Consider the following 71,835-nt stretch of genomic DNA (forward strand, 5'->3'; position numbering starts at 1 on the left):
AACCTGGGAAAGGGAAACTTAAAGTCACCCTTGCTTCATTAGCAAGTCGGAACTTATATGATGTATATTACTGCTCTTTTAATTATTGGCTAAAAAGAGGGGGAGTAGGTGCACCTGGGTGGCTCAGTTGGTTGAGCTTCCAACTCTTGATTTTGGCTAGGGTCGTGATCTCGGAGCTAGAGCTCTGTATTATACTCCCTGGGAGTCTGCTTGAGATCCTTTCCCTCTGTCCCTCCCCACCCCCCACCGGCTCAAGCTCACTTGTGCACTCTTTCTCTCTCTTTAAAATAAATAAATATAAATAAATATTTTTTAAAAATAGGTGGAGTAAAGTCAAATAGCAAGAAAAATTAGGAGTTTGCTACTACCATTATGATCCTGGTAGCTTCCCTGGTGAGTAGGAGAGGACGGCAAGAATTTAACATGGCCCAATACATCCCTTTTCCTTGTCACTTTGTCTAGGTGTCTGTTATTTATTTATTTATTTATTATTATTATTATTTTTAAATATTTTTATTTATTTGTCAGAGAGAGAGAGCACAAGCAGAGGGAGCAGGAAAGGGAGAAGCAGGCTTCCTGCTGAGCAGGGAGGCTGATGTGGGACCCGATCCCAGGACTCTGGGATCACGACCTGAGCCTGAAGGCAGACGCTTAACCGACTGAGCCACCCAGGTGTCCTCTGTTATTTATTTAAAAAAAATTTTTTTTCTGTTATTTCTTTAGGTAGAGAACCAAGATAAAGGAAAGGTGGATAGTTATTGTAATAGTTAAGTTATAGTATAAACTGCTCTAATATGGACACTCCAAACCACAGTGACTTAGGCAAAAAAGAAATTTTTAACTGTCATGGAAGTTTCCATAGGTAAATGGTCCAGGCTGTTATGGGAGCTTTCACCTTTGACTACTCCCAACTCCTGTCATCACATCTGCATACCAACCAGTCAGAAGGGAAGAAGGAGTAAGGGGAACACATACCTTTCCCATTAAGGACACAACCAGGAGTTACATCACTTCCACTCATAGCCCATTGGCCAGAACTTTGTCTTCATGGTCGCACCTAACCCTAAGGGAGGCTGGGAAATGTAGTCTTGACTAGGCGATGTGCCCAGCTAAGCCTCAGAAAATTTACTATTAAAAGAAGAAGGCGAGGGTGAATATTGTTGGATAAGTAGAAGACTTAGCCACACCATCCTACTTGTTTAAATGCAAGTTTATGTGTTGTCATGGCTGGAGGTAGAGGCTTAGAAGGACAGTACTTTAAAACATTTTATAGACTACAGTATGTTCTCAGGGTTTTCAAGTACTGACTCTCCCAGGAGCTTCCTATGTTAGTAGAAGATATCATTTCTGGAAATTCACTGGAGATCATTTTTAGAGTTTATTTCAATGTGCACGAGCGAAAATATTGTGTATCATAAAACTTGGTCTTAGACTTTCCAATGTAGCATTTTACTTGAAATATTTTTGGCCGGAATAATTCTTTCAAAGACCATTTTATTAGGACTTATGAAAACACATGGGATGTTTTTACAATCACAAACTACAAAACCGTAGAGCATAAATATGCTAAGTGTAAATAAATTGGAATTAATGTAATTTCCGGTCTTTCCCTCTCCAACTCACTTTACAGTCATCACACTAATCTTTCTTTAAAAATCACTTCTGTCATAGCACTCTTCTGTTTAGAAACCTTAGAGCCTGTGTTTTAAAGTCAAATTCTTCTGCTTGGCACTGTGGGGCTCCATGTACGTGTGCTAGGGTCCTAACTAGACACGCATGAAAGAAAACAGAGGACTGATCAGGAACTTAGGAGTCTTGGATTTCGGGTGGGTGACATTGGACACACCCACATTCTGGTGTGGCTCCAGGGAGAGCTGACCCTGAAGCTAAGATCCAAGATTGACTAGACCAGCAAGGAAAAGAGCCTTCTTTAAAGTAGTTGTGGAGATCAGCTTGTCACATTATTCTTGATGATCCCTGCCTTCTGATGTGCACCCCCCTTGTCTAATCCCTTCACCTGGAGTGCAGGCTGTATCTAATGACTTGCTTCTAACAAGATACAGCAAAGGTGACGGGATGTCACTTCTGAGATTAGATTACAGAAGAGCAGGCCCTTTGCTCCTATTCTGTCTCAGGCTTTTCTTGCCTTCTCTCTGATGAAGCAGGATGCCATGTTGTGATCTGCTCTGTGTAGAGGCCCATGTGGCAAGGAACAGAGAGCAGCCACCAGCCAGAGGCCATGTTGTGAGTAGCACTCTTCAGAGGCCTGCATGGCAAGGAATTGATGCCTCCCGTCAAGAGTCAGCCAGGACCGAAGGCCTGCCAACAGCCATAGGAGGGAGCTTGGAAGTACATCTTCCCCTGGTCGAACTTGGAGATGACTACAGTTTCTGCTGACACTTGAGTGCAGCCTCTTGAGAGACTCTGAGCCAAGGAATCCAGCTAAGCCGTGCCCTGGTTCCAGACCCCCAGAAACTTGTGAAGATGTTGGTGTTCTAAGCCACAAAGTTTTGGGATGATTTTTATGCAGCGATAGGTAATGGATACAGTAGTACTAGAGACCAAATATCATCTGAAAATGTAGGGGAATTAGGAAAACATTAATTAGAAGTTAACGCTATTAAAACTGAATTTAATTTTGAAAATCACATGCACAGTAAAAGTCAATAAAAAATTAAATAACACCAATAAATCTTGGTCTAGTGACTAAGATTTATGCTCAGGAACATGTTTGATCTTCCAGAGAATGACTGTTGTTCTGGCACAATATAAAATTCTGTCTCCTCAAGAATTGGGAGATAAAAGATCTGAGGAACACATTGGTATGTAGGCCAGAAATTATTGGTTTCAACCAATTTCCTGATCGTTGTGATGAAAAAGAAGAGGAACCTCATTTTTATGAATATTCTAAATCTACACTGTCCAGTACAGTTGCCACATGTGATTATGCATATATAAGTTACAATTAATTAAAACTGAGTAAAATCTAAAATTCAGTTTCTCAGTCATACTAGTTTCACTTCTAGTGCTCAAAAGCGTCAACAGGCAGTGGCCATAATATTGCACAATACAATATAGAACATCTCCAAAATTGCTGAAGGTTCAGTTGGGCGGCCCTACCGCAAAGTGCTTTCATGATGCCTAATACCAGTGTTCACGAAGCTTGTTTCACTATTGTTCTCTTCACGTATCATTAAAGCAGTAGAAGATGTCAGGTGTTCTTGGCTACTCTGGAGGAATCAGCACCTCAGCCAAACTGGAGGTATTCTGAACACATTGCAGAGCATCCAAACTGAGTGGGAAGAATTTATGTTCTAAAAAGCATTAGAAGGCTGGTGCCATAAAGGACTACCAAAAACTCAGTCTTTAGTTGAGCTAGTGGGAGTCACCACCAGCTCTCAAACATAGGCCAACTCACATGATCGCTCTGGGCTTTAGTTTCCATATTTGTCAAATGAGAGCAAAAGGGCTGATAATCCTCAAGTTCCTTCAAGCTCTAAAACTCAATGACTATACAGCCATCAAAAAGAAGGAAATCTTGCCATTTACAACTATGTGTATGTATTATGTGGGGTGTATTATGTGGAGTGTATTATACTAAGTGAAGTAAGTCAGTCAGAGAAAGACAAATACTGTATGATTTCACTCATATGTGGAATTTAAGAAACAAAACAGATGAACATTAGGGAAGAGGAGAAATAAAATAAGATAAAAACAAAGAGGGAGGCAAACCATGAGAGACTGTTAACTACAGAGAACAAACTGAGGGTGGTTGGAGGTGAGGTGGGTGGGGGGAAGGGCTAAATGGGTGATGGGCATTAAGAAGAGCACTTGATGTAATGGGCACTGGGTGTTATATGTAAGCGATGAATCACTAAATTCTACTCCTGAAACCAATACTACACTATATGTTAACTAACTTGAATTTAGATAAAAACTTGGAGAAAAAAGTAGAAAATAGAGAAAAAAACAACAAAATAAAACTCAATGACTATATATATTACTCTAATGAAAAAGTGGTTACCTGTGTAAATTATTTGATGATTCACAGACGCAGGGTTAGGAGTCCTACAGCTGGTTTAAAACTGCCTCCTTCAGGTTTCCTCCTTCGTCCAGCCTCCTTTCTTCTTCCTGGATGATATCAGGGCACAGCAAGGAGAAGTGGGGAGGGAGTAGGATTGCACATGGGGAGTTCATCCACCTTCCTCTAAAGATCCAGCCATTCCAAACTCCTAGTCACCTTGCGCATCCCTCAGTGGGTCTTGTAGGGCCTTGGGAATTTCTTCAACCTCACGTGACTGCCATAGGCAGCCAGGCCTGGTGGTCTCTCAGTGCTTTCTCTACTTAAGGATACTTTACCACCATGTCCACTGCCCTGGGGTTACTTCATGTCTTGGGCTAAGATGCTTGAGGTTTTCCTCAGCTACTATGTCTTGAAGGGGGAGAAACAAGTCCTTGTGCTCTGGATTCTCTCAGATTTTTCTGTTCATTCCAAGTATTTCCCACTCCCCACTGGCTCCTGGATTTTTAGGTTTGTCCCAGGGTGGGAGCTCCCACATTCACATAAGACCTCTTGCCCTTCACCTCACTTCCCCTTCATGTCTAACCAAAAATGGGTTTCCACCTTACCCTGCCTCTCTACACTGTTTGTTTGTTTTAAATATTTTATTTATTTATTTGAGAGTGAGAGAGCACAAGCAGAGGGAGGAGCAGAGGAAGAGGGAGAAGCAGACTCCCCACTGAGCAGGGAGCCCGATGTGGGGCTTGTTCCTGGGACTCCAGGATCATGACCTGAGCTCAAGGCAGATGCTTAACCAACTGAGCCACCCAGGTGCTCCTCTACACTGTTTTGTAGCAGACTTTCCTCTCGTACCCTCTACAAGAATTCTGAAAGCTTCCACACTTTTAGGTTGACATCTGAAAATTTTTATCTCATGCTTAATAATTGCAAAAGATGTTATCTCTGTGTATTTTATATCGTATATATATGCTCTAAAAAGATTTTTGTTAAAACCTTAGAACATTTGATTTTGGTCCTTCAACGTATGGAAAATAACCATGCAGAACCTAACTGGCAAAGTCAATTTTTCTTATCTAGCCCATCAGCCAAAGCAACCATACTTTCTGCCTGGACAAGTCTGGATTTTATTTCTCAATGTTTCTCAAAGTCAATGTTTCAATATAAGTCCTCATGACAACCATATCACTTCTGAATTCTAATTCAAGGAAACAAAGATAAATAGATGAGGCACTTAGCCGTGGATGACGCTGCAGCCTGGATGAGTTGAGGCCCCATGGCCCTCAGTATTTTCCTGGGAGCTCACCTGGAGCTGCTCCCAAAGAACCCTCCCTCAGGGGCATGCATTCTCCAACTGTCCAGTCATTTGGCGACCCAGGGGTTTTTGTACCCTTGGGCAATGTACTATTGTAGGATTCTGGACAATGAGAGGTATGCTTTTCCTTTGCAAAGGAGGAGACTACTTTGAAAAAGCAGGGTAATCTGCAAATTCTAAAAGTAGGTTAATTTTAGGAAAGAATACACATGGAAGTTGATTATTTTGAAAACCGTTCCCTTAAAATCCCCAGTGACCACGCATCCCTTAGCAAATCTTCATGCACTCCCAGAGGGACACACACAGCAGGGTGAAGACCAAAGCATTCTAGTGAAGTCTGAGCTCAGACCCCTGAGCTTTGCTCTTTAAGTGTTGAAAAGAAAACTTTTTGAATTTAGGCAAAACCCTTTTTTTTCTCTTAACAAAGCCTGGAATTATCTTGCTGTGAACTGAAGAAATTTAGTCTGACACTCTAAGCTGAGTAATGACTTTGTTCTACTTAAGTATGCAGCCTTTCCCTGAAGTAGTCAAACCCATTGATCCAACGAGTGAGGGGTCATAGGACAACACCACTTATGGGGAATGAAAATTACTCTGGTTTAATATTTCGAGGACATCATCTTTCCTTTATCTTTCACTCAGAATGGGGATGAAACGGACTGAGTTGTTACAGAGCAGAACCAAAGGCACGGAGTCAGTTGCAGATTGGGGGCTGCTCTGAGCAGAGCTGGAACAGTGAGAGAGGCTGTCCCACTGGGGCCTGGGCCTGTGGAACCCTAGCAAGATGGACCCTCCTCCCTAGTTTCCACCAGGTGAGGGTCCAGAGCTATGACCGAGAGTTTGGCAAGTTCTGGTCTTGAGGTTAATGCCGACTCTGGGTGCTGTTTCTTAGCATGTCAGTTGAGATTTAAAGTCACCCATGACTGTGATTTTCACTAAAAAAAAATTAGAGTGGGAGGAAGCAAAGCAGAAGAGGCAAGGAGCTGTTAACATCACAGGGTAAAAAAACCCCAAACAAACCAAGTTAACAGTCTCATGGTGCACTAGGTAGAAAGACCTCCCGCCGGCCTCTCTCAAAGATGGCAGCAGTGGTCCCAGCCTCTCTCTAGCTTGTGAAATGCCCTCTCTCCTCATCTTTCTCTGCAAAGCTCTCTCCCATTCCCTTCAGGAAGAACACAAATGATTCCCCTTGTCTTATACAGAGCACTTGATCATGGGTATACCCCATGGTCTTAGGGGCTCACCGCGCCCTACTGCCCCCCCAGTATTCTGTATTTCTCCAAACTCTATTCCCATCCCAAATGGAATTCCGCTGTCATCAGAATTATCTTGTTATACTTGGAAAGTAGTGAGTTTCCCATTCATTCATTAATGAGGTGATGGTCTGTCAGAATCTTCCAGAAGGGGTTCCAGCACTGGCAGTAAGAGGGTGGGAGTGGTTGAGTTGGATGAGGGAAGCTTTCACTGTTCCTTCTACATCAAAACTCTTGGACTCTACCCTTCAAGTTGAGATTTTTAAAAATGAAAATAATATTGCTGTTGGTTCTAATGATGAAGGTAATATGTGTACATTGTTTTAAAAAGGCAGTTCTTACAAAAACCTAGAAATTCAAATAATTCACCCAAATTTCCATCACCCAGAGAAAAGCACTGCCATTTACATTTTGGCATACATCATTGGAAACTCCAGATTCATACAGTATTATTTATTTGCTGACTTATTTTATAAAAATTGGATTGAAGCCTGCCACTTTAGAACCTGTTTTTTCCCCAGTGAATATATTTCCACATCAATGATTATAAACCTCATCATTTTTTTTTTTTTAAAGATTTTATTTATTTATTTGAGAGAGAATGAGATAGCGAGAGAGAGAGCATGAGAGGGAGGAGGATCAGAGGGAGAAGCAGACTCCCTGCTGAGCAAGGAGCCCGATGCGGGACTCGATCCTGGGACTCCAGGATCATGACCTGAGCCGAAGGCAGTCGCTTAACCAACTGAGCCACCCAGGCGCCCAACCTCATCATTTTTAATAGCTACAGAGATTTCTGTGGCTTACTTAACCAACATCCTATTGTTGGACATTTAGGTTGTTTCCAGTTTTTAGATCATGCTGCAATAAGGATTCTAGCACATAGCTGGTAAAAAGAGACTTTCTGAAGTTTCCCTTTGCTGAAAACTTTTGAAATTAACTACTCTACCACACATTTTACCCTTATGGGAATCTATTTTTCTTCACTTTCTTAAGTTCTTTAAGACACAATTGTAAAGTCATTTTTAGAAAATGATAGTTATCAGGGGCGCCTGGGTGGCTCAGTCGGTTAAGCGACTGCCTTGGGCTCAGGTCATGATCCTGGAGTCCTGGGATCGAGTCCCGCATCAGGCTCCCTGCTCAGCAGGGAGTCTGCTTCTCCCTCTGACCCTCCCCCCTCTCATGCTCTCTCTCTCTCACTCTCTCCCTCAAATAATAAAAAAATAAAATCTTAAAAAAAAAGAAAATGATAGTTATCAAATCAATACTATGTTGTTGTATCATTAGATAAAGGCAGCTCTTTAAAAATTTAAATAACAGGCTTTATTTGCATACACTCCAGTGTAATATGCCATGTAAGGAAATATTTCCTGTCATTATTATTGGTAAACCTCATAAGGATAATTTTTTATCAATTTGCAGCTCAGTTATCACTCTAGGAAAAGTTGGAATAATCTCCATATCCTACAGGGAAATCCAATTTATATGAAGTTGTATCCATAAAGAACAGCTGGACTGTGATCCAAATGACTGTAATGAAGCTGATGATATTTAACAATAAAGTTTTCTGTAATTAAATTGAAGTGAGCTCCAAAAATTCTACCTAGAAAAAAAGTTCTCAGCTGCCCTCAAATCTAATGGCAGGATTTCCTCTGGAGAGAGAATTTTCTCTGCTAATGCTTTGGGGTTGATTAATCTGGGTTTGTGCATGACCTGGTGGCTCATTAGTTAGATGTACCTTTCTGGGTCCAAATATCAGAAATCAGCTCATGCTAACTTAGGCTAAAATGAGAAATATGGGAATGCAGAGGTGCCTTGTCAGTGGAATCTTGGGGAGGTCCTGACACGGGGACCTGGAAAGCTGGATAGCCGCTCCGGCCAGGAGTCAGCACTGCTTCTCTGCACACCCTGGCTCCTTCTCTTTGCTGGTGCCCTGGCCTCTCCTGGATCTCTGCTGCGGGAAGGGCTTGCCCCACAACCCAGCCTCACTTACCTTTTACAGGTCTAGCTCTCTGGAGAAGGAAAGTCAGTTGATCTTTTGCCCTCTCTCTCCCAATTCCAAGTGTAGAGAAAAAGGAACTCTGGCCTGGATCAGATGACTGCCCCTTCCTTCCTCAACAAACTGTGGCCTGGAGGCCAGAGCACATCCCACAAAATGGCTGCCCGGGAGGCTCAGCCGCTGGAGTGGTCACTGTGAGTCGGGAAAATGCTCCGAAGTGTTCCCTCTGAGTATGAAGCTTGAGAGAGAGGCGAGTCCTACAGAAAGTCAAACGCCATTAGATTATAGGTGTTGATTATAAACTTGGGAATCGATGAGAAGGTGTAGTTAATTTTTCATTGTGCGGAGTAAGGAGGGAAGGACATGCACAGAATCCTGAGGAATCTGACTTGAGGGCTGAGCAAAGGAAAGGGAACCATTTCTCCCAAAATAAACCTGACTTGTCAGTGAAGAGAACTCCAGGAATGTGTCAAGAGCTGCCAAAGGCATTTGCTTTTCATTTCTGGAATTTATCAAGTTCACTGCTTGTTTCTCTCAAGGGATTTTCTAGATCCTTTGCCTGCTTCTCTTTCCACCTGCTTTCTGTGCTGGCATTTCTCCACACAAGGATGAATCCAGGTTTGAATGGGACCCTGAAGCTCACACAATAGTGGAGGCCATTTTAAGAAAAAGAATACAAAATTATAAATACAAAATAAGGTACAAAAATATTTATTTGGAATGAAGAGAGAAATGACAATAATTACACATTTTTAAAAGCTGACAAATACTTCAACATCACAAAAATCTAGAAAGTCACATAATTTTTAAAAAATTAACTCCTTTTCCCCTAAATTTTTGAACTCATAGTTTTTTTTTTTTTTTTTTTAAAGATTTTATTTTATTTATTTGACAGAGAGAGAGAGAGAGACAGCTAGAGAGGGAACACAAGCAGGGGGAGTGGGAGAGGGAGAAGCAGACTTCCCACCCAGCAGGGAGCCCGATGTGGGGCTCGATCCCAGGACCCTGGGATCATGACCTGAGCCGAAGGCAGACGCTCAACGACTGAGCCACCCAGGCGCCCCTGAATTCATAGTTTTAATCACTGATTCATACGATAATGATTTTGCAATATCACTTTTTGTAGAGTAAATAGGTAATTTTCTCTTTCCTCTAGCACGGTTGTTCAAACTTTTAAAAATTGATAGTTTAGAAAGTTTTCTTTGAGCATCACAACAATTATTGATGATGTTGTGTAAATATTTAAGATTGTTGTCAAATCTGGGAAAACTATCAGGCTTCTTTCCTCTTTGAGCTGTAAAATTTGGAAGTTTTCCATAGACTAGCTTCTGGCTCCATACATTTCAAACCTGCTTTTCTTCCACTAAACATGTGCATCTAGTGCTGGGCTCTGTAGGAGGCATTCATATTGCCACATAGCCTCAGGCTCTGTACTTTTTTGTGTTAGGACACCTCACACAGGAGTGGTCAGGAGCTCACTGTGGAGGCTGGTCTTGAACAGGCTAGTGGCTGGGGTGGGAGAGAAACAGGTAAATGTGTGTCTTAAGGTAGGGGAATTTGAAGAAGAGATGGCAGGAAATTGAGGGAGTCCCTGCTAATGACTTTAGATTTTACCAGGAGACAAAGGTGGCTATGAGAGGAAGAGATATTAGAGACAGGGTTGCCAGATTTCAGCAAATAAAAATATAGGACATATTAAATGTGGCACGGGACATAGTTACACTAAAAATTACTCATTGCTTATCTGAAATTCAAATTTAACTGGGCATTCTGTATTTTGTCTCACAATAGATGGTGGGCCCTTCGAGAGAAAAGTGAAGCTTTGGCATAGTCACTGAGAGAATGGGAGAGCTAACCAAAGATTAGTGCAAAGAGGGCCTGATTAAGATTAGACACCAGCAAATTCATGGTGGTGGGAGGGGAAGGGGGGGTGTTTCTCAAATGGAGCTCAGCCACTCAGGTGCATTGGCATTCATGCAGCCTGTGATTACAGAAACAAGGTTTAAAATACATGATAAAAGATGGGATTCAGCTAGGTTTCTCGTCTCTTTATGCTTACTATTTGTGCTTTCCATAAAACGAAGGCAGCAGAAATTTTAAAAGAAAGATGTACTGATTATAGACTGGAATCCAAATCACAGAATATGTTAACATAAGAATATTTTATTCTACACTTCCCAAACATGCCATAATATATTCACCCAAAGCAATAAATCCCAAGCTGCACAAGCAAATTATAAACAAATGATAGAAGCTGAAGTTTCCTCTCAAAGGAGGATAAGGAACAGATAATTTAGAAAGAACAGATTTTATTGGAACGTCAATAGTTTTCATGACACAGATACTTAAACTACTCGTTTTCAACATTCCCATATAAAGAAAATTATAAAAGGTTTTTTTTGTGTGTGTGTTTTTTTTTTAAGAAAAGCTAATTTGACAGATGGAGTCTTTTTATGGGATCAGTAGAAGTGATAAAATTGAATAAATTACCAAGATTTTATCTCCATTTCTGTAATTCTCCCTAAAGATTTAGAGGTGGCAGATTGAATCAACTGGGAAATAAATTTGCATGTTTATAACATGTCTAAAACAGGAATTAGAACAAAAACTTCTCACTTGTTTTCGAGAGTGGTTTTTCCTGAGGAAACCTGCTCTTATGAGATCACACATTTCCTAACCAAGTATCAGTGTTCATCAAATGGAAATGTATTACAAAAGGTACACGAGGTTCGATGAACAGTGTACTGTCTATTATTATCATTAGTGTTAAAGAACAAATAAAAATAATTATGAACTAAAAAACATTGGGGCAACTTAACTAAACTCTAGGTAATTTTATGTGGGAGAGGATTTGCTTATGAACAGGCTGGACTAGATTTTGAGTAAAACTGAGCCACAGTATTTTGGTTCACAAGATAGCTAACTCTTGGGATACCCAGGTCACGTGATCACATTACAGAGCTCGCAGTCCTGCCTGCCCCATAAGGAGAAAGTGCAGAAGGACTCCTGCCTGGGTGGTGGTGGTATGTTTTATGCACAGTGTATGTGTCTTACTTCAAGAAAAGCACCCAAAGACCAGATGCACCTCCTTCTACAGAATCCTTAGAGTTACACATCCAGCGGCTCTGGCTTAGACCAGAGTATGAATGGGAAAAGGCAGTGGGATGTATAGTCTGCACTGAACCATGGGAGATGGTATCTGGAGAATCTGTCAATCCTGTGCCTCTCACCTAATAGGTGAGAATCCTGAAACCCAGAGGGCAGAATTGACTCCTCCAAGCCTCATACACTCACCGAGTGAGTGGCAGAAGTGGGGTCTACATTGGCCAATAGTGAGTGAGACAAAGACTGAAATGGGAAGCCTTAGCAAGTGGAAGCGTCCTTGAGGGCCTCGTCCTAAGTCCTAAGTCAGCTGGCACTGTCATTTTCCATTGGTTTTTGGCATTCTCGAATTCAGGATTTACATAGGAATATTCTCTGCACTCTGTCATTTTTTTCTTTTTCGTTTGAACTTGTTCCATAGTAACAGCTTTCTAGATGTACTTTATTTATGTACCCATTGATAAGAAAAATCTGTGGTAGACAAGGAGTCATGTGGAATGGATTTATCAATTTTTTAAAAAGCAGAAAACCACCTCTTTTGTTTCCTGGTACATTTTTGGCTGCCCACCTCTCTCCTCCATTTGCAAATGTTTGCCTTTGTTCTTGTATTTAGTTAATTTTGTAATGTAAACAGCGAGCAAATCGGAACATTTAAGGATTCTTTCTGCTTATGTATTTAATTGTACTGCAGTGTGTTTGAAGCAGGACCCCTATCATCTCCAACTAAATAGATGGTGGGTAAAAAAAAAAAAGGATTTATTTCCCTATTGGGTGTTTTCCCTCTTTGTGTAGGATTCCAATTCCAAATTAGTGTGGTTGCTATGTGTGGAAGAGAGATGTGTCAAGAGAATGCGGCTCCAGGGAAATAAGAAATTGGAAAGAAGTCAGTGCACCCAAACTAAGCACATTGATATCTTCTTTGAGGAAACACTAAGATATTATTTGGATAAAAGATGGCCCTAGAACAAACGTGACGTCGACTTGGCTGGGGGAAGAAGCTGAGAAAACTTGTAACTACGGTTCTCTTTTCCCTCTTCTGCCAAGAGCAGAACATATCTGCTGGCCCAGCTCACCTGGCTGAAGGCACATCCTGCACTCACCTGGAAGACCTCCTTGACTCTGCTTGACCTGCCCGGCCAATGTTTTCTTCGATAACAGGAACTTTCCTTTTGCTCTGATTGACTGATAGAGGTGAAGCCTTGGAAGTAGACCAGGCATAAATCCTAGCACCACGACCTACTCTGGGAAAGTCACTCTGGGGAAGTCCCTCGACTTTTCTTTGCCTCAGTTTCCACAGCTGTAAAACTAGGATCATAATTTGTAACTTGGAGAACCGCCATGAAATGAAATGAGGCAAAAGATGTAAAGCACTTCATGGTGTCTAACGTGCTCTCTTGTCCCTCCTTGCCGCCGACTCCCCTGTTGGTCTGCTGCACTTCTGGCCGGGTTCTGAGAGCAGCCTGCTCTGTCCTCTTTTCCTTCGTTTCTTCCCATCTCAGTTTCTGGCCCTACCCCGGCCTTTCTCCAAATCTAGTATCACGTGATATTGTCTGTGTAAAGTTTTGAAGGTGTTCCTTTGCTAGACATCCTATGGATGGAGGCCTTGTTTTCTGTCCCTCTACACCTTCTCTACTGCATTCTGACGTAGTGATCCCATCTTTAATTATGGCTTTGCCTCATCTATAGGGAAGACTCTCAAATCCATTTCCTGTCCTGACCCCTCAGACCAGTCTTTGCCCTCAACTGTTCCTAGATCTGACCAGTTAAGAGGAAACCATACTATCTGCAATTAGCCATTTTGCAGACACGGCCTGTGAACGCATATTAACATCACCTGTTTTTTTTTTTTTTTCCCAAGATTTTTTATTTATTTTTAACAGAGAAAGAGAGTGTACAAGTAGGGGAAGCAGCAGGCAGAGGGAGAAGGAGAAGCAGGCTCCCTGCTCAGCAGGGAGCCTGATGTGGGGCTCGATCCCAGGACCTGGGATCATGACCTGAGCCGAAGACAGCTGCTTAACTGTCTGAGCCAGCCAGGCGCCCCAACGTCACCTGTTTTTTGAGCATGTAGTAGATCCATGTCTCTGCATCAGAATGCAACACAGGAGGGAAAAGATGTGGTTCCTGCCCTCAGGGACTTCTGGGTCAAAGAGGGTTCCAATGCCAGTTACACGCATGGCATCGCTATAAACAGGTGTCACTGAAAATAGAAAGTTATTTCCACAGAAATGCTATCTCACCTTGTCCTTTAATGCTATCAGTGGAGCCCAGAATAAAGTGTTGGCAGTACTATCAAATGGGAGAGGATAAAGGAAAGAAGGAAGGATGGAAGGAAAAAAGATCTATGAACAGAAAAGAAGGGGAGAGCCCACGAAGGAAGAGGAAAGTCGGGGGGGGGAGTGTATATGATACACCATGGAAAATCTCAGAATCTTGGTATTCTTGGTAAAGAAAGAAATGTCACCGAGTTGAACTCCGATCAAATGCTTCAGTTTCTCCCAGCGCTTCCACCCAGCTGCGTTATGCTTCTGCCTGAAACTCACTGATGAATACCCCTGGAGCCCAGTCTGCGCTGGACGGTGATAATTATTAGAATATTCATCTAATAATATGTAGAATCTAAAATTGCTTCCTATCGTTTTTTCCCCCATTGATTTTGGTTCCCCTGTGGGGCCTTAAAGCTAACCTGTAATTCTTTCCCTGACCTTCAGAACCTTTATGATTTGGGCCCTGTCTAGCTCGCTCTTCTTGTTCGCAGTTTGCTAACACATTGAGCACAGTCCGTCCTGAGAGCCTTCTGACGAGAGCGCCTGTCTCCTGCTCTTTGCATGAGACCCCTGCACAAATAGATGTACATGAGACTTTTGAGGTTCTAGCTCAAGGGCCACCCTTCTAGAAGAGCCTTCCCACACGGCCATAGCTAAAACAGCCCATTCTTGGGGCACCTGGGTGGCTCAGTCGGTTAAGTGTCTGCCTTTGGCTCAGGTCATGATCCCAGGGTCCAGGGATCGAGTCCCACATCAGGCTCCTTGCTCAGTGGGGAGCCTGCTTCTCCCTCTGCCTGCCACTCCCCCTGCTTGGGTGCTCTGTTTTTCTGTCAAATAAATAAATAAAAATCTTTAAGAAAATAAAAATAAAATAGCCCACTCTTGGAAGGCTAAATTGGATAACATTAAAAAAAATTGATGGCAAGACCCCTAGAAGCCAAGTCAAAAGACCAAGAAAAAACTGGGAAAAATATTTGCATTTTACATATTACCGGGATAATTTCCCTAAAATAGGAAGGGTTTCTACAATTCAGTAAGAAAAAGACCAATTAGGTTATTGGTCTACTGTAAAACAAAAGAAAACAAAACCAGGCAAAGGATACAAACAGGTCAAGTATACAACCCACATATGCTGCTCAAATATATGAAAAAGTACTCAAAAAAAAGAGAGAGCAAGATACAATTTTTCATCTATCACACTGGCAAAGATAAATCAATACTAGTATTATGTCAGCAAGGATATGAGAAACAGGTACTCTCGTATCCTACTGGTAACAGTATAAACTAGAACAACTTTTATAAAGGTAATTTCATAATATTTATCAAAATTAGAAATGCGCAAATGTACCTTCCACCCTGTGATTTTTCGTTCTAGAAATCTGCCCTACAGATATGTTCCTGAATGTGGGAATTGATATATGTACAAAGGTACTCATGGCAGTGTTTTATATAATAGCAAAAGGCTGAAAACAATATATGGATCTATCAATAGGGGAATGGATAAATAAATTATGGTGCATTCATACAATAAAGTAGTATGCAGTTATTAAAAAGAATGAGGCAGATCTGTCTATGGCATGGGAGTGCTTTGAGTGCATTTTATATTAGCTTACAGGCATTTTACATCTGCTATTTTGTATTTTGTTTAAAGAGAGCCCCTAAAATTGTATCAGCTTCAGGACCCTCCCCCCCAAATCTGGATACACTCTTGGCCCCAACACACTTGAGAGACAGACACACTCCTGTGAGTAACAGAGGTTCACGGTATCAATATGGAGTTGCAGGGCATGGTGGACGGGGTTGGGTCAAAATGACGAGTTTGAAAATGTTTCACAGGTGATTCTGATATGCTTCCCCCTTTTGAAATGCACTCCTACTCCGTGTTCTACCCACAGATCCCCAATCCTGCACAGCCACCCCGTCTCCCCCTTCTCCTTTAAAGCTCTAAAGCCACTTTCACTCTCAGATGAAGACTAACCTCGCAGCTGAAGTCCAGATGGCCTTTGTCCATTTCATTGCACCTCCCTGCCTTTGTCAGCCTAGTTCTCTGGGCCCTTGAGGTGCCCCAAGAAGCTGGACTAGCCATGCAAACTGCAGAATGGTTTGTCTCTCTGGCTTTTCTGACCTCTGCCTTGCAACACAGCTACTATTCACCCCAAGTTTATAAAAAACATGGCAATATCCTGAAGTTCCCAGATCATTCTCTAAGCCACTCAGCCTTCTTGGAAGCAAGCAGCCTCCAAATAGTTCTTATCTTTTTAAAATCACCTGGGTATTCACTTTGTTTGTCTCTGTTTCGCCAGTTGTCAGACAAACACATGCTGCTGCTGGGGAGGTTTGAGAGATTTTGAGGAGGGTGGGGAGTAAGCCAGGCTGGCAGCAAAGATTATAGTCTCATAAATCAAGAAGTGAAGTTATGTGGGTTTTTTTTTTTTTAACCACAATTTTAAAAAAAGTGAATGAGGCATAGAACTTTGAAAAATGAAGGGGCGCTCCAGAGTAGCTCCACCATATTTAATAAGACATGATTCCATTTACTTTCCTAAATTTCCCCCCCTTCCCTCCCTTCCTTTTATTTAATGAATAAAATGAGCTAAAAACACTCTATAAAGGTTTCTTTTTTCGTCATTAATATTTCGTGGTAGCTCCCAGGCTCTGCGTTCATCTGATTTGCATTCGGACTTATAAAACAAAGGCATTTTCAGGCAGTCCCCAAACTGAAGATTCCAGCTCAAATCCACAATAATTTGAGAAGAGCAATTTATTTTTTAAAAATTGAATTGGGGCGCCTGGGTGGCTCAGTCAGTTAAGTGTCTGACTCTTGATTTTGGCTCAGGTCATGATCTCAGGGTCTTGAGATTGAGCCCCTCATGGGGCTCTGTGCTCAGAGGGGAGTCTGCTTGAGATTCTCTCCCTCTTCCTCTGCCCCTCACCCCCACACGTTCTCTCCCTCAAAATAAATAAATAAATAAAAATCTTTAAAAATGGAATTGAACCTGAATGCAATTGAGAGTGAACAAATGAGATATGGCAGAAACCAGCCACTCTCAACCAGTCTAGGAAGTTTTGTCAAAAACTTCGGCTTCCGTCACCTTCCGTAGCCCACTCGCCTTCCATTGCCAGTAGGAGCCAACACTCAGAAGAAAGCAGATACAGAGTGGACCCAGACAGCCACCAGACAGGCAGTGGACTCAGAGTTCTCAAATTAGAGGAAAGAGGCCACGTTGCTGTGGATCCCACTAATGAGACGCAGGCCTGCTTTGACCAAAGTCTCAGCTCTTGAGCAGGGAAGCCCAGGCAGGTAGGCACATCAGCAGAGCCCCGGAAGACTCTGTGCCCTGTGAGGAGGACCAGAGAGGGGGGCACAGCACCAGAACTCTGCCATTAGCCTCGCAGGGCTCTCAGCCGCTTGTCACCAGAAGCTGGAGAGGGACACCCACGTCCGCACTGTGTTTCTTATGGCTCGGGCAGCTGGTAGAAGCCCTGGGGCACTTCCAAGGCATCTGGGAACACCTGGAACAGGCAGAAGTACATCAGAGGCCTCTCAAAGAAGAGGATTAATCAAATGCGATGACTCGAAAGGCATCTTTTTCGACTGGTAAGAAGAGCTAGACTGGAAAGGATACTTTGAGCCCTTTCGGGAGAAAAATAAGCCCATGTTGTAGCTACAGAAGGCTTGGCACTTCCGGAGACTTGACACCTACTACTGTTCCCACGCAAGTCCCAGCCCCGGGGCCTCACCACCACTGCTGCCAAAGCTTCTCCTGGGCTCTGCAGGCCCAGCCTCCCCCACCCATGCTCTAGATAGCTGACATCTTCACCTTTTAGAAAGGGAAAAGGAAACCAAGCCCCCTCCACAGCTCAAAATTCTCCATCAGCTCTTGATCTTATTTCATAAGTTAAAAAAAATAAAATCCACGGATCAGCAAACTTTTTCTGTAGGGGGCCACTCAGTACTTTAGATTTTGTCTGGCATGGTAACTATTGAGCTGTCACTGAATGGGCCGCGCTTGGGGGAAGCAGACAAGTTGCCTAAGGGAAGGAACAAAGTTAAAGGAGATGGTCCCTCTTGGTGGAAGTAGACACAGACAATGTACAAAGAATGTGTCCGTAAAACTGTATTCGGCCCACAGGCTGTGTGCACCAAGTTCTCAATCAGAGGCTTTGCGCTCGCTCTCCCTTCTCCCTGGAACACTTTCTCCTCAGGTTTTTGCAGAGAGGGCACTGAGTGCTAGGTAACTCAGTAAACAGATTAAAAGTATACTTGGAGACTCAGCAAAAAAAGAGCCCTAACAATGAGAAAATATTGTGGAATGAATTTGGTTTTAGATATTTCCCCTAAAGTACTCAAGTATTTGTCATTGAGGGTGGGGGGGGGAGGGTAATCAGAACTTTGTTGACCTTCTCTGTACTTATTTTAAGCCTTGGGTGGCTTTTAAAATTTTTAATTACCTGGGGGGGAGGGTGTGGGAAGGAGAGAAGGCACCATCATTTTGGTAAGTTCAAGTCTCAGGGTGGCCTTGCTGGTGGGGTCTTCTACAGGAGGATTTCTCTGACCAGTGACTCAGCGGTGCCCCTCCACCACGTATCACATTCTGCTGTTGTATTTTCCCACAGCACTTAATCACTACTGGAAATTACTGTTCTTTACTTATGTGTTTCCTTGTTGACTGCCTGTCTCCCTTTTGCATGTAGGCCTCCAGAGCCCAGGAATCCCGTCTGTCTTGTTTACCTCTGTATCCTGTACCTAGTAGAGTGTGTGGCACCGGGAAAGCATGCAAGAAAATATTTGTTGACTGACTGACTGACTGACTGATTCAATGAATGAAGGCCTGACTGAAGGATGTAAAAACGCAAGAGCTAAAAGTGTTTTAAGAATGAGATCTAATCCTATGTGAAATTCTCTGCTTGACCTTCATGTAGCCTTAAAAGAGACTCAGAACCCAGGCTGGATAACTGAATCGGCTTTAGCTAATGGGCTTAAATCAACTCAGGCAAAACCAGATTTGTCCACAAGAGAATTTGGACCAAATCACATTTGGTAGGACGTTTTGCAACTACATCATGGGAAGATTTTTCAGCTCTTTATTTATCTTATGTCAATTTGGTCTGTTTTTCCAAAATGTTTACTTTTTTCTTTCTACTTTTTAGATTTTAATTAACTTTTGGCTTATTCTCTACAGAAACATAACATAAACATCCAACATTGAAAAAAAATTATCGAGAAAATCAGATTTCCTTGAGTTCTTTGCATGAATTTAGAAACACACTTAAATATGCAGTACAGTCATTCAGTGGATAGCAAATATCTGATTTGTATCAGGCACTGTGCTGGGCATTGGAAAATACCATGGTGAACACGTCCCTGCCTTCAGACTTCTGGGAGAAATAGATGTAAAACAGACACCCCACCCCCCCAAAAAAGTCAAGTTTTGATAGGCCCTATGGAAGGAAATAAACAAGGAGCCGAGATGGGCAAAGCCCATGTTCATTAGGGTGATAAAGAAGGCCTTTTTGAAGAAATAAAATGCAGGAAATGATCTGGAGCTACCTTTTGTAGGGTAGGGAAATGTATTCCAGAGAGAAGATACCACATATGCAGTTACCACTGAGGTAGGAAAGAGCTCAGCTGGTTTCAAGAACTGAAAGAAAAGGTGACTAGATCACAGTGATTGAAGAAGACAAGGCACAAGGACGACCTGGTCACCGGGGCCTCACAGGCCACGGTAATGAGTTTGGGCTTTATTTTAAAGGCAGGGTTTCACAAAGGGGAATGATGCCGTCTTACTTATGCCTACAGCAGGTTTCTCTAGGTTCTGTGTAGAGAATGGATTGCTGCAGGGCAAGTGTAAAAGAAGGGAGACCTGAGAGAAGCCTGTAGTAATGCACGTGGGAAGGGATGGCGGTCTGGACTGGTCTTGGCAATGGAGATAGGGAGCAGACGAGAGGCTGGAGTTACAGTTGGGGAATTTGATGCAGGAACTGAGAATACGTAGGCATATCAGTCAGTCTCCAACCGAGAAAACAGACATCATTCTAGGTATTTCAAACAGAGGGAGTTCCACTTAAGGAATCGGTTACAAGTGTTGGAAAGATTAGAGGAACGGCAAGGGGGAAGGTGTGGTGACCTGGAGGTAAGCATCTGCAGGAAGTCAGGACCAGTCCTAATGCTGGAGGGGAGAAAGGGAGGCGGTTATGGCCTCCGACACTGCAAAGCTGCTCATGCTGTTGGAACTGGCCACTGCCTCAGCCACCGATACTGTTGCTGGAGCCCCTAGCTGCTGGTCACGGCCACAGCCACTGCCAGAAGCTTTTGACAAAGGGGGGGGGTGTCTCTCCATCATTTCCTCCCGTTTCCTACCAATGCTTCCCCCTGGCAGCATCTAACTTGGCCAGCTGGCAAGGGGGTCTGGGAAATGCAATTCACAGGATTCCAGCCACTGCCGACAGAGCACTGCACAGAATGGCGGGAATGGTCCTTGGCACTGACAAGCCAACGACCAGCACATGAAAGAATTAAAGATTTGTTTTATGTAGGAAAAACATTCCTTTATCCTTTACAAATATGTATCTCGTTGTTTTTACAAAAACAATATGTGCCCATTAAAGTTAGAAACTACAGACAAATAATAGAATATAACAAAACTTTCATATTCCCACTTACTCAGAAATAATTATTAATAACATCTTGGTCTCAGTCTCTTTTTCTCTCTCAAAAAGCAACTCTTACTCTACATTCAGTTTTGTAACCTACCGCACTAAATTTATGCAATAAACATTTGCTGGACACTTACTTTGTTCCAACTAGCTCCCAGTGCTGAATATTTATGTTTTACTCACATTTTCCTATTATAAATATAAAAAAGGAATTATTGCCTGAAAATAAATTTGCAATTTAAGAAAACAGCTCATGAAGCATACAGTTGTAACCTCCAATTTGACTATTATGAGATTATTCACTTAGGTAGAAAGAGAAAACTAATTACTTTTAACAGAAGGTGAAATACCAGGTCTTTTCTCATCCTGTTTATTTCCTCTGTTGGGGAGGAGACAACAGAATTTCAGAGCTGGAAAAGTGCAGTCCGGAGAGGGAGAGGCACGTGGCCGTGACTACCCCAGAACTGTCCTGCTACCCATCTGTCCAGTCTCCTGGAGTGTACAGAGGGGTGACACTGAGCCAGGGTGTCTTTAAGAGCAGACGCCATTTATGATGGCTACAGGACAACAATTTCTCTGGTCACCTGTTAGAATGCTTCTCAGTACTAGTTGCTGAAAACCATGACTTGAATTGGTTTTTAAAATGAGGAAATGGGGACGCCTGGGTGGCTCAGTCGTTAAGCGTCTGCCTTCGGCTCAGGTCATGATCCCGGGGTCCTGGGGTCGAGCCCCGCATCGGGCTCCCTGCTCAGCGGGAAACCTGCTTCTCCCTCTCCCACTCCCCCTGTTTGTGTTCCCTCTCTCGCTGTCTCTGTCAAATAAATGAATAAAACTTTAAAAATAAATAAATAAAATGAGGAAATGTGTTATCTCACATTCTCACATAACTAGAAGTCCAGAGGTAGGACAGATTCCCGGAACAGTAAGATAAGCCACTCAACTGATGTCACCAAGGTCCCAAGTTCTTTCAACACTAGGTTCCGCCTTCCTCGGTGTTGGCTTCATCCTGACACTGGCACCCTTCACGGTGACTAGATGGCTGCCAGAGGCCACAGAGCTGCCTGTTGCTTTTCTCCATATTCAGCATAAAGAAAAACAGAGAGACATCTCCCTCCAATATAAATTCTTTTCAGTTCAAGCCGACCAGTGGTTCTCAATACTGCTACACATTAAAGTCATCAGGAGTGCTTTATTATTTATTTATTGCTATTATTTCATTTTAATTGATTGATTTTTAAATTAATTTATTGTTTAGTAGTTGGTGATGGTGATGATGATGTATTATTTATATACTTACTATTTTACTTTTTAAACTGCTGGATACCTACGCCTTATTGCTGGAAATAATGACTTATTAGTCTGGGGTGGCCCCCGGCTGGAGGTAATTTTTAGGAGCTCCCAGTGAGTCCGATGTACAGCCAGGGCGGAGAACCACGGGATTAGGCTGATTAGGGTCACCTGCCCACCCCTTGCACTGACAGTTGCCAGGGTGACGTCAGGAACAGATTGGCTTAGAAAAGTGAATCTCAAAGTGTGACCCAGACCAGCAGAAGCAACTACTGGGAACCTGCCGGAGATACAAATTATTGAGCCCCACCCAGACCTACTGAATCAGAAACTCTGCGGGTGGGGCCCGGTAATCTGGGCTTTAGCAAGCTTGACAGGTGATTCTGATGGATGCTGATGTTTGAGACACATGGCCTTAGACCAATCAGGCTTCTTCTCTGGAGCTAGGGAGGAGATAAATATGTGAACAAAATCAAGGTCTGTTAGAACAGTGAGCCCCAGGTCACGCGAACCTTCAGTACTCCCTCCTTTCATAGTCAGGAAGCGGGAGGAGAGGGGAGGGATTAGCGACCTGAACCCCAGAGACCCCTGGTTGTACAGAGAGGGTCTCTCAATGGCGCCACCAAGGCTCAGCCACCACAATGGGCTGGTAGGATGGGAAGAAGGTAATTTTTTAACGTTAGGTAACTAGCCTGTTGCCTTGTTCATGACATATGAATTCCTGGTATCTGTTCCTGCAGTTTCTGCAGGAGCCCAAGGGCTGAGAAGACTGTCTTGGTCTATACTTTCCTGAAAACACTGTGAACTCATTTCAACCACTGTACAGTCTCAACAGGATCCTGGAAAAGGAAAAGGCCATTAGGTAAAAACACAGGAAGTCTGAATACAGTAAGGACTTTTGTTAAAAATAACGTATCAATATTGGTTCATAAATTGTGACAATATACCATATCCGTACTAAATCAGGTATTAATAGGGGAAACTGGGCATGGGGCACATGGGAACTCTCTATAAATCTTCACAACTTTCCTGTAAATCTAAAACTACTCTAAAATACAAAGGTTTTTAAAAACACAATACATTAAGGGATACCTGGGTGGCTTAGTCGGTTAAGCGTCTGCCTTTGCCTTGGGTCATGATCTCGGGGTCCTGGGATCGAGTCCTGCATCGGGCTCCTTGCTCAGTGGGGAGCCTGCTTCTTCCTCTGCCTGCCGCTCCCCCTGCTTGTGCCCTCTCTCTTTCTCTTTGACAAATAAATACAAATCTTAAAAAAAATATGATACATTAAGCTGTGAAATTCTAATGGATGAAAATACTTTTGGAAAAGGCTTTATGAAATTAAGCATAAAACAGTTTTTAAAATACTCCATATTAATATAAACTTGACCCTGCTATATTTTTATGATCAGCGTCATGTTTTTAGCCAGAGCAAATGCTTTTAAAACATTTTCAGCTTAAGCAGGAGTTGAATTGGAAAATATTAATGAAGATTCCTGATATTTCACACTTCCCAGAATCTGCGCATGGCCTGAATTATCAAAGAGCAAATGAGAGAGGCTTAAGCTTGTCCATATGTTAGAACAATTAACCCATATAGGGACACCTGGGTGGCTCAGTCCGTTAAGCCTCCACTTGATTTCGGCTCAGGTCATAATCTCAGGGTTGTGAGATCGAGCCTGTGTCGGGCTCTGCAATGAGTGTGGAGCCTGCTTAAGATTCTTTCTCCCTCAGCCCCGACTCCCCTCTAAAACAAACAAACAAACAAACCCAAACAAACAAAACAAAACAAAAAGCACATATAGAAAGTCACTTTCTTTGCCATCCCCCTAGACCTGGAAAGGAGTAGGATGGCTTGACTCACAGGGAATGGGACATAATCATATGCATCTTCCTTTAAATCCAATTCATAGCAGGGAGCTGGAGCATAAATTCCCTTCAGGCACTCTCCTCTTGTTTCACCAGCTCCATTTAAATTAAATGCACTTTGTGTGTCCTGAAGGGTAAGCCACGCAATCCAGTGGACTGAGGTGTGGCTTATGACCAAGGACCACTTGACTACTGTCAACAGATTGTATATCACTGGATTTATGTGGGATTCCTGGAAACAATGGGCCATAACTGGTGGAATGGGGCAAGGAGCAAATCTTAATTTGTAGTTTGGAGGTTTGAAAGATTACTCTTAATGCAGTTGACTAAATAATTTATGGTAAGTTTTGCTTATCTCCCTTCTGCACCAAATATCAGTAAGGGAACCAATAATTAAAATTGTCATTGCAGAGTATTATAATTAAGAGTTATATATAAAAAAAAGAGGATTTAAGGGAGAAAACATTGCTATGCCAAGCAAGTGGCTCAAAGTGATTTTTCCCCTGATTTTACTGCATTGGAATCTCTCCGATTTTGTCCAGTGTGGTTATACTCTCTTACTTTGTGACTTGGACAAGTTCCTTAGGCTCTCTATGTCTCATTTTCATCATCTTCACAATATGGAATAATAATAATAGTACCTATTTCTTGATGGTGTCATCAGAATTAAGGGAAGTAATATTTGTAACACTTTAACACAGGGCCTGGAATGTGGTAAATGTTACAAAGAAGATAGCCCTTGCCCACATTGAAGTCATTCAATGTAAGGATCAACCTCTTGATGTGTCATGGCAAAAACACAAGGAAGAATATTCGGGTAGCAGCTAGGAGAGGCACAGTAGGACACTGAAAGGGCAGAAGAAACGTAGACAGTGTTCATCAGAGATTAGAAAAAAAAAAAGGAGGATGCCTGGGGGGCTCAGTCAAGTGTCTGACTCTTGATTAAGTCATGATCTCAGGGTTGTGAGATTGAGCCCCGTGTCGAGCTCCACACCGGGTGTAAAGCCTATTTAAATTTCTCTCCCTTCCTCTCTCTCTGCCCCGCCCCACTGCCTCTGTCTCCCTCTCTAAAAAAAGAAGAAAAAACAAAAAGAAATAAAAAAGGATGTGATGGAACTCTCCCACTCTTCCATATTGTTGGTGGGAATGTAAAATGGTTACAGGTGCTGTGGAAAATAGTTTGGTGGTTCCTCAGAAAGTTAAACATAGGATTACCACATGACCCAGCAATTTCACTCCTGGATATATACCCCAAAGAACTGAAAGCGGGTACTCAAATACTTACATTTGTATGCTTACAACAGCATTACTCAAAATAACCCAAAGGTGGAAACAACCCAAATATCCACTAGCTTATGGATAAACACAAGTGTTATATCCGTACAGTGGAGTATCATTCAGCCATAAAAAGGAATAAAGTACTGATACATGGTACAACATGGATGAACCTGGAAAACACGCCAAGTGAAAGAAGTCAGTCACAAAAGGTCCCATATCCTTTGGTTCCACTTGTGCGGACTATCCAGATTGAAAGCAGACTGGTGGTGGTCAGGGACTGGGAGGAGGTGGGAATTGGGAGGGTAACTCCTTAGCGTGTACAGGGTTTTCATTTGGAGTGATGCAAATGTTTCGGCACTAGACAGAGGCCGTGGCTGCACAACATACGAATATACTAAGTGCCACTGAATTGTTCCCTTTAAACAAGTGAATTTTATGTTTTGTCACTTTTACCTCATTAAAAAAAAAAAACAACCAAATACATAAGAGGATGAGAGGGAGCGCTCTCTTTGTTCTAGTGGAGAAGACAAGAGGCATTCTAGGTTTCCTCTCTCACTTACCAGAGGCTCCTTACTTAAGAGCTGATGTCCAACCTCTTGGGGCCTTGGTTGTCTCATCTGTGGGAAAATGAAGTTGGACTGAGTGGCCACCAGGATCCCTTTCAGTTCACATCCGAAGGCAAAGAAATTCAACATGTTTCTTTCTCCCTGACTCAACCACATGCTTGAAAATAACGGCATCCATACCGCACATGTACCCTGGAAGATAAGATTATTGTAATTAAATGACATGGACATTAATTTGTTTTAGTTATGAATATGAAAAGCATCTTAATATTATTCTAATGCCACAAATTAATGGGTAAATAACGAAAACACATGTACTTTAACACTCAGCTTGGGGTTTGCCAGTCTGAGGCTCAGCCTCTGAGTCTGCACACGGCTCCAGGCAGTCTGCTCCTCTCTGTGTAATCACACACTGTGTTTTTTGCCAGGCACAGTATCTCAGGCTCCTTTGCCAAGTGCGGTGCTGGCAGCCCCAAGTGGATCGGGGTTGGTGGGGGGAGGCTTGATTAATAGGCGCCCTTGCTGAGCAGGAAGGGTGACAAGGGATTGAACACCCTCCTAAACTGCCCACATTGTGCAACCAAATCATCTAGAACGGTTGAAGGCTGTCAGTCACTAGAACTTGTTTATAGACTCTCGTTCTAGTTACAACTAGACTAGTTACAGCTTTAAAACTATTGAAACATTAGTTGCCTAGTAAGCCAAATTTACCCAGTCCTGGGATTTAAAGTCCTGGGTCGATATGTTCATCCTGGGAGATGGGTACGCAATTTTCTGTATTTTGCTGACTGCCACTTCCCCCACCTGCTATGGCAGATTTCCAGCCCTCTGTAAGTTCCCTCCTAATTACTCCTCTGAGTGTCAGGTGTTATCTGCAGAGAAGTTTTAGCTAGAAAAATTTCAGCCAGCTACCAAGGATTATCTGTCATTTCCTCCTTTTTCCATTCAGGGTATCAATTTCTAAGGTCTACAACAGACTCCAAAGCTGCAAACACTACAAGCCACGGCCTAACAGGGCCCATATGCAGGCCACCTCAGGCCACATCTCTCCTGGTTACCCCAGTATCCATAATGCCCCTAGAGGAGATCACTGAATGGGCCAGAGCAGTTCCTGGCTACGTGGGCGATCTGGCAGAAGTGGGAGAAGGGCCTTCCTCCCTTTCGGTATGGCATCTCCATTTCCCTCCTTGCCACAGATGAAGTCAGTCCTTCAGCTTTCGCTTTAGGTCTCCTGCTCCCAGGACTTGAACATTTACCATGGCTGGATGGGGAGACAAAGTCAAGAGACAAATACCCTGCAGAATGCCCAACTGCCTCCTTCACTGGCCTCCACGGTTTTGTTCTGGACCAGGCTGATCTGCCAGACACTCTTCCAGTGGCTTCTCTCTGGGGACGTTCCCCAGGTCCTCAAGCAAATGGACCCTTCTTGTAGCCTTTCAGACAAGTCCAGACATGCCCCCAAACCCTCGTGGAGGTTGCCATGGCTCAGGGTTGCACACCAGGTTCCCAGTAACTATTTATCAGGCACATATTAGGTGCCAGGGACTGAGGGGGGGGGTCCCAGGAGGATGGGCCCCTGTCATCATGAAGCTGCTGTGGAAATTTGGACAACAGCTCCTTGAGGCTGGCCAAGTCAAGACTTTACCCCAGTTGGTGCAGCTCCTGTTGAAGGGTCATGCTAACAGTACCAACTAATCACCATCCTGGCAGAGAAACTCCTCGCAGGATAACAGAAGTTTCACCAAAGGTTTCTTATTGACCGCTCCTCCGGAACATTCCTCGGGTTCTTGCTCCACCAAGTGCCCCTGTCTGCTTCTTTCCATCATGTAGCAGCAGCGCCTTTCCTATTCTACTCTTTGTTTTTGGCTAGGATTTCTGTTTCTTCCTTTCATATCTCTCCCCTAGCATGCAGAGTGGAGAGGGCTATTGGAAGGAGAATAAAAGTGAAAAAGCTGTAGAGGATTGTGTACAAAATACACAATACCTGTAAAATTTGTACATTCTTTTGTTCCATTTAAATGAAGAACCTGAATGCAATCTAATGTAAAATTTAGAATATGGAAATGACTTTGCATGTAATTTAAGAATCTTTTTTCCCTGATTCTAATCCCTGGTGTTTGGTAGGAAAGGGAATGAAAGAAACCCATAAAGCAGTCAGCTTACTTTTGGATAACTAAAAAGTCTTTTAGGTGGTGTCCATCCCTCCTATGTAAGTGTAGTTTCTTGTAGAAAAAGTGAGATTGGAGACCTAGAATTTAGTCTGTCTTTTGGGGGATATACCTAGATGGCTGTTAACATGAGCATGTGATTAATTCTGAAGGCAAACTTTCAGAACACCCTTTTTGAGTAAGAAGCTTGAAAGAGAAGTCGATGAAAACATCCAGCAAAGCAAAATACAGCATTTTCAGGGTTCAATCAGGTAATATCCTGCATTTCTTCATTGTGCACATCTGCTTCTCTCCCTCCCCCCCCCCCCACACCCCCACTGAAAAGACACAGGGCTTTGGGGACATAGGGATTAGGGCAATGTTTAATTTTAGTCAAAACTGGATTTCTCCCAATCTCTCAGTGGCTTGAGTCTCCTGACCTGGGTCAAACAGCAGAGGCAAGGAAAGGCACCAGGTAAAGCTAGAACGAGATCACTGTTGAATACACATACTTGTTCGGAGTATGTTACTCTGTTCAAGAGGTGACCAGCCCAGAACGTGGCCGGAAACCGTGCTAATTTCATTTACATTTTCAGAGTTGAGACCCAGGTTTTCAAGTTTGTCATGGGATTTTATGCCAAACATACGCAAATCGATCTCAGTCTAAAAATTCCGTATGTTCTCCAGCCCCTCCTCTAGTCACAAACAACCGAGGCTGGCGCGGGGCAGCGGTAGCCCGGGAGCGGGGGACGGGCCCGGGGAGGGCTGTCCCGGAGGCGGGCCCGGGGCGGGGCCTGGGCGGGGCCCGTGACGCGCCGAGTCGGCCGGCTTGGGGGCTGGACCTCAGCCTCTCCCCGCCTGGGGCCGTCGCTGCACCAGTGGTGGGTCGGCATCTCCAAAAGGGGCCCTTCGACTCCTCGCTGGGCCAGTCCGGCGCCGGGTCGTGGAGCCCCGCGCAGCTCCCACTGGTCTCTGAAAGGATCGCTCCTCCCAGAGTTTCGCGCAACTTTCCCCTCTCCCTGGCGCGGCGGCGGCGGCTCGGGGACCGTGGCCGCCGCAGGTAGCTGAACCCCGGGCCACGCTCCCCGCGCCTCGGCTGCGCGCGCGCGCGTCGGTCGCTCCGGGTCTCCGTGCACGCTGGGGATCCCCGAGCTCGGCTCTGAGGGCGAGATGCCCCTGGGACACATCATGAGGCTGGATCTGGAGAAAATCGCCCTGGAGTACATCGTGCCCTGTCTGCACGAGGTGGGCTTCTGCTACCTGGACAACTTCCTCGGCGAGGTGGTGGGCGACTGCGTCCTGGAACGCGTCAAGCAGCTGCACTGCAACGGGGCCCTGCGGGACGGCCAGTTGGCGGGGCCGCGCGCTGGCGTCTCCAAGCGGCACCTGCGGGGCGACCAGATCACGTGGATCGGGGGCAACGAGGAGGGCTGCGAGGCCATCAGCTTCCTCCTGTCCCTCATCGACAGGCTTATCCTGTACTGCGGGAGCCGGCTGGGCAAATACTACGTCAAGGAAAGGTCCAAGGTAGGACGCGCGCGGGCTCCCCGTCGCCGCTGTAGCCCGCGGGGACTGGGGACTTTCGGAGCCCGTTGTCTGTTGCCTTGGCAGGGCTGCGAGGGAACTTTAGTTTTTCACCGAGAGCGAGCAGTCGGTCTGGCTCCCCCTCCCCCACCCCTCCTCCGAGGGAAAATCCATGCTAAGGGACTCAGGTGTATCGTTAGGATGACCTGTTAACTGAAATAATGGGTCCGGTGGGTCAAACCCGACAAGCTGTGGTTTTTTTTGTTGTTGTTGTTCTGAATTTAATACGTGAAGGTTCTCAAAGGTCCAGACGAGGGACAGGTTATTCGAAACACTGCGTAATATCTGAGACATGTGTGAATTCATGATATTAAATGGCCACTTTAAAGTCACCTACTATTGTACTTCATTGTATTCAGAGGGTATTCCTAAAAATAAAAAAAAGCACTCTTCAAGAATTCTGGAGACAGTTGTGATTTTTCAGTGTGACATTTGGTGTGTGGAGTTTGGCAGGTGTGAAGAAAGTTTGACCTGTGAAACAGTAAAGTTGCTTTTCACATTTGAGTGAGTGGTGCCCTTGGCTTGTTGCACCCAGGACACTTGGAGATCACCCACTTGATTAGAAGATTCTCTGCTGCTGGTGCGGAGCCCTACACCACCACCTTCCCTTTCCTAACTATCAGATCCACTCAAAACAACTAGTTAAGTGATGGGGAGAAGGAAGTCAAGTACCTCTGGGAAGAGACCATGTTTTTGTTCACACAGCCAGAAGTGACTCCCTGGGTGGTAATTTATCTTGGAAACATTTACAGGTAGATTGGCAGAACTATGGGAACGTGAAGTACAGCGATGTAGGTCCATGTACATTACTTTGGGATAGTCCGGCTCTCAGTCTTCTCTACAAATGATAATCCAGTGCTTTTCCAGTGGCAGTTCTGAGTGATTTGCCCTTTTACTGCACACTGGTCAAGGTGCATGGGGAGCTGTAGAGAACTTTAACACAGTGAGGCACAGCGTGCTAGCATGAGAAGAAAGGGGCACCATTCTTAACAACACGTGTAGTATTTCTCAGTTCAAGATTGACCCTTTGATAAAACATACCATTATCGTCTCATTTGTCTCGTAGACTGAGGGGACACTTAATAAAGGGCAAGTGGTGCAGACTGGCAATGTGTAGGAAGGAAGAGGTTGGAGTGGGGGAACAGAGTAGGGGAGAAAACACATTGCTGTATTCCTTTCAAGCCAGGAGGACAGGAATAGAATGTCTGAGAGCACTTATTAATCAGACACGAATAAAGTAAATCTTGGGAGAAAATGCTGCTTTCTAAATTTTGATTTGGGGAAAATTCAGTTACCTGGACTCTGTAGAAGGTTGACGTTGAAGTGTTTCTTTACTCTTTTATCATTTGGATGATTAGAAAGCCATTTGTCTTGGTTAGTTTTGTTTTTGCACTGAGTGACCTTGCCTCCCGGGGCGGGAATGTTGGGGGGGGGGGTGAAGGGCTAGCCTCAGTGTTACCAAAGTGCTTGTTGCTTCAATCTGGAAGAGCAGATGGCTTCTTATCAGTTTTTCAAGTTTCATTTCAACTCAGGTGCTAAGAATTTTACCCCCTGGCATTCTGGGAACGTAATTTGCTCAGAGGGAGGTCAGAATTAATTGGTAGAAAGATGTCACTAACAAATTTGAAAGTTAAGGCTTTGTATTTACCTGTGATTTAAAGGACTGTCCGTGGTAAGGTTGTAGGCTAGGATTTGGCTAGACAAATTGAATGAGAAACACTGTGTACGTCTGGGTAAGGAAAAAGAAAGATCTCTAGATAAGATTCTTCAGTTATAGATTATCTTCTGTGTAGAACAAATAACTTCTCAGTTAACCCTTTCAGAAGGTCACTGAATTGAAAAGAGAAATTCATCTTTTGTCCATACCTAGATCTCCAGCTTTTCTTTGGTTGTTTTGGCACAAAGCTCTTCATTCCTGTCCTTTAGAAAAATCACCTCTAGGTTGGGATATTCCGTGGCCAACTGGAGCCAAATGTAAACCAGGCTTGAGCAAGCAATTATTAGAGTCAAAAATAAAAAGTTTGATTTGCTTGTTACACAGTTCTCCTTAGCTTTGTGCCCTTGGGTCTTATTAAAGCATCTACATGATTTACATTAGTTTCACATTAATTTAACTTTCTTTTCTTCCCTCAACTGAGTGCCTTACTCTGTGCTGCTTCCCAGAGTAGTGATATAAACCCAGTTTCCTGCTGCATCCTCCAAGCAGGTTTTCAGTAGAAACTAAATTTTTAAAAGGTAGAATGTGTACACTTATTTTCAAAATTTATTTATGATGTCTTATTATGGAAAATTTCAAACGTGTATATGAGGAACAGAGGTTGGTGTAATGAGTTATGCTCCTATGACCCATTTTCAACGATCGCCAATTTATACATTGGTTTTAGACCAGTTGTTTTTTAGATATTTCTTGGGGTTATGTGTATTAACCGGCTCATCCTAATTAAATACTTTTTTTCCTTGGACTTTTAAAGGTCATTGAATAATGCAAGAATGCCCTTGCATTCACTCAGTGAAGCAAAAGCAAAGGCATTGGGAATAAAATAGAAACATATATGTTGGACCTAAAGTTGAAACCGTGGAAGAGAATGGAAAGAAATATTAAAGGCTTCCCCCTTTCTGCCAAAAAAAGTTGTTACCAGTCAGAATTTATCTTCCTCCACTTTGTTGGAGAAAGATCCAAGGGTGCTGGAGACCCTCTGGGGAAGTGGTTTCCTAAAATGCACAGCAGCATGGCGCCCCCTAACTTCAAGCATGGTCATTGCTTCCAGGCTATCAAGAGATTTCTTATCTATTACTGCCTTTTGGAGAATTTAGACCATATCCAAGATAAACATTGGTCATAATTTGCTCCTTTTACTTTGGCTGCCTAGATCTTGGAAATGGCTGTTTTCCAGAGAACGTGTAATTTATGGAACCAAATGTTCTTCCTGCTTGAAGCATCTCAGTGTAGGCTCACTACTTAGTAACTTTAAGAATAATAACTACTTTTTATTGAGCAGTTTGCCCGGTCTGGCACTGTGCTAAGCACTGTCTATCTGCTTTAGTCTTCAGAATCACAATCTTCAGCAAATTGAGTGATTGAGTCGTTCCCCCAAGGTCACAAAGTGAGTGGTAAGCAGCAGTTTATCTTAGGTGTTAGGGGCTTAGGCTTGGGCTCAGGAACTTTGTGGCCTCAGGTAAATTGCTTACTTTTCACCGAGTGTAAAACGAGCGGTAGTAATACCTTAAAGCTTTTTTGGGGGAAGGAGCATTAAATAAGATAACGTACATAAAATTCTTAGTGGAATTCTGTGCCCTCGTGAATGTTATGAGGCTGTAAGTGCAAGATTTAGAATTTAGAATTCTAACCCAGATCTGTCTGACTCCAGAGTTTGGGTTCTTGACTACTCTCTTTTCTGTCCTTTGATTTGCGCAGTGGCGTTCGCTCTGTGTGGGGTACTGTGCAGGGGCTGGGGATACCAAGGTAAATAGGCATAATCCCTGCCTCATAGAGCTTCCATTGCCACGTACTTTCGAACGGTAGGATCCTGTAGTTCCCACTCTATTAATTCTTCAAGCTTACAACAGCAAAAAGATAAAACCCAAACACTGAAGAAGAAAGTGGAATGCTGGGCCAATGTTTTCCTACTGTTATTTGCAGGAAAAGTATTTGCTAACAAGGTTGGTTGTGAGGATCCCTGACTGGAGTAGTTCTGGACAGTGGGGTCATGGGAGTTGTACTGTGAACAGATAGATCAGCCCGCCTGAAGCAGCACAGACAAAAGATGACTTCAGCAGTAAGTTATGAGTAAAAGAAAATGGGTTGCAAGGTAGTGGGCTTGTTCCTTTGCTGCTGAGCAGTAACAGTTGTAGCCCACCTTTCTCACGTGATATCGGGAATATCTTTTACTCAAGGGAGCTTATTATGGCTGCAAGCTACTTTAAGCAAAAATAGCATAATACACTCAAAGATCAGGATGTGTCTCAGGATCCAAGTGCAGGAAATGCGATCAGGGTTCACAGAAGACTGGGGCCATGAACCAGGAACCCGAAAGTCCGAAGGACAGCTGGTGTGTTAGTTGTTTTCTCCAGAGCTTTATGGCCCTCATCTTTGCTTCTCTGCATGTGCCCTTAATTTCTGCTCCAGCCTACTTACCATCTAGCTTTGGCTGCTTCTCCATGCATATGGCTCAAGATGGCTGCGTCACAATGGCCACCCAGCCTCAGTTTGAGATCAGCAGAGACTCAACTAACATTCCAGAATCCCTGTTTTCATTCTCTGGAGTAAAGTCTGATGGTTTCACCTTGGTCCGGGGTACCTGTCAGCCTGGGTTCGGGGTGGTAGTGGGAATGTCGAATCCTATGAAACCACAGTTGCCAGGGCTGACGAAAGGCCCCGTTCTTAAAGAGCACGGTGTTTGAGGACTAGACACCATACACGGTGTCTCTGTAATTAGGATCTTAAAAGACTATCTGTAAAGAAGATATTTTAGGGGGACGAGTCACTGAGTTTGAAGCACTGGAATATCTTCTTGTAAGGATGTGAGGAATTTCTAGAAAAGGTTTTGTGTTTCAAAATAACTTAGCTCCTGGAGGAAGGACATTAATTCAAGGAAATAATTTATAGGATACAACCTCAGTGGCAGGGAAGCAAGTTTCCCCATTGGGTGAGTTTTCATAATGTTCTTGGTCAATTTTGTTGAATGACACATGGGAGCAAGGAAAAGACAGTAGGGGTGTGTGTGTGTGTGTGTGTGTGTTTACCTTGTAATTTCTTTTGCTCAATTTTGGGCCCCTGGCCACTCCACCACACCTTATCTGCTTGCAGTGATGTGGCAAATCAGCGGGTATCAGTTTATTTATCCACAAATCATTAAATGCCTTGCACTGCGGTGGACCTGTACACGGACAGGCCAAGGGAGGTAGAAAGTGATTATAAAACCACCTAGAGAAGAAGTACACTGAAAACAGAGTGGGGTGAGATGGTTGTCACCAACTTTGCTTTCTCTTTTTCTGGTTAAACAGTCCCCTTGTACACTGATTTGTCATTTTTTGTTTTCTCTTCTTTGGGCTTTCAACAGTTTCTCTGTTTACTTAAGATGAGAAGTGACCAAAAATACACAGACCTTTAATAATACAGGTCTTTAGAGCTGGAAAGGTATGAGAAATCACACCTATCCAGTCCGTCAGTCACTCAGCAGGTAAGGTGTTTTTGTATTTGGAGAGATGAGGTCTTATGCAAGCCCTCAGAGAAGGGATCGGGGTGTGTCTTGGGCCTGAGCAAAGAGAGGTGCTTTAGAGAGGGGCTTGCTTCATGAGTCAGGTAGACTAGGAGACAGGGTCGTTAGGTTAATTCAGCCACATCAGCATGTGGTTTGGGAATTTTAAATATAGTGATGACTTAAAATTGATAAACACCTTAGGTGGAATTACGTGCGTTCGACTTTTGGGTGTCATGAATTATTTCCCTTTCTGACCTTGCTCAGCTTAAGCAAAATTTGTAAATTCCTTCCTGTATCCTGACTCTGGCTGGAAAAATTTCAAATTTGTAAATAACGAGCAGCCTCGCAGGTTACTACTCCATTCCGTAAACACACCATGTATGGAAGATTTTTCTGCGGAAGCTCCAAGGTGGGGTGGAGTTTAACCCATAATGAGCAGAGCACGTATGAGAAGCATCTCCAAGCACCCCAGCATTGTTCCCTTCAGGATAAAACGTGGAGGACCTTTCCTGTGGGCCATGTTTGCTCAGTTTGGCAAGACCTCTGCCTCTGACACACCTTTGTGGCCTTGGGTACATTAAGTGACATTTTGACCCAAGTCTATTGAGCACCCAGGAAGCAGCTTGCAGCTTTAGCACTCTGGAGGTTATTCATTCTTTGTTAATTATTACAGCAACAGATTTGACCATTTCTTTGTAGTAGCACTTTGTAGTTGTTAAGTAATATTGCTCTAAGAAATGGGTGTCATTTTTCTCTAGTGTTTGTCAAATGCTGACGTTCTGACAGTAATGATAGTTCAGACGTATTCTGCTGGGCAACTGCCAGGGGTACCCAGCGGGTAGTGGAATCCAGAGGCACTGGAATTGTAAATGCGACAGACAAATCATTTTATGATGCCAGACTAAGGAATTCAGTTTTGGCAGGTGGCCAGGAGCTGTTGATTTGGCTCAGATTCAGAGCCATGTGTCTGTTTGCCAAGCGAGATTAGTTAGCTTGGTTCATTATACATAGAATTTATACCCCGTTTCCCTCGATTATCTTAATCTCAAACCAGGGTGGCACTTACCTTAATTTTGTATCTTCTTTTGATCGTGATTTATGGGTTACATTCGTATTCTTGGTTTGGTGAACTGGAAGTGACTGAGGGTTTTATTTTTCACCCCTTCCCCCAACTCGATCCCAGATTTACGGACATGTGAGTGTACGGTCGTATGATGTGGGCTTTCAGATCTGGGACTGGATTCATTCGGTACCTCCTTACTGAGCGTCCCTCATGTTCTGTGCCATGTGAATACTTCCTTATTAGGCCATGCCAGGTTTTTATCCTTCAGGAGATATAGTGATCAGTGTTTCTCAAGTTCTGGAATAATTTCATACTAAATATTCTTTTTCCTTCCAAAATGAGGCCTATTTCATTTCATACTAAATTTCATTTAGTATTTCATACTAAATATTCTTTTTCCTTCCAAAATGAGGCCAAAATGCTATTACCATATAAAACTAGTTCCAAGCTACAAAGGATCAAAGAATATGATGGTAGTCTTGGGTTTTTTTTCACTGGGAAGAAAACAAAACGACAAACTCAATTCCAGGTGTCAGTGACATCTATTTTTGGTTCTGCTGGGGGAACTTGAAGTTGTTTTGAAGTATTCAAGATAATACTCTTTTGAGCATTGCTTGAAAGTAGTAAGGATATACCATTTTAAACAGTCTGCACTTCTTCGGGAGCTTGCTGTGTGTTCTCCCTACACAACACGTAGAGCAAAGATTCTGCCTGTGCCCCTCCCTCCAGGCCCCTCCTATTTCTCGCCATCTTTCTAGTTAAAAACCTGAGGGACTATGACTCAGAGAGCTCCATACCCCCCCCACAGAACTGACAGGGAGTCTTTTTTGTGTGTGTGCTTTTGGGTGTTTTGGATGGCTTCTTTCGGATTCATACTGTTTTGCAGGTTAATTCGAATGACCGGAGTGGGTGGATAAGCAAAATCTTTTTATTTTTTTATTCTTAATTTTAATTATTTAATTATTTCTTTTAAGATTTTATTTTTTAAGGAATCCCCTACACCCAACGTGGGGCTCAAACTCACAACCCCAAGATCAAGAGTCCCGTGCTCTACTGACTGAGCCAGCTTTTTAAAACACAAAACATTGAACACTCCGGCGGGAACACGCAATATTATTGGTTCAAATTTGGCCTATTTTGGACTGTTTTGGATTTTTGTTTTTGTTTTGTTTTAGGTTGACTGTGGGACCTCAGGTCTTGTCTTTTTTTTTCTTCTTCCTTTAACTAAATTTTGTTTTGCTTTCATAGTAGGACTCCCTGAGGAGGGAATTATTTTAAAGAGACTTATTTTAACCATAAATCACCTGCCTTTGTTTCTTGTTCTCCCTGTGATCCATTTTAATGTGATTTTGCCAGACTGTAAGTAGTCCAAAACCCAACACTAATCATGTTGCCTCCATGCTTTCAGCAGACCCAACCATGCTCTCACCCCAGTGTCTACTGTACGTGCTGCGAACCTCTTACCACGTCATTTAAGGCCTTCCGTGTCTGACCCCATTTGACCCCATCTGACCCTTCTACACTTAATCTCCTGCTGACCGACTTCCCTTCCCTCCCACTCCCTGAAATGCTGGAAGCTGATTTGCCAGGCACACTGAGCTTCCCTGTTGTCTTCTGCTCTTCAGAATCCATCTTAGCGCCTTCTGCTTCCCAGAACTCTGTGGGTAGCTCAGGCCAAGCCTCCCTGCTACATACAGAGGTACTTGTATTTACTTCCTTCCTTCCTTAGTTACCTTACCCTCCATTTACTTATAAATTCCTTGAAGGCAGAGACTCTTAAGCTTGATATATACTTCTAGTGCCTCGGAATAGTCTCTTACAATTCATAGGTGCCTGACTTAATTTCATCTTCAAAAGGAACTTTGATTTCAAAGGCTGTCAGGGTGTCAAAAAAGCTATAAATATTTTGTTAGGTGAAAAAAAGATTTCGCAGTGTGGCCCCTAATTTGATGTCAAAGTGTTTAAATGTTTTATTATATTAACATGCTATGAAGGAGCATCTCAAAGACAAGACTTTGGCTTTGAGAGGTTTTTTCCTCCGTTGTGAAATTTTATTCTTGGCCCCAGAAAATACCCAAGTCACGCCCGGATCCTGGCAGCTGGTACCTACGGGGCTGGCGCCGGGAAGCAAGAAAACCCAGGACCGTGAGCTTGGAGCCCTGGCTTCTGATCCTGGCTCTGGCAAGTGGTGTCTCAGGACCTCCATCTCCATTTCTGCATGAGTGAGATGGATTTTTATTTTTATATTTTAATTTAATTTAGTTGGTACCTACCACTAGGCCCTAGGATGGGCATTTTACATTTTAGTTCATCTCGCCGTGATCTGGGGCAAGTCCGTTTTCTGAGCCTTGCTTTCCTCGTCTATACCATGGATACGATACTATTTCTCTGCCTCCGGGATTATAGGGAATTAAATGAAAATTGAGACTGAATTTCCATCTGAGAGGACAAATAGGTGCCCTCAGTGCTTCTTATTTGATTCCGGAAGAGACTCCTACCCGCGGTCACACTCCAGCGCTGACATGACAGTAATCCTCAGCTATGCCCCAGAGTTACAATTGGAATGTTCCCTGCCAGCTTTAGGAATCACACTGCCAAGCCTGTGCCAGAAACTGCCTGAGGAATCCCTCTCGCTTCCTGCTGTGCCCACCACCTCTTCCATCTACCCACCAGCCTCCCCAGATCAACCAGTGCCGGTGACTAATGACTCTCCACCTTTTACCATCTAGGGTGAGGCGTTGCACAAAAACTCTTGTTTTTTGCCACGGAATCGCCATGGTTCGCAAAGTGGGGTCGTTGGACCAGCTGCATCAGCATTGTCTAGAAACTTGCCATAAATGCAAGTTCTTGGGCCTCTCCCCAGACCTCGTGAATCAGAAGCTCATGAGTCCTCCAGGTGATTCTCACACATGCTGAAGTTTGAGAAACACTGAGTGAAATGAATAAGAGGAGGCTAAACGGAGGGAGGGGAGGGCGCTATATCTTCCTACATTTTTTCTGTTAGTAAGAAAATCAGAGTTCAATGGTTGGCTCAGATCTGAGTTTATTCATTGCTACGAGGAAAACATACAAGCACGTGAAGTTTATTTGGGAGATCTTTTGAGAAAAACCCACCACCTGTCAACATGTTAAGACACTTTTTTTCTGTTATTTGTATCAGTTAACTTAAATTTTCTAGAGCCAGCACTGAAGCGTGGTTTGGATCTGATTCCCTCCTGCTCACGTTAAATGGAGGGGGGGAGGAAGAAGCTTTGTTAATGACCGCAGGGTATTGCCGCCCTCACGGGCCCAAGAGTCTCGCGAGAAGTGTGAGCTGAAGGCACCAGGAGGAAGGAGACAAGATCCTCGTGATTTTGGATGAGCACAAACTGGAAGCACAGACTGCTTTGGTTATGTGCTGTCATGCGCTCCCCATGAATCCCACACAGAAGCCCAAGGTGGTGTCTGGCCCTCTGGGGTCGGATGGCTTGCCCCATGGGAGACCTGAGAAGGCCGAGGTGAGGAGCTCTTTGGGGGTGGGGAGGAACGCTGACAACCAAATCCAGCTTGATGGGAATCAAGGATAGGACCTGGAGAAGGGCGGAGAGTAGCTGCTGCTTGGCCTTTTCTTACTTCCGCACGGAGGCCTTTGATTCCCAGTTACAGGTTTGAGTCTGTATCTGGTGAGTCAGGAGAGTCATCTGAGAATCAACCTTGTTGCTTTATCTTGGAGCTGAAGCGGTTGCTCTGGAAATAAGAGCCCCAGTTTTCAGTTAACAGATGCTTCCTGATATTTTAGAAGCAGTGTTTCGTGGTGGAAAGACCATGCTTAGTTCTGTAACGTTCCGTGAGTTACTTCGGGTTTCTCACCCTATGTTTGTGAAATGGGGCTTTGTATCTTCCTTGGAAGAACATGGGGACACATAAATTAATGACCCCTGTCCCCCAGATTCAGAGCCAGCCACTCCTTTATTTCTAGTCCCCTTGCCGCTCCCCCAAATAGCTTCTACTTTGCTCTCAGAGGAGCCTTTTACTTGCTACTCCTCGAAGTTTCCCCTCTGGATCTGACCCCTCCCCTAGGCCTCAGTGGGTCTGTATCCCGTGTATTCTAGTTAACGTGCTTGTGAGAAAGTTCTGTATACAGTGGATTCCAGTTGACAAGGTACTACTGGAGTTGTCTCCTGAACAAGCTTTGCGTGTGAGTAAGGACAGCTTATCTCATCTCTGGCATTCCTTTGCGTTTACCAGGTGCCGCTCCTTTGACAAAAACACTTTTGTATTTCCTTTAAAATGTTTTCTTCCTTGCTCATTTATCTTCTGACTTTGAAACAAGTGTGAAAACCGTGGCTGGTGTTGACCTGAGCTAACAAGGAAAGGTCCCTAGACGCCGATTTCCTCCCATAGAACCTGGGCCTGGGAAGAGCAGCCTGGGGATGACCTGGGCTAATTGTTGAGCAATTGCATCCAAAGCAGATGTGGGTTGTGCTGGGGCTGCAGAGAGTTTAGAGTGGGAGTGAGTTTGCTGTGGGAGTAGCTGAAGCAAAGACCATGTGGACAGCTGGTACTTTGCACCAGGACTGAGTCAGGCTCCTTTGCCCTGTGCTGTTGTTAGCCCCTCCCCGCCCCAACCATCTTGGAGCTTTCGTTCACAGACTCAATACCAAGTACCCTCCTTTTTCATATTTTTGTCTTTTTTTTTTTGCCCTTTACGACTTTCTATGATTATGGAAAGGGTGCTAGGCAAGGGTGAGAGGGATTCAAATACTTAAAGGAGAACTGAAGATCTCTGTACCCCCCAAAATGGATGATTTGGTTCATGGTAGACATTAGGTAAGTGGTGCTGATGAAGCATGACTTGATGATGGAGGCCTCACACTCTGCAGCCAGACAAACTGGGTTCGAAGAGGCAAGGGAACCTCCTGGTGCCTCAGTTTCCCCATCTGTAAAATGGACATAAGGATGTCTCCTGCCATATGGGGTTACTTATGAATATTGAATGAGGGGGGCTATTCAGGGAGCACATAGAACAGTGTCAGGCACGTAGTAAGCACTATACAAATGTTTGTTCAGTAAATCAATGTGTCTCCTGAATGTGATAGGTTCTAATTCCAACTGATTTGCTGTGTGTCATTTCTTTCATTGAGCAGATACATTTTTCCAGGTGCTGAAGGGCACATGTAAATATAAGATCTGGGTTCCTAGAAAGTTCTCTGACTTTATTTTTTCCAGCATAGTTGCTGTGTCCCTAGGGAATTGCTGGTAAAGTGCCTGGTTTTTCTTAGCTTTAAGAAGATTGTTGCAAGGCATTTTTCATGTGTTTTGACTGGTAAGTTTTTTTTTTTTTTATTACCCCGTTTATAAAATCTTGTCTTACCAATTATATTTGAGTTATGGATTCCCTTAACATATTTGAGGCTTCATGGCAGATGAGAACTTAAGGACAGCCACACTTAATTTTCTGACAGTCCTGCAACCACAAACATTCTTGTTTCCTCTTTATTCTCAGAGCCTTTCTGAGAGCTGCAGGTAAAGTTTTGTTTTTCTGAGAAGGCTGTTTCTCACAACAAAAGAAGTTAAATACTGTGAGTCCCTACCCCCATATTGCCTTAAGGATTACCCATGAATTGGTTTTTCTATACAAAGACGGTAACTTGGAGGTTGCAGGGGTTTAATGACTTTTCCCAAGAACTTGTGAGCCGGGAGACTCGAGCTGCTGCTCACCTTCCCCAGAATCAGGACGCGAAATGGGACGGTATGTGGCAAGCACCACCCCAAGTGCCAGCTGGCTGCGTAGGTCCTCAGGAGAGGGCAGCTGATACAGTGAGGAGAACGGCATCGGAAAGGATACGGTTCAAGGCCTCTCTTAATGTCCTTCACCCTGAGGCTGGCTGACTTTTGCTGATTTCATAAGTGCAAGGAAGCCCTTATTCAAAACATTTCTCTGGTGACTCGGGTAGCGCCGGGGGAGGGCTGTCCTGTGCCGGTTCCCTCGGCAGTCTGCCCTGCGGTGTGCTCGGCTGTGGGCTGGCCGCCACCCTCACGCAGCGCACGTAGCCCTGTCACTCAGCCGGCACCCTGCTGGCGGGGAGCCAGGCCTCGCGGGAAGGGCCGCCTTTGCAAACCCAAACAGCCTGTATTGATATGTCGATGCTTCCCGGCCTGTTTACTGTGCTTAATTGCAGAGCTCTGGCTGAATCCTCTCCAAGGAGTGGAATTAACCACAATCCAGAAAGGAATGACAATAGTTTCTTAAATTCTTGGCCTTGCAGAGTTTCAATGGCTTCTCCTGGGAGGGTGATTCACTCAAGTTCATGCACGAAGTGCAGGATTCCCTGGAATAGAATCTTGATCTAGTACAGTCAGACTTTACAGGCCTGTGAATCCCCTGTGATTTTATGCAGGCTTCGGTGTGTGTGTGTGTGCACGTGCGTGTGGCGCGTGCATATTTTTGGGGTGGGGGTGGGAGCCTAACTCTTTAATGAAGAATTTCAAGGGGCTTTGGCATCTGGTAAAACTGCCATCACTGAGCTAGGAGAACTAAATCGAAGGTTCTAGAGTCTGGGTAGTTGGTGGTGGTTTGGATGATCCCAGAGCTAGGACCAAATTCATAGTAGAGCAGAACAAGGGCACGGATGGAAAAGTCTACCTGGGGACAGGTTTTCAAGTGAAGATGGTAAATTCCTACCCCCACAGGCACGATGCTCTCACCTGACCGGAAAGGGGTGGATAGATCCCCATCACCAGAGCAACTGAGAATTGGTTAGACCTTCTTACTTTTCATTTTCAGAATTACCAAAGCTCTTGCATTTCAACAAAATTCATTCATGGGGGGCATGATGATTATTGCTCTAAACTGAAAGTGAGGTTTTGTGTCACAGTGCTCTGGGTTCAGGAAGAGGCTTTTTTTTTTTTTTTTTTTTAAGTAGTCTCCACAACCGGCGTGAAGCCCAATGTGGGATTTGAACTCAGGACCCTGAGATCAAGATGTGAGCTGAGATCAAGAGCCAGATGCTTAACTGAATGAGCCACCCAGGCGCTCCAGGAAGAAGTATTTTTAGTGTGGATTTAGAACAAATGAGGAAGGCAGAAGTGGTTCTCAGTGTAGAAATAGAATAGCAGAAAACATTTTAATGAATAACTTGAGGTTTGTTGAAAGGATTACTTACCTTACAGTTGTCGTTTGTCTGGTGTTCTGACTCCCCTGAATTGTCTGGTCGGATACTGAAACTTTGGGAGGGAGAACACAGTAGTTGGCCAAAGCTCACGTTATTGCCCGCCAAAAGCATATTTCCTATTTTTTCCTCATTTTGTTACATCAGTCTTTAACTAGAAGCACTAGGCAGAAGGAAATAGCTAGGTTTGCTCTTAACCAACAGAATAGATAACAAGCAAGATGTCAAGATAACTCGTGACAGTTTGCAGAGTTTCCTGCTTTCTTCTCTAAAGTGCCTATGTTATCTACAACTAATTTCTTCATGCCAACCTGAATGAAGTTAGAGTGAATGTAAAAGGTTCTAAAGCAGTTTTTATGTTTATGAGCGGTTCATCATCACCTTGAGAGCTTGCTTTTTTTGGTTCACTTTCAGTTGAAGGATGGGACTGACAGCGGTGTGAACTTTGCAGAGTGACATTTTCTGGAAACGCTTGTATTTCTTCTCAAGTCTTTACACATCGGGTTCTCCGTGTAGTTAATTGTCTCATGGTGGAGAGAGGAAGGACCCTGTCCAGAGCCGACACGGGGGGAGGACTGGAGGAGGCCTGTGGAATGTGGATGGCATTGAAGGATGATGCCATGCTGTTGGACAGGATGCATCTGAGCCAGGCAAGGAGAGATGGGGCAGTGCCCACCTGGTACTCAGGAACTGTCCCAGCGTAGCTTGACTGCTTAGGAGACCACAGACGGTGACCTCAGAGTACAGCCTGTTGTATTTTTTAGTGGCCCTGATTAAAAAATTGGGATAAAAACTGTTCAAGAGAGTTTACATGCACATCTGGGTCCGTTGCCTGTCTCTCTCCTAAGGTTTGCAGATTTGGAACACCGGGCCTTCGTTACAAAGGACAGCAGACTGCCTGCTTGTAGGCAGCAGAGTGCACACACCGGAGTTCTGACACATCTATTCCTGATTGGCTTTAATCATTTATGTTCCTTGGAAGCGCCAAAAGCTATTTGAGTTACCCAGTCCTGGATTTGAAGCTACAGAGCACTTAAGTAGAGTCCGGTCCCTGAGGAGGAGACATTCAGAAGCCTTGGCTGAGGGGAATAGCTTAATATATATAGCTAAAGAAGCAGCATTTAGTGTATGCCGGGCCTTGCACTCAGCATTTTACACAACTTAACTCCTTCAGTCCCCATAAGCCCATTTTACAGATGAGAAAACTGAGGTATGAAGAGGTTAAATACAGGCTATCCTGTATTTAGGTTGCATTTTATTCAAAGTATGCTTGTGCTCAAGATCATTTATAATTCAAAGCAAATCCTTACAAAGACGGACTGGCATTTCTGTCTAGCAGTTAGAGGGGTCTAGCATTTGGCAGTGGACCAAAATACGGGTTTGAAGGTCACTCAACCAGGTAGCTTTGAAGTTATGCTATTCTTGACTCATTTTTTAAAATGGATTCACATTGATTGCAAATTTTACAATTAAAATGAATTGATTAATATTTTAATTTGCTAAATTAAATTTTACATAAAAGACCACTTTATAACTTGTTTAAGACCAAGTCATACTAGTGAATCTGACTCCAAAGTCATGAATGATGTGAAATACGTTTCTATCAAAATCTAGGTCATTGATTGTTATTAGGGAAGTGGTTAGTCTAACTGGAGGCTGGATGGGTCAGATGTGCCCCCTTCCCACCTGCGGGTCTGAAATGATCATCATCGCTGGATGGACAGTGGAGGTTGCCGATGGCACTTTTGAAAATGGTTTATACATGCAGTCAAGCTGTGGCTGGTTTCAGTCAAGAGCATTCTGTCTAGGCATTGGAATGGAAATCTTCAACTTTCATTTTCCAACCTTACCTTTGGGATTGATGAGATACAGTTTCTTATGAAGCCAGCTCAGCAATAACTCCAATAGAACCACCGTTTTCTCCAATAGAACCACTGTTTTCAATTCTACTCCAATAGAACCACTGTTTTCTCCAATAGAACCACTGTTTTCGATTCTGTTTTTGGGGAACAGATTTTGTTACTTGGGTTTGGCTATTAAAATTCTGTGTATCTGTGTGCATCTTCAAAGAATGCATAGACAGTCCCTGCCTGAATGTGGCCACCTAGATGTCTAGAGCACCTAGCTCTGGTCTAGAGCTAGCCTGGGAGGCGTTCACCCCTCCACTCATTTCCTTTTGCGACAAAGCTCTAGAAAGGCCTCCAGGGGTGGTGGGAGGGGGGACTGAGGGGGTGGGGCGCACAACAGGGTCAGAGGAAGAAATGGTGGATGCCTTTATATGTTATAAATCCCTTCCCAGGCTTGATGAGGCTTAGATAGCCCTGCAGTCGAACTGATCCGTTTCTGGGGTTTGTTTAAACTGTCCTCTGCACAAATTGGCACAGAAATGCATGACTGTTGAAGGGAGCGTTGCTTCTCAACACATCCTTAGCCTCCTGGTTCTAGACTGTGTCAGAGACCAACAAATAGTTGGGAACGTGCCCAAGCCGAGACCTATCTCCTATGGCTCTTGTCCAGAAAAAACTGATAAAATTGGCCTGTGTAGTTTCGACGGGCCCACCGAGGCCCACAATAATTTCCTTCCATTGTTTCAGATTTGATGCTGTGGCTTCAGAAACCAGGATTGAGGGTGAAGATTGGCTCTGGCCAGAAAAATTCCCTCTGCTGCCCTCCCCTAAGCAATCAGATACTTTGCTGACACTTAGGAATTTTGTGCTAGTAAGTCCCTGGGAGGTGCTAGCTCTTTTTCTGCGTGTGTGTTTTATAGATGCAGGTATTCGTAAAGGAGGTACTACTGTGAGTTTGTATCTACTTTTTTCAGTATTTACTGCAAACTGAATTCTGTGGCAGACAGGTGCTTCATACTGCCCTGAAGAACCCTGTTGCTCCTTCTGGGGTTGCTGCTTAGCTAGAGTCTCAGACCTTTGGAGGCCCTCCAACCTGTGTCCCTCCTTCTAGAAAAAAAACTAGGCCTGGGATCACACAATCAGTTGCTGAGGGAACCAGATGGCAGGCATCCAGACCACTGACCTTTTCTGTAGAGTAGGGCTGTTTAAGAATATAAGATTATATAGTATTGATGAAGCACTGCTGCTTTTCAGGGCCTCACAGTGGGGGGAGGCTTAGATGGTAGGGAATCTAGCCTATAACTGTTTGTGGCTTAAGTGACTTTCATTACTGGCTCAGTGGTGGCTCTTATCCTAATAGCTGCTCCCAGGGATGAGTAATTCCCTAGTCAGTATAGGTGACTTCATTTATCTCTTCTTCCCGGCCAGGCCCATCATTTCCGCCTGCTACCAGTCAGCTTTCTCCAAGCCATCCTTTGCTTGGTGGTCCCATCATTTGTTAAATCTTGATTGCAGTGGCCTCAACATTCCACTTTCTGGACGAGGTTCAGGCCAACAGGCTCACTTCAGCTCCAAGATACGACGTTGCATTGACACTGTAGATGTTCAGAGGCAGGATGCGGGGATTGATAGCCGCATGAGGGATACGGTGATTTAAGTGTTACGATCATTGTTAAAGCCAAGTTGCTGTTAAGCCTGATTGTTCTAGTATGCCACGTGCGTGAAGCCTTTGAAGCTCCATGCTTTGTTCATGTTTTCATGCTGCTGCTGGGAGTGACTTGGTGGCCACAGCATTGAAGCTGATTCATTGAGCCACTAATGCCTTGGTTTGGGCCTCTACCTGACTGATCGTTTTACCAGCGAAACAGCCCTGCCCTTCGTGAGGGAAAATACCAACTGGATCACTAAGTGTATGTTTGAAGATAGGTTTTTAAAAATGACGGAAATCTTGGGGAGCCTGGGTGGCTCAGTCAGTTATGCCTTCAGCTCAGGTCATGATCTCAGGGTCCTGGGAATGAGCCCTGCATCGGGCTCCCTCCTCCATGGGGAGTCTGCTTGACATTCTCCCTCTCCCTCTGCCCCCCCCCCTCCCCGGACTTGTGCTCTCTCTAAAGTAAAATGACAGAGACCGGGCACCTGGGTGGCTCAGTCAGTTAAGCATCTGCCTTCGGCTCAGGTCATGATCCCAGGGTCCTGGGATCGAGCCCTGCATTGGGCTCCCTGCTCAGCGGGAAGCCTGCTTCTCCCTCTCCCACTCCCCGTGCTTATGTTCCCTCTCTCGCTGTGTCTCTCTCTGTCAAAGAAATAAAATCTTAAAAAAAATGACAGAGACCTCTTATCCTTTAGAGGACAGAGCCATTTGCTTATTTATTCACTTGGTCAAATTTTTAACAGACACCTTCCTTGTGGCAGGCACTGTTTTAGGCACTAAGAATGCCTCAGCCAACAAAATAGGAAAAATATCCCTTTCCTCATCTTATGTTGTCAATTCCGGTATCTTCCCTGCATATGTCTCATCCCTATGAAAATATTTTAGAAATAAGGCAGTGTCCTGTGAAGAGAACTAGCTTTTGCACTTTGCCCATTGTTTTCTATTCCTTGCTATAATTTTCCCATGGAACAATTAGAGGTTTGATACCTGCTTAATAGTAATTCTCTAATAGTAATTTTTAGTAGGATTTGTTTGTATGGCTTTCTACTTTATTCCTCCACCTGGCTGTTACAGGTGGTGCCTGGGCAAAGGAAGAGAAGAACTTCAGGTTATTGCCTGATGTGATAGTTATCAGTAGGCAAGAAGACGAACATTGAGAAACATACTAAGATGTGTCTGTGGCTTCTTCTATGAATTGGACCTGATTGTGCTGCCTGTGGTAACAAATTGGGGCACAGCTTCCTTCCTTCTGACTGACCTTTCCCTCTTCTTTCTGTCCTAAGCATTTTATTGAGCAAGCCTGATCTTTTCCTCCTCTGTGATTGGTTCCTACCTCTTTGTCAATGCACGGATGTTTAGCCATTGTTCTAAGACAGCCGGTGATTCGGTGATTCAGGAGTACTTATTATACCAGGCATAATCCCTAAACTCCATTACCTATTGAGTCTGATTTTGTGGGTCTAGGATGGGAACCCAGAATCTGCTTTTTCAAAGAGGAGGATTGGAGAAAAGCAGGGCATCGTCATGATGATGTAGCTGGGTTACTGTCTGAAATGTTCTAGAACTGTGGGAATATTGCTGAACCACTTTCCACTTGGGCTGAGCCATAAGGTATAACTTGGCTGTTAATCTTACACCACGACGATGAGTCTCGATTTATGTACTGTCCATGAAATAAAGCCCATGGCCGCCTGTAAATGTCACATAGCACCCAAAGAGACTGCATTACTCAGCTGTTCCCCGGTGGGAGAAGATGGTCTCGGCTTTGTTTAACCAGCTTTCTTGGGATTTCTCCATAGGCAATGGTGGCTTGCTACCCAGGAAATGGGACAGGTTATGTTCGACATGTGGACAACCCCAACGGCGATGGCCGCTGCATCACCTGCATCTACTATCTGAACAAGAATTGGGATGCCAAGGTACTCTGGCATAAAGGGAGTAGAACGTGGGGCTAGAAACTCTACGGAAAGAATTCAGATGACTCAGAGGAGGGTTTGGAATTCATAATTCCCACAGATGAATCTTTTCTACTTCACCATTTACTTTTTGTTTCCTACTATGGTGTTAGTACTTAAGTTGATCAGACGAAAATAATGGATATGAAGTTAATCTGGTGGGGGGCAGCGGGGGTGGGGGGCAGTAGGGAGGGTCATTACTAGGTTGTGGGAAGGGTGGTTGATAAAGAGAAGGTAATCTATTATTTTAGGAATGGCGATCAATTTTTGGGGGAGGGGGATCTAATCCAGAGCTGATAGGACTTTCAGGGCACAGTAAGATACATACTTCTTCCTTCCAGCAGCAACATTGTGAGCGAATTCCACAAAAATAGAACTAACTGTAGGATATGAAACCGGCCCCAAGCGAGGTTTCCCACACAGTCCTCTTGGGGTGGTATGGCTTGTCGGTGGCTGCTTGCCATGGCTCACCATGGTTTGGGAAGGTCAGAGGCTTTCTGGCTTATTTTTGTATTTTTGAACATATAGATAGAGATATGAAGTCTGGTTCCACGCTTACAGACATTTGTCTGGAATTTGTATGCTTTCTGAAACTTAAGGATGATTTAGGAGTCTGAGAAGTCAGAGAACTTTTCAAGCTCATTTGGCATTTGAACCTTTTGCATCTCCATGTCCTGTTCATTGGGGCAGATACTGGTCATCCTAAAGCACAAGGATATTTTATCTGGCGCCAGGGAAACAAAACCTGGGAAACCAGTGAGTCAGATGTCTCTTCTCCCTATTTGGTAACATGATTGGAATACATCCCTTAGTTGTCTTTTAAAATCTTGAAAGGTAGTGTTATAGGCAAGAGAGTAAAGTTATCAGGTCAGTGATAATAAATCATGAAGTATGAAATCATGCAACAAATATTTGAGTGCCTGTTAATGTCAGGCATTGTGCTGTGTAGAAGCATTGATGTGTGAGGCCTGGATTCTACCTTAATATGGTTATCCCAGCAGGAGATTTGGGTGTACATATTTTTAAAAAGAAATCAAGGAAGAGAGTGATGCATGTACTAAAAAGTGTAGATAAGGTAGTCTGAGCTCAGAAAAAGAATAGGTAACTTCCAGCTGATGAGATCACATAGGAGCTGGAGGAGTTCAAAAGAAAGCCGTAAATTCTAATTGAAGGGGATGTTATGTGTGATGACTATCCTAGGAAGTTCTTAATATTAGATGGAACCATATGAAGTTGCCGGTGGGTTTTTGTAGGTCAAAAACAGATGTTGACAGGTTTGTGTGATTGGACCTAATAGCACTCCATTTTGTGTCTACGGGTTTCATGACTGGGGGCAGGAAGGCCTCATTCCGAATGAGTGGATAAGGAGAGACGACTAGCTAAGTTGGAAGTAAAATGAAATACAAGGTGTAAGGTTGGAGAGAATTTTGGGAGTAATATACACCCGGACTGGAGGTTGGAAGATGGCATTGTTTCCAGATGAGGCTGAAATATCATTGTTAGCCAATTATGTGTGAGGCTAGGAAATAATCCATCTCCTTTTTGGCCCTCAGCTACATGGTGGGGTCCTGCGGATATTTCCAGAAGGGAAATCATTCATAGCGGATGTGGAGCCCATTTTTGACAGACTCTTGTTCTTCTGGTCAGACCGCCGGAACCCACATGAAGTCCAGCCTTCCTATGCGACCAGGTAATAGCCAGGGCCATGATTCCTTCTCAGAAGCCTCTGTATAGAACCCAGTTCCCAGAGAAGTCCCTAAATGTGTGTCCTGTGTATATGAGGGACCAATCACACTCCAAGGCTGATAGCAAACCTGTTGGAAGGCAATCACAGTTAAAGGGGAAACTAGATTCCTTAGGTTCTTCACAAAGCCTAATGTCAAATGGAACTATTAACAAATTGTTTTCCATTAGGTGAGCGTGGTGGATTCCAGATTTCCCACAGTGTTTTTCCCTTCTTCCTTTGCCACTCCTCCCTGAAACAAATCTAACGTTGAAGTAGCCCTAGAGAATGTTGGCCCTCACATATCAGGAATTCTGATGGTTAACTCTGGATGAATTTACAAGTTGCCTATTGCAAACAGAGAGAGAACCTTGAATAAAGAGAGAGGAATTTGTTCCGACTTCTTTTCCTTTTTACCCTTTCTTTCCCTTAAAATTGGTTTGGGCCCACTGTACCCATCATGTTCCAGTAATGGGATTTTTTAAAAGCCCCTTCTTTTTTTTTTTTTTTTAATTTTTATTGTTATGTTAATCCCCATACATTACATCATTAGTTTTAGATGTAGTGTTCCATGATTCATTGTTTGTGCATAACACCCAGTGCTCCATGCAGAATGTGCCCTCTTTAATACCCACCACCAGGCTAACCCATCCTCCCACCCCCCTCCCCTCCAGAACCCTCAGTTTGATTCTCAGAGTCCATAGTCTCTCATGGTTCGTCTCCCCCTCCGATTTCCCCCCCTTCATTCTTCCCCTCCTGCTACCTTCTTCTTCTTTTTTTTTTTTCTTAACATATACTGCATTATTTGTTTCAGAGGTACAGATCTGTGATTCAACAGTCTTGCAGAATTCACAGCGCTCACCATAGCACATACCCTCCCCAGTGTCTATCACCCAGCCACCCCATCCCTCTCACCCACCCCCACTCCAGCAACCCTCAAGTTTGTTTCCTGAGATTAAGAATTCATATCAGTGAGGTCATATGATACCTGTCTTTCTCTGACTGACGTATTTCTAAAAGCCCCTTCTTTAGCTCAAGCGTGAGGTTTTCAGAGTAACTCAACAATTAAACTTGTTTAGTATTAATCTAGAAACTCTTGAAGTAATCTTAATTTTGGAATATGCCTCTCATTACCTTTGTTTTATGGCCCGAGCTGGAAACCAGGTGGTGGCCCCGTGCTGTGGGGATGCAGCTTGAAGTGGGAATCACAGTTGGGGGCAGGGGGAGAGAACTTTGGTAGGATAATGACTTGAACCTTAACAAGCCTAATTAAATTAGAATCACATGTGTGAAGTAGTTAAGATTTATAGGTGTTCCCCTCCAGAAATCACAGATCTGAGCCCCACACAGAGTTGCATATTAAATGTCAAATTGGAATGTGCCCTAGGTGAGCAGGTAACTAATTCTACCCCCAGAGCCTGGTTGTGGCTTGTTTAATAGGGTACGATAATTGGCCCCTGTCATTTATGCCAGAATTCCCTCAGTATTCCCCAATCTCTTGATGACCCAAGTCACAGGAAAAACATTAGCAGATGTTGATGGGAAGCCCTTGAAAAAAATCAAGGGCTCTAGAAATTTCAGTAGTTAATAATAATTAGAAAACGAAACTTTTTGAAAACTCATGCTTGAAATGATTCCTATTACAGTCTATCCCATAGATGGGATAAAGCAAATTAATGGAAACACAGTAGAAAGCTTGAGGGCATCATTATTCTGTTGCATCCTTGCCTCAGTATCCAAAACTAAAGAAAGCAAGCCAAGAGCTTTAAGTGTTCTGTCATTTAAATAAGTTACTCTTCAAAGCTTTACTCAACTGTCACCTCCTCTTCTCTGTGTTCTCCCCAAAAGCTTGAGTCTCTCAAGTCTTGAGCAGAATAACTCCCTTATAGTCCTTTCTGTGTAGATCATCCTGACCTGTTACATCATTTGTTAAATTGCGTGTCTCCTCTTTGAGAGCCTGAGCTCCTTGAGAAAGAGGCAGATTTATTCACAGGATCATTTGAATTCCCATTGCTCAGGATAATGCCTGCTGCATACTTGGAATTCCTTACGTGTTTTATTACATTTAAATAGAATTGAAACCAGAGAAGTTTATTTTAAATTAAAATTGGGACGGACTTCTAATAATAGGGAAAACTTTAAATGTTGGCTTTACGAATGCCTCTGATGTGAGATTCATAGTAAGTATTTTTTATTTTTTGGTAGTATTTTTAAACTTCTTTTATATCTGCTTATCACAGATACGCTATGACCGTTTGGTACTTTGATGCTGAAGAAAGGGCGGAAGCCAAAAAGAAATTCAGGAATTTAACGAGTAGGTGTTTGAAATTTTTCTGTGACTTTTAATCGGGTCAGTCTATGACTTTCAGTTAACATTTGTATATATATTCTGATATATACTTGACCCTTGAACAGTGAGGGTGGGGTTGGGGTGCTGACCCTCCCTCACTGAAAATCTGCATATACCTTTTGACTCTCCAACACTTAACTAATAATTACTTCCTGTTGACAGGAAGCCTTAAACAGTCAATCACATATTTTGTATGTTTTATGTATTATATATTACATTACAATAAAGTAAGCTAAGGAAAAGAATGCTGTTACAAAAATCATTAGGAAGAGAAAATACATTTTTTTTTTTTCCCCAAAGATTTTATTTATTTATTTGAGAGAGAGAGCATGAGGGAGAGAGCACGAGCAGGGGGTAGGGCAGAGGCAGAGGGAGAAGCAGGCTCCTCGCTGAGCAGGGAGCTGGATGTGGGACTCGATCCCAGGATCCTGGGATCATGACCTGAGCCGAAGGCAGACTCTGAACTGACTGAGCCACCCAGGTGCCCAAGAAAATACATTTTCACTACTGCGCTGTGTTTATCGAATACAGTCTTTGTGGAAGTGGACCCATACAGTTCAAATCCATATTGTTCAAGGGTCACTGTACTCTGTTCAGTCCTGGGCTGTGGCTTAGCTTCACGTGTAATGACATCTTGATGGGCTGAATCCCGAAACCCTGGCCTTAGCTCCGCTGGAAAAATCAGAAAAAATGCAAAGGACCTCCCCTGCGAATGTCCACTGATTGTGTGACAGTAAATAGTTAACTTTTTATCATTAATGTCCACGCATCAAACATAACATTCAGTTTGGCCCATGATTTTGGCACATTTCATAGGGGATATGATGGAGCGCAGCTAGAATGGTTAATGTATTATATCGGTGTGGGACTGTGACTGTCTCTACAAACACTGGGCTCATGTAATACAAACTGAGTATGACTTAACGCTGTTCCCCGCAACCTTAACGCCATTTGTGTCTGCCTCCAGCTGTAAGGCAGCATTTCCCAAAATAGGCCGTATCGAAACGCTCATCCCGGTAGTGGTCTTGCCAAGTTGGTTTGTGGAAGGTAAATTTCTGGCCCCCTAAATGTGGGAAATGTTACATACTGTATCCTTCTCTTGAAGAGTCACAGTGGTCATTGGCATGTTAATCAAGAGAAGTTCATCTAAGAGTGAAATAAAGATGTACGCAACATTGCCTGTTACCCATTTGGAACCGAAGAAAACACATTGTACGGGGCGGGGGTCACTGTGCTCAACTTTGTATTATAGGACGGGAAGTCTTCACTGGAGGCCTTTTTCATGCCATTTTTGGCATTAAACTCATCAGATCTGGCTCCTTACCCTCTTTATTTTCTCTTCTGTCCCCAACCCAGGGAAAACTGAACCTGCCCTCACTGAAGACTGACCGTGCTCTGAAATCTGCTGGCCTCATTCATTTTAGTAATGGTTCCTGAGGTCTCTTTAAGAGTTGAGATCTAAAGAAGGCCTCTTCCATGACTTGGTGACAAGAAGCCCCCCTACTGCTTGCATCATTCACATCCCTGTCTTACGTATGGTACTTTTGTCTTTTCTTGCCAAGACTGCATCCACCTTTGGACACTCTCTTTGCCAGATGAACTCATTTGCTAACTCCAGAAATACCTGCAGACGACCTAGGTGGCCAGTGGTTGAACTGATAGATTTGGTAATACTGGCCATCAACACAAGATCCTGGAAACATGGGCAAGGGAATGAATCTTACTTGCACTTTATGTACACTTCCTGGTTTGAAAGGAGGAGGTTTGCAAAGAAAAACAAAATGGCGACAGATGCCACCAAGAGGCATCCGTGAAGCCTTCACAGCAGGAAACAGAAATTGGTGTCATCTGAACAGTTTCCAGATGTTCTTAATCCCGGGTTTATGGGGTTTCTGGAGAATTACCACAACCTAGTGACATTATTACCTTTAGAAGGGGCTGCTGTCCTAGTCCTCAATTTAGAAGTATCCTGTGGGTGGACACTCTCTTTCGCCTGGTCCTGCAACCTGGTCTTGCTGCCTCTGTCCCATTTTGCTGAAAGTAGGGCTTTCTGGTCAAAGATGATCTACCATCTGTTTTTTATTTTCACTTCTTACTTGGAGAACCTAATTCCCCAGAGGCAAAAACTAGACCTTAATTGTTTGGGTTACTTTGTTGAAATGGAGTTTGAATTTCCATCGAAGGGGAAAAGAACCCACCTGGTAGGTAGCTTCAGCGGTAACAACCTCTGGTAACTGGTATCGAAAGACGTGGGTCTACCAATACACGATAAACCTGTGTGCATCTTGGACCATCTGAGAATGGCAGTGGGGTTGGAAATGTAGGCATTCCCATGTTTCAGTTTTCCTTTTGAATGAGCTCACCCTTCTTGTTTAACAGAATGAGACCATAACAAAAAAATGGGGTGTTGTATTTGAAAAAGGAAATGGAAATAAAAAATCCCAGAAGGCTCTTTGAGTTTGTCCACGTTTTCTGTCCCTAGTAGCCTTTCTTCAACAGAATTGACTCTCAGATCCACTGTGGTTGGCAGTATGTCCAGAACCGTGGAATTTGCCAGAAATGTGGAAGGTCCTACTACTGCAGGAAGCACAGTTTCCACTGCCTCAAGAATCCTGAATTGTGCACCTATTCTATGAAAGTTTAGTCTTCCTAGTTTTCAATTCCATTTTCGTTTTTTAAATCCCCTTAGTTTCTTGCATACAAATCCCATGAACATGAAAGAGCCAGAAATATATTCTTTTGTCATTTATAGGTATATACACTTTCAAAGAAAGAAGCTTATTTTTTTTTTTTTCCATTTCTGATTTTGGAAAATTCCCAGATAAGACTTGTCTTCATTCTCACGACTGCTCTATTTTTTTCATAGTGCTTATCACCTTCTAGCTTCCTATGTAATTTACTTATTTATTATGTTTATTGTCTCGTATCCTTTCTCTAGAGTGTAAGCACAATGAAGACAGGGATTTTTGTATGTTTTTAATCAATGGAATGTATTCCCAGCACCTAAAATAGTGCCTGGCACATTAAGGGCTCAGTAAATACTCTGTTGAATAAACTTCCTCTCCTACCTTAGTGTTTTCGTGGCTTGATTCATTTCCTCCATCCTTGGCAAAAAAGGCTCGCTAAAAGTTTTTACACACCTCTTTCTCTCATTGACTTACAGATTGAGGCTAAGAGTGTTAGAAAGCTTTGGTCCTAATGTCATTCCATATCTGTTTCCCTGTTGGAATAGGTCTTTGACCACCATGAATTTGAAAACTGAACAAAGAAAAATTCTGCCCTTCAGTAGCTTGGGACTGTAGGAGGAACATGAGAATAGCTTCAGATAAGACAGAGTACATTCCTCCTTTGGAACAATTTTGAAAAACTTCAGGATGAGAGAAGGAAAGAACATTGTTCTCTAGGAATTTCATATCCCATAAAATTGTAATGAAGTTTTTTCCATGGTTACTAATGTCATGAGGACGCTAGTGACAAGATTCTGAAGGAATATCATGTCATTCCAATAGTATGTCTTGTATCTTTCACTTGAGTCATTATTTTGACTTGCCAAAAGATCCGACCTCTTGGGCCTTGCTTATTCCTTTCAGACAAAGGTCCTGTAAACCAATAAACTAAATACCAGATCAGTTTTTAATGCACTGATTTTTCTCATGGTTGAATCTGAGCCCTAGAAGATCGAACCTGGAAAATAAAACTAATAGTGTCTGCTTTTTGCTTCTCTCTTTTGACAGCCCACTTAGGAGAGGACTTAGCCCCTATGAAGAAACATTATTTGGCAAATAATCTGATCAATTTCCTTTATGTTCCTGGCAATGAAATGTTAAGGGCCCACCTCAGTGTTACGTCACCTATTATAGTGCAGAGTGCTCGGCAGGAGATTCAATTTTGAACCAAAGATCCAATTTCATGGAAATAAAAAGTCTTACCTAAGTGCATTAAATAGATCTTTAGTAGAGTAGTTAATATCAGTTAAATGCTGGGCTGTCCGAATCATGAATTATCCATTGAGACGTGATTCTGTTTTTCTTCTTTAAATAGCTCAGGTTTTTTTCGAGGCTAGGTCATCCTAATTTCTTTTGGCCATTCAGTCCCGAAATTTCCTGTGTTTTAGAAAGCAATGATGGGAAATGCCATGCTGGGTCAGCAGTTTGTATAAAAGAGGAATTTGGACATGTCAGGTACTTTTATATTTGATTAAGGACTAGCCCAAAGGATGTTCTTGGTCAAGTTATTTTAAGTACAAAGGATACAAGATTGACCTAGCTTCAGTCTTGAATCCTTTGAATGACATGAAAAAAAATACTACTGGTCAGCGAGGTGGTGAGAGACTTGTCCAAACAGAGTAGAGAGAAATAGTTTTTTTCTCAAAACGAAGCTGGTTAGAGTTGAGCTCTGTTGGGTCATAGATGCTGGTTTAGATTCAAGAACCAATCTACTCTCAGACCCACTCGACTCCCATCCGAATGTGAATTTTTTAATATGTTGCTGTTTCTCCGTGTTGATAGGTTAGGTCCTTCGAGAGGCTGCATTTACTAAGGCCTGTCTCCTTTACATTTGCAAGGCCAGGGTCAGAGGTTAAAAAGTCTGGACAAAGAACAATTGGTAAAATGACTCTGGGGCCTCTGAGAATACCAGTAGGCCAGGCCTGCACTAGGGGCTCTCACAGGTTTCTTCTTTGCAGCTGCTGTGACGCAGCTCTTCTCTCCACACGACATGTTCTCACAACAGTGAGGTGGCTCGTCTGAGGTGATGAGGTAACGGAGTAGCACCCAGGGATTGGACTTGGGACTTGTGGGTCCTCAGTGACCGTGGTCTCTGGTGGTCTCTGCTTCCTGTGGAGGAGAGGGCAGACAGAAGAGAAGGAATGAGTGGAGTTGGGAGAAGGGGAGCTTGCCTCTTGCATTTTTACATAATGTTTTGGTTATCAACAGGGGTCTCCTGCCCAGCCTCCTAAAGGAATGTCAGTTATTCCATGTAAACCACAGGAACAGAAATCACCCAATTCCTAGTTGCGGTCTCCCTTGACTTGGTAATGGGATCTTTCCTGCATGCCTCTCCCGGATCCTTGAGGAACTTTGGGTCTGTGTCCAACATTGGCCTCTCAGGCTCACGCTAGACAGGAGCAGGGGGTGGCCTCCAGAGGGGAAAACTGGATTTCCTGAGTGCCATTTGGAGGCCTCCCAGCAGACCACCGCGCCTCATCAGGGGATGTCTGGGCAGTGTGCAAAATGCTGTCCCTGTTTTGATGAACTCTGGAGGAGGAAAGCAGATTTTTCTTTCTGAGGCATCTTCCCAATTTGGGGTTGAGGTCGAGCTGAGATGTCAGTGTTGTTCTGATACTGATGATTCTCCATCCGATAAGTAGAAACTAAGGGAGAAGCCGGAGCAAGGCCCTTTCATCTCAGCAATACTTTCATCACCTCTGAGTGACCTTGAGTGGCGATTTAGAAACATTTTTAATTCTCAAAGGCACTTGGGCAGTCTCTGCCTAATCTTTTTAAGGTGGTCTATAGAAGGATGTCATTTTAATTTTTTTCACACAGTTCTTTTGCTTACTTAAATGCTTTGTCGAAAAAGCACCAGATTTCTTTCTTGAATCCTGTTTGTTTGACCTTTGATAAACTTCGCACTTGGAAAAGTCAGCTTTTTTGGACGTGGTTGCTGCTCATGCTCCCAAGTGCTGAGATTTTTCAGAAAATTTATAAAGACCGTTTTTGTGATTCCTTTTTTAAAGCCTGAGAAGGAGCTCGGAGAGTGGTGGTTGTGCTTTATTGCCACAATTTTGCATCGCAGATTTAAGAGCAGTTGTGGAATGAAATTCATAATTTTAGGAGCAGATAAACACTGGGTCATTAAAAATTAATTTAACAAGGAGTCTTTGTTTTGTGCCTGTTTTTTTTTGAGGGAAAACAGAGTAACCCTTATGACAGATGCCTGGCGGATGTACAAGGCAGAAGGTGACTTGGGACGGCGAAATTTTATTTATCATTCCTGAGCTTCCAGGGAAATGGGAGTTAGAAGAGAACAGGGGCCGGGTGTGGTCGGCCTGTTGCGAAGGGAGCTGTGGGAGTAGGTCTCCCGCAAGCGGTGGGGGGGTGGGGGGGTGGCCAGCTGTGCCCAGCGCCCAAGCGCTGGGTGAGGTTGAAGGAAGCAGTAACAAGCAGCTGGGGAAGGGCTTAAGCACTTGCCAACTTCTGGATTTTTGAACAATTCATGGGGGACGAGGTTACCTGCCATAAAAATGCTGGTAAGTAGGAATTCCCCAAGAACCTTTTCCATAGACCTCTATTTTTTTCTGAAAAGGTAATAAAGGCACATGTCGGGTGGTGGGGAGGGATTTGAAAAAGGTATAGAGGGAAAGAAATGTATCTCGGCCCAAGAAACAGTCCATTGGCCCATTTCTTGGGTATCCCCTTGAGGGTTCCTGTGGCCTGTCCTGGAAGCTCAAGAAAGGCCCTCCTCCTGCAGAGTTGGCACATTCGCTTGGTCATTTCCTCCTATTTTTATGCTTATTCATCCTGTGGCCTGTGTTCTCCTTGACATGCCTGTTTTTTTTTTCCCACCCTCCTGTGGGGAGAGATAACATTCTCCGGACTTAATTCTCATCTGATAAGTTTTATTTTTAACCAACCTCTACATCCTTTCTTCTTCGCTTCTTATTTTCCTGAGCCCATGCGCCCCTTGGCCTTCTCTGGCTTTCTCAGAAGGTGTGAGCATGGCGTCTGGTGACAACATACGGCCCCAGGACCGGGTCCCGTCCTGGAGCAGCTCGGGGTGCTGGGAACCTGGCTTAGCATCCAAGGGGAGGGAAACTTTCTCCTCTGCACATGTTCCTGTTGTTAACTGGGCAATTCACTCTTAACCTCCTGCTTCCCCTCTGGGCTGTCTGTAAGCTTCCTTTTGTCAGTACATATCTGTTATCTTGATGAAGGAAACTCGCTTTAAAAAAAAAACAGAACAAGACAGCTGTGACTTGCAGTGATTAGCATGGGCTGTCTTCCTGGCAGCCACTTAAGGCTCCCACCGAGTGACAAAGCCATGACTGGACATGATGTTTCTTGGATTGAGATGAATGAAAGCAGCCAGTGTCCACCCAGCTGAAGGGGGAGGTTTCTGTTTGGTTAGTTTTGTTTCCCACGTGACCTCTGACTGAGGCTTTCCCGGACCCGTATGCTAGGAGTAAACTGATCTCAGCTATGGACGTATATATACCTTCTTTATTTTCCTTTTTGGCTTTTTTTTTTTTTTAAGATTTTATTTATTTATTCATGAGAGACAGAGAGGTAGAGGGAGAAGCAGGCTCCCAAGGAGCAGGGAGCCCGATGTGGGACTCGATCCCAGGACCCTGGGATCATGACCTGAGCCGAAGGCAGACGCTTAACCATCTGAGGCACCCAGGCGCCCTCCTTTTTGGCTTTTGACCCGTCCCTCCCTCCCTTCTCCCCAAATATGACTAAATATGGTTGTGGCTCAAAAGTTGTCCAAACAACACCACTAGGGGGAAGAGGAAGTTTTTAACCTGCAGAGGGGAATGGGCCCTGCAGCTACTGGGGCCGCATTCCCCAGAGAGGGTTGTGCCTGGGAATGCCGCTCAAGACTTGAACTTCATGGCCTCCAACTGCATTTTGTTCTCAGTGGACCAATTGTCTCTCAAGCATCGCGTAGCTCCGTCATGCATCATGTGTATAGTTATTGCATTTCCTGTAACCCCATCAAAGCCCTGGAAACGAAAGCTAAAATAAAAACGATCTGAGAAACAGCTCTATAATTTCACAGGATGGAAGACAATAATCAAAGGATCTGAGAATATCACTTAATACAATGTAAGCACTTTAACCTGGTGTACCAAACAGGGTCCCAAGAGGAGACAGATGACCCACGCAAGATGGGATAATTGGAGAGGAGTTACGTGAAGGGACTTCTTCCCAATGTGGGGAGGGTGTAGGGAAACCACAAGAGAGAGTGAAGTACCCAAGGCTATCTCAGCAGGTGGGATCACCCCAGGCACGAAGGGAAGTGGGAAAGGAAGTGGGAAGGCAGGGGAAGAAAGTAGTAACCAGAAACAGAGGCAGGGGTGGAGAGGCTCCCTGACAGGAGCTGGGATCTTCGCTGGAGGAACCCAACTGGCTCATGGGACCCTGCAAGAAGGGAGCCAGGACAATAAACACCCCACCTTCCTGCTTTTTCCTCTTCAGGCCTGCTGGAGTGCACCCTTGGCTAAGCGCATCGAGAAGTCACCTGTTACCCAAGCCCATGGACAGAGACACAGGTCAGGCTCCTGGAGCCCAGGACAGGGGCATAGGGGTGAAGAGTGTGGAGGGGCCAAAAGAAATCAGCACAAATGACCTTCAGAATGCTACATGATCCAGCCCCCCTGGCTATCCCTCTCTCTTACAGCCTCTCTCTCACTACTCTTTTCTTTGTCTGCTATGTGTCTGCAACACTAACAGTGTCCTGATCTTCAAACAAGTCAGGCTTGTTCCTGCCTCAGGGCCTTTGCACTTGTTTCCTCTGCCTAGAGAATTCTTGCCCTACTACTTTGCCTGGATCCTGATCATCTCAGCTCTGTAAAGAGAATTTCTCAGCCTCCCATCTCAACCTCTGGTCATATTCTATATTTATTTTTCTATTTATTTATTCTATTCTATTTATTAAGAGAATAATAGGACAGTTTTATTTTAAAATGTCAATATACTGTAAGTGATATTGTTTGCAACAGTTTAAAATCAAAATGAAATATTTAGGTATTAGCAGTGCTCAACAGGGATCATGTGAAGGAGTGAGTGGTCCTCCTCTACGGGGAGACAGCATGCCTCTGCTTTTTACCAGGGACACTAACACTGTCTTTATCCACAATCTACCCCCTCAACCCCACCCCCACCCCTGAGAGCTTCAGAGAGATTTTCTCCCTGCTCTGACAGCCACACCCTGCCTCATTCGAACTCATGTGGATACAGAGCAACAAAATTTGAAGTGACTACTTGAGTTCCACCTAAGGATTTGGTCTGTGTACCAGACCAGGGAGATTTTCCCTGTGTTTCAGAAGGGCCCCACCCCCACTCCTTTCAGGCACCATGGAAAGTGGGGTGATACCAAAAGGGCCGAGTCTGGGTGGGAGAAATGTGAAGACCGGATCACACTTGCTAATTGATGGTAAGCTCTTGCAGCATGATCTCATTTAGGGAGGTGTGAAGCCATTGTCGAAGGCCTTCTTTCAAGTGCCATGACCCACCGCCAGCCTTAAGCTGGAGGTCAATGTACCTCTGCTGGCGTCTGCTAGGGCAGACCTCCATTCCGATGAGTGGGGCCTCTGCCATACAATTGTTGGCTATTTTCATGATCACCCCTAGATCGGTTTTGGTTTGGAGGCCAGGATTTTGCTCTAAGCTCTGCTGCTAACTGATGGACCTTGTTCACCCTCTAGGTAGTGCTGTCACTGTGTTGCAATTCAAGAGGAAATGTCATGGACATCCAAGAACAGGCCGAGAGGAGGGGAAGTCTCCTTGGACTAGCTCTGGTACCTTGAAGGCAACCAGGGACTCAGGAAACTCTCAAGGCAGCCATCCCCCTCACTCACTCTCTCTCTCTCTCCTGCCCTCCTTCTCTTGGCTGGAGAGTTTCTTCCGGACCATGATACCCTAGCTACCTGCCATTCTAGCTGCCTTCAGTTTTCTAATTCTCCTGAAAAAAATATGATTTGCAGAGTTCACCTTTTTGGGCCAGACTGGAAGTCTGGACTGACCACTCTGTGGTCCGGTGTCTGCCAGTGCCGTGGGTGGAAGAGATGGGGTTCTCTATAAGGCTGTTTCTTCAGAAAGGGGATGTGGGCAGTGCAGGGCCTTCCAGATTACATAGGGTCACACGCACTCTTTCTTTCTTTCCTTTCTTTTTTTTTTTTAAAGCAGAAATGCAGTCGTTGCAATCACTTGTCCCTTCAGAGGTGAAAGCTAGATTTTACTACAGATCTACTTACATGATGGTACATTGCCTATTTGTCGCTTCACACGTGCCCTGATTTGTGAATCAGGTTCACCACCGGCATCTGGGGTCTGAGGGCGGGAGACCAAGGACATGGGTTGCAGGGCGTGGGGGAAGCAGACAGGAAGGGGGCCTGTCTCGGGGAACCTGGAGGGAGGAATGCAGGGGGGTGGGTGGCGGCAACCCAGCTGGATGGCAGAGCTCAGGGCACTTGTTCTCATTCCACACCATTGCCCAAGATGGGCTCTGCCTCGTCCCTCCCTTGACTCAGTGGTAAAATGGAATGAGTGAATGAGTCATGCCTGACCCTGAGTGAGTACTTAGAGCCACACAAATGAGATCATGTTTCTAAAACCCACACTGGAGCCTGGTCTTGGGGCTGACCCATGCGCTCAAAAGTTATATTGTTATGAAGTCTCATCTTCAAAGGGAGTAACTACATCAGGGTCAGCTGCTTCTCAAAAAAAAAAAAAAAAGGACTCTGTTAGACTCAGCATGATCTGTAGGATCTAGTTCGGATCTTTCCCCAAATCTGAGCCACGTGTTTCTCCTGCAACTATTAGGGCGCCCCCGGGTTGGAGATCACGGTAGAGCCGAGGTCTTGAGGCTGCGCCAGGCACGCCCGCCACGTCCAAGGAGAGGCGTTAGTTAGACAGCTCACCACCTGGAAGGGCTCCTTCGCAGCTGCGGCTCCTTGCCCGAACAGCCACGCTCGTGCTTGGAGGCGGTCTCCGAGGTGAGCTGTTCTCCCTCAGCGGCTTCAAGTTTCTCCCGCTCGTCCCCCGTTGCGTGCCTTTTCTTCCCTGCAAAATCACGGTCGCCGCCCTGGAGCCAGACACGGGGTGGGAAGTGTGGTCAGACCGTTGCTGGAGGTCTGGCCCCGTGAGCTGGTGCTGCGGTCGGCTCCGCAGCTCCGAGGAAGTCCCTCTCGGACATAAGGGAAGAGCCCTCTCGCGGCATAGGTGGGGCGCCCGGGTTCAACATTGTTGGGTAAATGCCGTTTTGGGGGGCGATGAGCAGCACGAACAGGCAGGGGAAGCTGCCGGCAGCTAAGCACGACTACGGGCGTCGCGTGTCTGTGAGGTGTAGGTGATTCTCTTGGGTGTGGAGACGTACGCCCGGAGGTCGGGGTCCGATGTCGTGGTCATCGCTCATACTTGACAGCAGCCTGGCAGATTAGCCAGGAGGCCCCTTGGTATATTGGAAACAACGTGGACTTGGGAGCCAGGCGTGGTTTTGAGTTCCCGATTAGCAGTCTGTAAACTGTGCAACCTCTGCGAGCTATCTAACCTCTATGTGCTTCGGTTTTTTCCTCTGTAACTTTCCCTCCACTCTGTCTAATGATGATATGATAACTCACAAAGTGTTTCCTGTTCCTGTGATTCTGGGCTCTGCGAGCTCGGAGGTGTTCGTGCCCAAAGGCCACATGCTTCCTCCAGGAGACACAGTGATCTCTCTCTTGAATTTGGATGTTGAGAGAGCCACCTGGCCGTCCTGGCTTCAGGAGTCATACCGGGTAAATGGGCAACAGTGACTGAAAACAACACAACCCACTGTTGACTGGAGTGATTGATTAAACTATCAAGGGAGAGTTTCCTTGCCCAAGGAGGATGTGGAGAAATATGGACGGCAGACATCTAGGGCTCCCCCTGGGTTCTGTCCTGCGACTACCAGGTCCATAATACGGGTTGGCAGATGGCTCCAGGGGCACTCTCTAGCCCGTACTGCCCAGGGCTAACCCCACTGGGAATGAAGGTTTACTCTACTGAGCCAGGTCAAGAGCCCCGGGACAGCTATAGAGCTGGGTGAAGGAAGAGGGGGTGCAATGGAGAGTGAATAAGTTAGTTACCAATTTACTGTCTCCCCACCCGAAACGTGCCCTTCTCTGCCTGGATAGTGGAGCTAGACTCTGTAAGCCTTTCTCCTTTGCCAGCCGGCACAATGCCAACATTTGTCGGTAGAGGGTGCTGGAGGGACGCTGCAGGAGGCGGGGGCGCCTTCCTGCTGGGCTTGTCTCCTGGCTGTCAGTGGACTATGTAGGACGCTGAGAGGTGCTTACTCTCTAGCAGGTGGTGTCCCCAGCCCCTAGCCCATCTGCTCGGCTTGTGGGCACCCAGCCGGAGGCTTCCTGACCCTAGCCTCAGCTGCCCCACTTCGGACCAGGTCTGGCCCTAGGAATCTAGAGTGCTCCTCCACCATCCAGTGGGCTGTAGGCTTGTCCTCTAGAAAGAGATCTGAATCTGGGGATCTCTGGGGGAAGGGGCTGCTCTTCTACGTGTGTTCCTTGGTTGCTCTTCCTTAGCCCTGTTCTCTATTAGTATAGCCTCCCTGTAGATCCTCTATATTAATCTTCCCTGATCAAATTCCTATGTAGTTTCTTTCTTGCCTGGGTCCTGAATGATAGAATTGGTACTGGGAGTGGTCCCAGAAGATAAATATCACACACACACACACACACACACACACACACACACACACACACGCTTAAGTGCGGTGCTCTGCTTCTTGCTAATGGGATGCTGGTAATCTTTGGCACGCCGTGGAATCACAAGGAATCAAGCTATCACCTGTGGTTAATTGTGATGCAATGTCAATGGAAGCAAATGTCTTGAGATCTCAAGCAACTGCTGGACTGGACTGTTAGATCAGTAATGAGGACTAAAGAACACAGCTGTGGAGACGGATTGGCCTGAGTCTACTAGAGTGTTTACAGAGAGGAAAGGACAAGTTCAAGTCCATTAGTTCTCAGCTCAGATTCTGGTGTGATTATAGGATAGCAGAGAGCTTTTATTATAGCCCTCCAAGGATTAGTACTTCTTGTAGTAGGGCTGATCTTGCTAAAAGTCAGGTACAAAATTTAATTCTGTGGATTGTTGAGTTAGGAGTGCTGAGTTCATAGTGTTGCTAAGTTTCTTTTGTTCGAGTTTAGGGCATCGACTGGGAAAGGATGGGATTCCAAAACTTGGAATGGAAATGTCAGGTTAGACTCTGATGAAACGAACAGTCTTAAAGCCCCAAATCACCGCAAGCTTCCCTTGTCCCTGGAAGTGTCCTGCCCATCAGTAACTGAAGAGCTTGCCCTTCTTTGCTTGAAACCTACATGATCACCTCAACTAGAGCAGATGTCTTGAAAGGGGATGCCTATTCTCCTCAAGACCCACCATGGCCATCCTTGTTACCCTTAGCTCTATCACTTGTCTGTTTTTAGGACAGAAATATATGGACACCTGAGAAAAAGTGACCTTAAACAATTTAAAAGAGTTTGCTAAGAAGTGAGGAGAAACCTGGAGAGGATATATAGGGGAGGATTCCAAGGATATTAGACCTACTGTGCTTATATATTTTCCTTTCTTATATTTTTATGAAGATTTTTTGCTTTCTGTACTTGGAAATTCTGGGGCTAATGCACAACTGTGTGTGACTATTAGGATTTTTGTGGAGTGTGATTTTTTTTTTTTTAAGTATGTGCCTCTGTTTTCTGTTAGTGACTATTGCCTCCAACTCTGTATTATCTGAGATTACTGTATTCTTGTCGCATTTTTCTGGTTTGTGTTTTTTTTTTTTTTCCCATTTCTTTATTTTTACCTTCATGGTGGTGGTTTATTTTAGGGGTATCTCTTGTAAATAGCTCCTAGCTTTGTTTCTCCTCCTATAAGCCCTCTGTTGGAGTCCCTGATGTGCTTGGAGTAACATACCTTATTTTACCATGCTTCTTGTTTTGTTACTGTCCTGTCTTTGATCAACTTCTTGTTTGCTTTTGTTCTTGTTCCTGTTTTTTACTCAAGTCATTCAGAAGCAGTACACTATATTTTTCTAGTAGTTAACCTTGAATTTTTGATGTGCATCTAAATATTTTTTATCCTCTGGAGTTCATCAGAATCTGTAGCTTCTTTTTGTACAAAATAACCATGTCTGCATGCCTTCAGTTCCTTCTCGATTCCAACCACCTCTCCTATTAACATAATCTCAGATATTAGTTCTAAGGTTATTATTTTTTTCTGTAATGAAGAATTTTTAGAGGGCTTTTTTTTTTGTTTTTTTTATTGCTTTCTCGGTTGCCATTGGTTTCTAGGTCTTCCTTTTGGATTTTTTTCTTTAGCAAGGGAATATCCCATAGTATTTACTAATGAAGAACAGAGACCCGGACTCTTTTTTTTTATTTCCCCCCTTTGGTTTTACATTTTGTTTGTGTCTGTCTGTAGTCTGTCTCTTTTTCAAGATCCCAGTTCAGTTTTTTTTTTTTTTTTTTTTTGCAGGCTATCTCTCTATTTGTATTTGTCTGACTCCTTCCCTGTTTCAGCTTAGGCCTAGGTAAATATTGCTGGCAGGAGTATGACCCAGACAATGTTGTGTTCTCATCAGCGGGTGTGTTAGGGGCACATGGGACAATTTGTCCCATTATAATAAGTTTGATCCCTGGGTTAAGGTAGGTGTCTGTAGTGTTTCTCTACACTCCGCTCCCTCGCAATCTTACCCCATATTTTGTCATCCCTTGGTGATTTTTGCTCTTGCAAAATAATGATTTTCGATTTCTATCTTTCCTTCTACAGTTACTGGTTGGCATTCTACTCTCCAGAAAAGCTTTCCCTTTGTCTCCTCTCTTGCCCCATTCCTTTTAAAATACAGTTTTAGGATGAGGGTGGATTCGTGGATGATTTTGTTGATTGAGTGTTATAATCTATTCCTGTCCTGATTCATTTTGAAGTGTAAATTCTCCCCGGTTTGGCCATCTCGAGCTCTTTAAAGCTCCTGTGTTGAGGGAGGTTGTTTTTGCAATAATACCCACCAGGTTTGAGAGCACTTCTTTGCTCTTCTGGGACAAGAGCTTCCGAGCTTCATTTTCCCTTACCCTGTCTCAGCCCTGCAATCTGTCCTTTCTCTAAGATGTCAGAATGTCCCTTTATGTGGGGAACAGTGTTCGTAACTAAGGTGTAGATGCCGCAGTGCTGTTTGGTACAGAGCTGTAATTGCTTCTAGGTCCTTTCTGTGGAAAGCTAAGCAATCTCAAGTTGACACTGACGAGATCTCCTAATTCTGTTTTAATATCACAGGATTTTTTTCTCTTCTGTCCACCTTTGATATTTGTACCTTTCATCTCCCACAATGAGAACCTGGGTTCCCAACAATATGTTGGTTCAGTCCTGTGATAAGTTCAGAATATTTTATAACGGCTTCATCAACAACAAATTTACTAAGTCATTTAAACATTTTCTTTGCAGCTTTCTTTTTGTCCTTAGACTACACTGTATTCCACTGAGGGTGTATTGTCAGACTACAGTGTTCAGAAATTATTTAGATTAATTTTTTCCTTCTGTGTAATTATGTGTATAATTATGGATACAGTCAATGTGATCTATGGTTGGGTTCTTTTGTTTCTATTTGCATTCAACTTTCGTGTTTTCCCCATTCTTGTGGTAGACTTAGAAGTCTCGTTCCCTTCTCTATCCCTTCTACTTCTTCGATACTAATGCCCTCTTCCCCCATAGGCCACTGATTTTCCCATTTGTCTTTTGCTTTATTTTGCAAAAAATAAGCACGAGCATTTCTATTCTTTCTTCCACAAAAGGTGACAGGTAATTTTTTTTGGCCTCTTGCTTTGTCACTTATGAGGTGATTTTCAGGATATATTTTTATCAGCTTGTAGAGATTTTCCTCATCCTTTTGTATATGTCTCAATTAAATGAAGCGTGATCACTTTTTTATTTGGCTTAAATATAACCTTATTTTGTGCTTTATACTTCTGTGTTGTTTCACTTTTTTTCCTTTCTTGCATCTTTTAAATTTTTTATAATTCCATTTCCCCCCCACTAGTTTAGGTATTATACATTCTTTCTCTATTCCTCTTATATGTCACCCTGAAAAATCACAACATGTATCGAAGTCTAAAGTTAATCGGTAACTATCCTCCTTCTAGAAAAGGTAATGACTTTTCTGTATTTAGAACCCACAAGATCTACTTTATGCATTCGATGTTTATTTACATGAACTCACAAATCCTTTTCACATTTCTCATCAACAACTTTGGATCATTATTTGCTACTACCCAAAGGGCATTTGTTAGCTTTTTCTTTGTTTGGGTGATACTTTTTTCTTTTTTTTTTTTTCCTTTATTCTTATGTTAATCCCCATATATTACATCATTAGTTTTAGATGTAGTGTTCCATGATTCATTGTTTGTGCATAACACCCAGTGCTCCGTGCAGAATGTGCCCTCCTCAATACCCACCACCAGGCTAACCCATCCTCCCACCCCCCTCCCCTCTAGAACCCTGTTTGTTTTTCAGAGTCCATCGTCTCTCATGGTTCGTCTACCCCTCTGATTTCCCCCGCTTCATTCTCCCCCTCCCGCTACCTTCTTCTTCTTCTTTTTTTTTTCTTAACATTTTGCATTATTTGTTTCAGAGGTACAGATCTGAGATTCAACAGTCTTGCACAATTCACAGCACTTACCAGAGCACATACCCTCCCCAGTGTCTATCACCCAGTCACCCCATCCCTCCTACCCCACCCCCCACTCCAGCAACCCTCAGTTTGTTTCCTGAGATTAAGGATTCCTCATATCAGTGAGATCATATGATACATGTCTTTCTCTGTTTGACTTATTTCGCTCAACATAATACCCCCCAGTTCCATCCACGTCGTTGCAAATGGCAAGATCTCATTCCTTTTGATGGCTGCATAATATTCCATTGTATATATATACCACATCTTCTTTATCCATTCATCTGTCGATGGACATCTTGGCTCTTCCCACAGTTTGGCTATTGTGGACATTGCTGCTATAAACATCGGGGTGCACGTACCCCTTTGGGTCCCTACATTTGTATCTTTGGGGTAAATACCCAGTAGTGCAATTGCTGGATCGTATGGTAGCTCTATTTTCAACTTTTTGAGGAACCTCCATACTGTTTTCCAGAGTGGCTGCACCAGCTTGCATTCCCACCAACAGTGTAGGAGGGTTCCCCTTTCTCTGCATCCCCACCAACATCTGTCGTTTCCTGACTTGTTAATTTTAGCCATTCTGACTGGTGTGAGGTGGTATCTATTGAGGTTTTGATTTGGATTTCCCTGATGCCGAGCGATATTGAGCACTTTTTCATGTGTCTGTTGGCCATTTGGATGTCTTTGGAAAAATGTCTGTTCATGGCTTCTGCCCATTTCTTGATTGGATTCTTTGTTCTTTGGGTGTTGAGTTTGATGAGTTCTTTATAGATTTTGGATACTAGCCCTTTATCTGATATGTCATTTGCAAATATCTTCTCCCATTCTGTCGGTTGTCTTTTGGTTTTGTTGACTGTTTCCTTTGCTTTGCAGAAGCTTTTTATCTTGATAAAGTCCCAATAGTTCATTTTTGCCCTTGCTTCCCTTGCCTTTGGCGATGTTTCTAGGAAGAAGTTGCTTCGGCTGAGGTCAAAGAGGTTGCTGCCTGTGTTCTCCTTTAGGATTTTGATGGACTCCTGTCTCACATTGAGGTCTTTCAACCATTTGGAGTCTATTTTTGTGTGTGGTGTAAGGAAATGGTCCAGTTTCATTCTTCTGCATGTGGCTATCCAATTTTCCCAACACCATTTGTTGAAGAGACTGTCTTTGTTCCATTGGACATTCTTTCCTGCTTTGTCAAAGATGCGTTGACCATAGAGTTGAGGGTCCATTTCTGGGCTCTCTATTCTGTTCCATTGATTTATGTGTCTGTTTTTGTGCCAGTACCATGCTGTCTTGATGATGACAGCTTTGTAATAGAGCTGGAAGTCCAGAATTGTGATGCTGCCGGCTTTGTTTTTCTTTTTCAACATTCCTCTGGCTATGCGGGGTCTTTTCTGGTGCCATACAAATTTTAGGATTATTTGTTCCATTTCTTTGAAAAAAGTGGATGGTATTTTGATGGGGATTGCATTGAATGTGTAGATTGCTCTAGGTAGCATTGACATCTTCACAATATTTGTTCTTCCAATCCATGAGCATGGAACATTTTTCCATTTCTTTGTGTCGTCCTCAATTTCTTTCATGAGTATTTTATAGTTTTCTGAGTACAGATCCTTTGTCTCTTTGGTTAGATTTATTCCTAGGTATCTTATGGTTTTGGGTGCAATTGTAAATGGGATCGACTCCTTAATTTCTCTTTCTTCTGTCTTGTTGTTGGTGTATAGGAATGCCACTGATTTCTGTGCATTGATTTTATATCCTGCCACTTGACTGAATTCCTGTATGAGTTCTAGCAGTTTTGGGGTGGAGTCTTTGGGGTTTTCCACATAAAGTATCATATCATCTGCAAAGAGTGAGAGTTTGACTTCTTTGCCGATTTGGATGCCTTTTATTTCTTTTTGTTGTCTGATTGCTGTGGCTAGGACTTCCAATATTATGTTGAATAGCAGTGGTGATAGTGGACATCCCTGCCGCGTTCCTGACCTTAGGGGGAAAGCTCTCAGTTTTTCCCCATTGCGAATGATATTCGCTGTAGGTTTTTCATAGATGGCTTTTATGATATTGAGGTATGTACCCTCTATGCCTATACTCTGAAGAGTTTTGATCAAGAAAGGATGCTGTACTTTGTCAAAAGCTTTTTCTGCATCTATTGAGAGGATCATATGATTCTTGTTCTTTCTTTTGTTAATGTATTGTACCACATTGATTGATTTGCGGATGTTGAACCAACCTTGCAGCCCAGGGATAAATCCCACTTGGTCGTGGTGAATAATCCTTTTAATGTATTGTTGGATCCTATTGGCTAGTATTTTGGTGAGAATTTTTGCATCCATGTTCATCAGGGATATTGGTCTGTAATTCTCCTTTTTGATGGGGTCTTTGTCTGGTTTTGGGATCAAGGTAATGCTGGCCTCATAAAATGAGTTTGGAAGTTTTCCTTCCATTTCTATTTTTTGGAACAGTTTCAGAAGAATAGGTATGAATTCTTCTTGAAATGTTTGGTAGAATTCCCCTGGGAAGCCATCTGGCCCTGGGCTTTTGTTTTTTGGGAGATTTTTGATGACTGCTTCAATTTCCTTAGTGGTTATAGGTCTGTTCAGGTTTTCTATTTCTTCCTGGTTCAGTTTTGGTAGTTGATACATCTTTAGGAATGCATCCATTTCTTCCAGGTTATCTAATTTGCTGGCATAGAGTTGCTCATAATATGTTCTTATAATTGTTTGTATTTCTTTGGTGTTGGTTGTGATCTCCTCTCTTTCATTCATGATTTTGTTGATTTGGGTCCTTTCTCTTTTCTTTTTGATAAGTCTGGCCAGGGGTTTGTCAATCTTGTTAATTCTTTCAAAGAACCAGCTCCTAGTTTCGTTGATGTGTTCTACTGTTCTTTTAGTTTCTATTTCATTGATTTCTGCTCTGATCTTTATTATTTCTCTTCTCCTGCTGGGTTTAGGCTTTATTTGCTGTTATTTCTCCAGCTCCTTTAGGTGTAGGGTTAGGTTGTGTACTTGAGACCTTTCTTGTTTCTTGAGAAAGGCTTGTATTGCTATATACTTTCCTCTTAGGACTGCCTTTGCTGCATCCCAAAGATTTTGAATAGTTGTGTTTTCATTTTCATTGGTTTCCATGTATTTTTTTAATTCTTTAATTTCCTGGTTGA

The 71,835-nt window shown here is 43.8% G+C and overlaps 1 protein-coding gene across 2 annotated transcripts; it reads left to right on the plus strand.

The window, feature by feature from the left end:
* Window positions 1-28,597: 28,597 nt before the first annotated feature.
* EGLN3 (egl-9 family hypoxia inducible factor 3) lies at window positions 28,598-55,346 on the plus strand. 2 transcript variants are annotated; one of them, XM_021695781.1, is made up of 5 exons: window positions 28,598-29,276; window positions 48,046-48,165; window positions 49,755-49,891; window positions 52,165-52,238; window positions 53,631-55,346. In XM_021695781.1, exons 1-5 carry the CDS (start codon window positions 28,920-28,922, stop codon window positions 53,660-53,662), a joined length of 720 nt encoding a protein of 239 aa, XP_021551456.1. In that variant the 5' UTR covers window positions 28,598-28,919; the 3' UTR covers window positions 53,663-55,346. The 2 variants fall into 2 exon arrangements, with proteins under 2 accessions (XP_021551456.1, XP_044773684.1); XM_044917749.1 differs by having other exon boundaries at window positions 28,609-28,994.
* Window positions 55,347-71,835: the final 16,489 nt, after the last annotated feature.

The sequence above is a fragment of the Neomonachus schauinslandi genome, chromosome 9 (genome assembly GCF_002201575.2).
Source record: "Neomonachus schauinslandi chromosome 9, ASM220157v2, whole genome shotgun sequence".
Lineage (NCBI taxonomy): Eukaryota > Metazoa > Chordata > Mammalia > Carnivora > Phocidae > Neomonachus > Neomonachus schauinslandi.

Bases quoted from the DNA above. Each gene is read 5' to 3' on its own strand.
- EGLN3 (XM_021695781.1), top strand. From the start codon at position 28,920: ATGCCCCTGGGACACATCATGAGGCTGGATCTGGAGAAAATCGCCCTG. The intron at 29,277-48,045 runs GTAGGACGCGCG...ATTTCTCCATAG, and splicing joins ACGTCAAGGAAAGGTCCAAG to GCAATGGTGGCTTGCTACCC. The intron at 48,166-49,754 runs GTACTCTGGCAT...TTTGGCCCTCAG, and splicing joins ACAAGAATTGGGATGCCAAG to CTACATGGTGGGGTCCTGCG.